The sequence below is a fragment of the Mytilus edulis genome, chromosome 3, assembly GCF_963676685.1.
Source record: "Mytilus edulis chromosome 3, xbMytEdul2.2, whole genome shotgun sequence".
Classification (NCBI taxonomy): domain Eukaryota; kingdom Metazoa; phylum Mollusca; class Bivalvia; order Mytilida; family Mytilidae; genus Mytilus; species Mytilus edulis.
In genome coordinates, this window is record NC_092346.1 from 45,029,481 (window position 1) to 45,089,039 (window position 59,559).

General features: G+C 32.1%; 3 protein-coding genes and 1 long non-coding RNA gene across 7 annotated transcripts; 2 read left to right on the forward strand and 2 right to left on the reverse strand.

The window, feature by feature from the left end:
- The first annotated feature begins 539 nt into the window (after positions 1-539).
- On the forward strand, positions 540-13,729 carry LOC139516609 (ribonuclease Oy-like). Of its 2 annotated transcripts, none has more exons than XM_071306803.1 (10): positions 540-668; positions 1,561-1,618; positions 5,293-5,371; positions 7,712-7,767; positions 8,924-8,993; positions 9,921-9,988; positions 10,788-10,901; positions 11,631-11,676; positions 12,908-12,979; positions 13,194-13,729. In XM_071306803.1, exons 2-10 carry the CDS (start codon positions 1,569-1,571, stop codon positions 13,350-13,352), a joined length of 714 nt encoding a protein of 237 aa, XP_071162904.1. In that variant the 5' UTR covers positions 540-668; positions 1,561-1,568; the 3' UTR covers positions 13,353-13,729. The 2 variants fall into 2 exon arrangements, with proteins under 2 accessions (XP_071162904.1, XP_071162905.1); XM_071306804.1 differs by having other exon boundaries at positions 614-668; positions 1,561-2,000; positions 5,100-5,371.
- Positions 13,730-17,563: 3,834 nt separating this feature from the next.
- LOC139516610 (ribonuclease Oy-like) lies at positions 17,564-29,579 on the forward strand. The gene is made up of 10 exons (XM_071306805.1): positions 17,564-17,662; positions 19,089-19,153; positions 19,825-19,906; positions 21,677-21,732; positions 22,576-22,645; positions 23,740-23,807; positions 26,878-26,991; positions 27,569-27,617; positions 28,824-28,895; positions 29,225-29,579. The coding sequence occupies exons 2-10, from the start codon at positions 19,104-19,106 to the stop codon at positions 29,396-29,398; spliced, it is 735 nt and encodes a 244-aa protein (XP_071162906.1). The 5' UTR covers positions 17,564-17,662; positions 19,089-19,103; the 3' UTR covers positions 29,399-29,579.
- Positions 29,580-31,078: 1,499 nt separating this feature from the next.
- LOC139516611 (uncharacterized) lies at positions 31,079-33,342 on the reverse strand. Its single transcript, XR_011662989.1, has 3 exons — positions 33,225-33,342; positions 32,667-32,777; positions 31,079-31,506 (listed from the first exon to the last, which is right to left on the reverse strand). It is a non-coding gene; the product is annotated as an uncharacterized lncRNA (long non-coding RNA).
- A 15,580-nt stretch (positions 33,343-48,922) lies between these two features.
- On the reverse strand, positions 48,923-58,991 carry LOC139516612 (kunitz-like toxin PcKuz3). 3 transcript variants are annotated; one of them, XR_011662991.1, is made up of 3 exons: positions 58,970-58,991; positions 50,651-50,761; positions 48,923-49,173 (listed from the first exon to the last, which is right to left on the reverse strand). XR_011662991.1 is itself a non-coding variant. In XM_071306807.1 (3 exons), exons 1-3 carry the CDS (start codon positions 51,124-51,126, stop codon positions 49,007-49,009), a joined length of 300 nt encoding a protein of 99 aa, XP_071162908.1. In that variant the 5' UTR covers positions 51,127-51,141; the 3' UTR covers positions 48,923-49,006. The 3 variants fall into 3 exon arrangements, 1 of the variants encoding a protein (XP_071162908.1); XR_011662990.1 differs by lacking the exon at positions 58,970-58,991 and adding an exon at positions 51,272-51,417; XM_071306807.1 differs by lacking the exon at positions 58,970-58,991 and adding an exon at positions 51,105-51,141.
- Positions 58,992-59,559: the final 568 nt, after the last annotated feature.

Below are 59,559 nucleotides of genomic sequence, written 5' to 3' on the forward strand. Positions count from 1 at the left end.
TACTGTTGCCTTTATTTGCTTCTTACTCCTGCGAGATGGCTCATACGTCAAGAACAAGTACTAGTAGATGAAAACTGGAAGACGTTTTGCTCCATTAGGAATGTCAACTGTCTCAGTTGAGAAGAAAGTCAATCACAAGCCAAACTTAAAGCTCAGTTGATAAAATATCTAACACTATGGGGATGTCAGTTTCAGGGAACGTTTTTCTAGAATCAGAGCGTTGATTTGTATGATTTCAATTGTGCTAGCTGTTTTTATACATGAAGCACACTTTGAATTTGAATTTGAATTTGACTTGAAATTTCCTTTTAGTTTTTAATTATGAAAACTTGTTTTAATTGAAAAAAAAGATTTCTTAATAGTTTTGTCAATTATGCTTGGAAAACATAGAAAACACCAGCCCGCTTTGTTACCGTTTTATCAATTCAAAATATAGCTGCAGTCACAATATTGGATTATGATATTTGGGTCGATATCTGTTCAAAGGTAAATATTTATAAGATGTATTTTAAATGCACACATGAAATTTATTTTTAGAATTTAAAACTTTTCCTTGTTATGCGTAAACTTCATACGAGGAAGTGCTTGATCACATGATTATTTGTTTGACGACTTTTTTGTCAACATTCTAACATAGGATTGCTTATAATTGTTGCCTTTATTAGCAAGTAAGTAGATACATTAATATCTGTCAATGTCTATCAATGTCTCAGTATCTTACAGTTTAAATATCATCAAAACAAACAAAAAATGGAAATGAAGGAGTAAAAATTGTTTCTTTTCGATTGTTGACAGACATTATCTTAGGACTACACAAAAGAGAAAAAACTACATCTACTCAGTGATGAACATATAAGATGGGCAAAATGGCATAAAATGACAGAGTTGCCGGACTCGAGCAGTTGCTGTCAGTATATACATGGATATCATATCCTTTGAAAGTTCAAACTAATATATTTGATTCTAAAGTGGTTCTTTTAATTTTTGGCCTAACGTTGTTGGTTTTGTAGGAATTGATTTTCAATCGATTACAATATGGTTGTCACCAAATATACCATAACGGAAGGATCATGTGTATGTCTAAAATCACACATAGTTGTTAATATAATGGATTTTGATGTGACTGTCATACAAGTAAGAGGTTTAGCCAGATATAAAACCAGGTTCAATCCACAATTTTCTACATTTGAAAATGCCTGTACCAAGTCAGTAATACGACAGTTGTTGTCCATTCGTTTGATTTGTTTTATCATTTGGTTTTGCCATTTGAATAGGGACTTTCCGTTTTGATTTTTCCATGGAGTTAAGTATTTTTGTGATTCTCCTTTTGACTATTTTATAGTCTTTGCAATATCAAACCAAGCGACGATTTCCTTGTACTTATTATTACAACAGTTTTTGGATACACACGACTGAATTGCGATGCAAAATCATTTGATCAATGCGAAGTGATTTCTGTAGGCCTTAATAAACATGATTTTAAAAGGCTGAAATCAAACAATCATATCATTTCTTCACAAAAAGTTTTACATTTTAACATGATTTTTTACCATATTGTAGATAACGAGATGAATGTCTTCTTCGTTACAGTTATTTTTCTGTTGACATCAACCGCTGGGTAAGTTATGTAGTTACTATATGTACATTATGTAGAAACCGAGTGCAATTGAAAAATAATAATCATTTGATCCATTGGCTCCAGTGTTTGACTTTTTGATGTCACAAAGTAGTATGTTCAATTTAGTTGATTATGTTTCAATATAATAAAACTCCTTCATGAACAACTATTTATTAATTATATAAACCGTTTTAAGTTTGTGATCCTCTTCACCCGCTTACATATGTGAAGAAATGCCGACCTTGCATTACTATCTGTTTGCTTCTCTTTCTGCCTCCTTGCTTGATTTAAGGTAGCACAATACAAAGATTTTTTTACTTCCAATCACTAACCTTTAAAATGCTGTAACTTTCTTATAAATGAATAAAAAATAATAAAAGAGGTATTTATAGATAGATAAAAGATTAATCTTTTAAATTAATGCAATATTTTTTATTATGCAATCATTATGTAATCAATTATTATGTAATTAGTGGCAAAATCTGGGTAAGTTCACTTAAATGAATTTAGCTCTATCATCTCTTTAACTATACAGAAAATGTTAACGAAATCTTAATCAACACATCATGGGCTTCAAAAGGGTGTCTCAGATTGTCTCTATGGTATTCCATTCTCTCAAAAATCTGTAATTAGTGTAAACATCCTAACCACATAAAAGAAGATAATGTTTAATTAGGTGTAAAATTTGTTCTGTACCTGAAATCTGAGACACCCTTTTGTAGATAATGGCTATAGAAACAACATATAATAAAATCAACCCTCTAGGGATACCTATGCAGAAGCTAATTTCATTTGAAAGCGGAAATTTGGTGAAAAATATTTTAGACACAGTTAACATTATAATTGGTTACATAATTGTTGCATGATACTAACATTGCATTAATTTGAAAGATTAATCTGTTAGCTATCCAAAACTACCACTTTTATAAATTTTCAAGCATTATTAAGAAAGTTACAGCATTTTAAAACTTGGGAGTTGGAGTTATAAAATCTTTGTATTGTGCTACCTTAAAGTGTTACATACAGGTGAGAAGGGTATTTTCTTAATATCTAAGGCTATTTTAAATCAATTCAAAATCCCTCAATGTATAAAGTTTATCTTTAAGTTAGTTGATTATCAGAGGCGGAGGGGAATAAGATGGGGAAATATCAAGTAGTAGTATGCCAACGCAAAATAATGTTACTGAGTATTAAAAGTATGTAAGTTTATACTTTGAAATTATGTAAATAGCCGGATCGAATTGCCGACTTCTAATGTATCAAGTAAAATCACAAAAATGCTAAACTCCGAGGAAAATCCAAAACGGAAAGTCCTTAGGTAGCACTCCACAGTTAGAAAATAAAATTGAAAATGAGCCACAAAATGTTTTATCATCTCCTATTCCTGGATTTCTAATACATTAACCTAACTGTTTGTGTTGTACATGTGCATATGTATGTAATCAGTATATTCCATAGATTTGATTTTCAAAAGTTAAAAGAGTGAAAATTAATTCCTTTTATGTGTATCCATGGCAACATTCTGCATTTATTTACCATAAAATATTGCAAAAAGGGGGGTGGACATGTCACATATCCCCCCAAAATTTTGATCAAACTAGAATTTCAAAGCCTTTGAGTGATACCTTTTTAGAAACTGTTTTTATAAATCTTCCTGATGATCAAATAAAAAATGGGTGTCTTTCGCCTCATTTTTTCGTAAAATCCAATCACAAAGTTCGTGCGATAAAAAGTTGGAAAAAAACATTGCAATAATTGCCGGACCAATGTATGGTAGGGACATGCAAATACGGACTGTCATACAGAAAACAGCCTATATTACATACATTACATAATCTTGATGTTCATATAAACCCAATACAAAGGCTATTTTAATACTCAGCTATCTAAAAATGAATTTTATTGCACACTAGCTCTCATATTTGAAAAATCCACAGGGGCCAAAATGCGAAACTACACACCTAACTGTGGAGTGCTACCTTAAGGTGAATTTTTTCCCCTCCTGCCTCAATTTTTATTATATTTTCTGTGTTCTATTAGCTGTTACGATGAAAATGGTACCTTAGTTTTTAAAATTGGTTCAGTAATAAAGATTTTATGAAGGTTAGCAGTTGATGTTGAAACGCGACAAAAAGTGATTTAAAAACAAATGCTGGATCATAGTGAAAAACTTCAAGTCTGTCTAATTTTTGGGGTAAATTTCTAAAACTTTTCCCATTATCTTATTTAAAATCATAAAATTACCTTCAAAGAGGACAAATTGTACAATTTTTAGGTATTTGAAAGCACTTATAGGTCAATTTTGCTGTAAATAGCATACCTAACCTTGGTTTAGAAGCTCTCAAGCAGGGTATAAATTTATAACAGTACTGGCATCATTAAATTTAATTAATGCCAAATTATAATATAAAATCCTGCTAAAAATGTTTATTTGACTTATTCACATTCAAAAATATAAAGCGATACATTCTGAGGATATCATATAAAGCGCAATCTTTGGTTACAATGGTGAAGCTAATTGAGTACAAATTTAAGACCGCAACATGTCTAAGTGTCAAAATGTGTATATTTAGTTGCTAAGGACAGTAAACAATAAAATAAACATAAATTGCATTCCTAGCAGATTTTTTACCTTCAGAACTAAAACAAGAACATAAAAGACTAAAGATTTGTGGTAAATTTTATCTTAAAAAGTGCATTTCTGTGCTTTCTGATGTGCCATAAGGTAGCACTCCACAGTTAGAAAATAAAATTGAAAATGAGCCACAAAATGTTTTATCATCTCCTATTCCTGGATTTCTAATACATTAACCTAACTGTTTGTGTTGTACATGTGCATATGTATGTAATCAGTATATTCCATAGATTTGATTTTCAAAAGTTAAAAGAGTGAAAATTAATTCCTTTTATGTGTATCCATGGCAACATTCTGCATTTATTTACCATAAAATATTGCAAAAAGGGGGGTGGACATGTCACATATCCCCCCAAAATTTTGATTAAACTAGAATTTCAAAGCCTTTGAGTGATACCTTTTTAGAAACTGTTTTTATAAATCTTCCTGATGATCAAATAAAAAATGGGTGTCTTTCGCCTCATTTTTTCGTAAAATCCAATCACAAAGTTCGTGCGATAAAAAGTTGGAAAAAAACATTGCAATAATTGCCGGACCAATGTATGGTAGGGACATGCAAATACGGACTGTCATACAGAAAACAGCCTATATTACATACATTACATAATCTTGATGTTCATATAAACCCAATACAAAGGCTATTTTAATACTCAGCTATCCAAAAATGAATTTTATTGCACACTAGCTCTCATATTTGAAAAATCCACAGGGGCCAAAATGCGAAACTACACACCTAACTGTGGAGTGCTACCTTATTCAAGTGGCAAAATCAAATTAGAAAACACATCAAACGAATGGACAACAACTGTCATATTCCCGACCCGGAACAGGCATTTTTAAATGTAGAAAATTGTGGACCGAACCTGGAACAAAAGTCAACAATCGATTGAGAGAAAAAATCCAGGTTACAAACTAAACCGAGGGAAACACATTCATTAACTATAAGAGGAAAACGACGTTGATGAGATCTTCACAAGACATGAGTCTAACGTATATCAGTATTTTCATTCTTTAATTTTGTCTTGCATATTCACTTTAGGGCTTTCAGTGTTAAATGGGACCACTTCACATTCACACAAGAATGGCCACAAACAGCTTGCCTGATGGGCAAGGCAGAGGTATTTATTTCATATAGGCCATAAAACCCTTTTTATTCTTTTCTGTATAATTAATATTCCAATAATTTTAAAACATTATCTTGGGAAATGAGAAGAAAGAGGCGCCACATAAAAATTGCCCCAAATTTAAGATTATTTTGGAGAACATAACACAAATAGAATTAAGGGGTATGATTGAAATATCAATTACACATAGAATAAAAGAGAGGGCATACCTGTCGAGAAAATATATAAAAATGTTCAATTTTGAAACGAGATTCCCAATGATTATGTTGGTCAAACTTATTTTCAACTGGCCCCGAAATTGTTGAGTGTAAATGTTCACGATACCTAATTGAAGCAAAATGATTCAAAATCTTGTCCGGATATCGTACGAGATAATCACTTTTAAATGTTTAAACCTGCTAGACTATAACGAAACCAAAGAAGTAACAATATCATCATTGCAGGTCGTCTTCTTCATTCAACCCGGAAAACTTCCCAATCTTGTGAAGTGTACTGGTATTCTCGAACGAGAAACACATTTGATTGAGCTGTCCAAACAATAGATAGCTCTGCAATATTAGTATTAGTTTATCTATTAGACTAAGTATTCATACTTACCGTTCATTTAAAGATAACAAAAAGATCACGAAATATGAACATCTTCGAATTAAGCTTCAGGTTAATAGATAAAATCATCCTAGATACCAGGATTAAAATTTTGTATTTGCGCCATTTTTTTCTCCATTTTTTTTTTTAATTAAATTGGCATTTTTCACCTATACAAATAAAGAAAAACTTGGCACTAGTAAAGTTTTATCCTGTCCAATACTTCAGTGAACATTTCATTTACCATTTCATTGCATTTAAGGAAACAACCATCACGGGAAGTAAACCTAGCAAATTATCAAGGGTATAAACTATTCTGTTCCTATATACTCTTATATGGTCTCAATTTAAGCAACACATTTTGAACACAAAGCTGAAGAAAAGGTGGTACAATTTTGCCTTTCCAGACGTAAGCTCAATTTCAAGCAAGGTATTTTTAACGTACATAGCAAAACATACATGAGCAGTGAGCGACTGATTGTATATATTCAAGATAAACCGAAGAACGAGTTAAATTTGTTTATTTCGGAGCAAGCGATGTGAGGGAATGCATGTCTGCAGCTCATGCTTGTCTGTCATTTCCATTTGAATTTTTTATTGCGTAATATTAAGACCTGTACCTACCTATGGACCTTCCAAACACTGCTACTGTTGTACTATTGCTTTCTGCTCTACTCAGTTGTCTTTGAGTTTTTAAAATTGTACGTTTATTACTCCCGGATAAAATTTCATATTCTGCCTCGAAATCATATATTAACGTTTGGTTGGCCAAAAATTAATATTTTTTATTTTGAAATGTGTTTAAAAGTTTAAGCTGAATTAACCTTTCAGGGAGGCTGTTCTATATGTCAACAACTCTCTTGGTGAAAAACGACTTCCTCAGATCTAGACGACTTCTTCGTTTCTTCACTTTCATTGAATGACCTTTTGTTGTTTTGTTTGTGTTGTGCATCTCTAGTAATTACTTGTTACATTCTTATCGTAAAATCCTGTCAAAAGCTTGTAGACTTCTGTCATGTCACCTCTCAAACGCATGAAACGGTGGGTTTTGAAGCTTGAGTTTTCGCAGACGTTGACAAGTCTCTCATTGTAGGCACCATTTGGTCGCTCTCTTATGCACATTTTTGATACTAGAGATGTCAGCCTTCAAATCGTATCAACATATATAACTCGGATTTCGTTATACTTCATACGAGTTCTATATTTTAATTAGATTTGACAGCCTTTCTGAAGGTTTACCATACACTGTTTGCATACTCCAAATTAGGTCTTACATGTGCCTTAAATAGTAACGTAAATGTGCGATAGGTGGACAAAGAAACTGCATGCGAGGTCTTAAATCTGATTAGCTGTATTAACTTGATTTTGAATGTGATTAGCAAACTACACTCATGTCAATTATTACTCCAATATCTTTCTCTATTTCAACAATTCCAAGCTTAGTGCGACCGTCTTCATATTATTTCATTATATAGATTGGAGGTTTGTACATACACCTATCAATAAAAAAAACCTTCCAGATTAACCCCTGACAAAACAAATGAATTGCCGTTTGATGAAATTCTCAATACATTTTTCAATAAATTATGAAAATATGGACTCACCCACTATATGTTTTAATTCATCAAGATGATTAAGAGGTTTGAAAGCAACACAATATTTGTTTTGTACATGTAGTATTGGTGCAAGTTTTTTTAAATTATAGCCAAAATATAAACATGCAATTAATTACATTTTTTTCCGTTTCAGAGCAAAAAATGTTACATTCCCGATTACATCAATTCCTTCATAATTCACGGACTATGGTAAGCAAAAAATAAAGGCAACAGTAGTATACCGCTGTTCAAAACTCATAAATCCATGGACAAAAAACAAAATCGGGGTAACAAACCAAAACCGAGCGAAACGCATTAAATATAAGAGAACAACGACACAACATTGAAACGCAACACACACAGAAACAGACCAATCATCAGACAAAACACCACGAGAATAACAAATGTAACATGAAAACCAAATACATGAATTTGGGATAGACAAGTACCGTGCCACGTCTTATCTCAAAACATTTAAGATTCCAATAAGGATAATACTATCAGTGTAATAAATGTACGCAAAATCTTTAGAACTGCCATGTATTATAGAAATAGTTTTGTTGGCATTCTTATACATATCATGGTATGCTTTTTTTCTTAGCGTTTATAAAGGCAACTGTAGTATGCCACTTTTCAAACGACTGGGTTACAAACTAAAACCGAGGTATAAAACATAAACTATAAAATGGGAACAACAGAAACACTAATCTGCACCAAAAATAAACTCAAATGCAACATACATAGAAACGAAACACTTAGTATCATATAACAGCTGCCATATTCATGACTTGGTACAGGAAAAAAATGGTGGGTTAAATTGCCAAAACATCCCACTGATATGGTAATATTAAAAATACCGGTAAAATGAATTCATTGCATGACAGGGATACAGTAAAAAAAGAACACTCAGGACAGAAAAAAAATACTAGCAATAAAAATATCAAAACCTTTGACATATGATTGAAATAATGGAAATGCCTTTGCCAGATATCATGAGCCATGCAGATTAACTATTTCGTCTAGATTGTCTCCTCGTTAAACTTCAGCTTACAGCTTCTGTACATAAAAAAGGATGGTTTTAATGGCAATATTTGTTCATGAGAATGAATTATCTCGTTGTTTTATTGATAATGTATTATTTTGTTGCCTTGTTGCCATACCCTTCTTCAAAATCGTAAATCAGCATCTGATGAAAAGCACATTGAGGACCAAGGATTTTCCTTCAAAGATGGCAAGCATACATGCTGAAATGTCTTTATATGACACCAAATAACATCTTCTTCTTTCTCAAATGTTTAAGCAACCAATAAACAATCAATCGATCAATCACAAAAGGTAGGATACAGTCAACTTTTTTTAATTTCAGGCCTTCTTCGGGAAAAACGGAAGGTCCGAAGAATTGTTCATCAGTTCCTTTCGATATCAACAAGATAAAGGTAACGATTACTCTTATTCTACGTCCGGTAACAGAAAGTCTGTATATGTGGAGTCATTTGTTAATCTGTATATCAAACTTATGCAATTTCAATGAATTTGTCACCTGTAAATGGGTTAAGATTACTAGAATTAATCTTATGTTGGTCTCAACATACTAAGATATTTAAAAACCACGCAACCTGTAATTTCAAATCAAATTGTGTAATAAATGCACAGTATCTTAAGACAAATATATTATTTCGTGCTTTGTGCAGACCGGATGATTCTAATAAACCCTTGCCAACTGATATTTACTTTTTTCTTTTGTTTTGTTGTTACACGACAGGAACGTTTTGAGCTCACATCTCATATGATAAACCTCCGCCACTTTCTTTGTGAATAAGGAGATGTGTTTGTTCCAAAACCAGGAACTGATAATGTACAGGATGTCAGTGCTTATTGATTTCATTTATCGTTGCAAATAAAATGGGACGTGTTTTGATATCTTTTATTCAATTGAAGTCAGTTTCTTAGCGTAATTTTCTGTAGTTCTGTTTAATGGAAACATTCCGGATTAAACTGCATTTTATTAAAATAAAGTAAGATTTCTGCAATTAAAGGGGAACGATAAGTGTCCATTAGTGCCAATATGAATATCTTCATAGAGTTTGTCAAGGAGAAAATTTACTTTTTTTTTTATATTATTTCATAAAATTTCCAGCTAGCTATAAGTATTTACTGTATATTCATTTTCACATTTAGAAAGTGAGCTTTTAGAAGGAAGCAGGAAAAATATTTACAAAACCAATTCGTAATACCATACCTTTAAAAACACCCCTTGTTTGGTCAAGTACTCTTTGAAATAAATGGTTTATATAATTGTTTTAAATAAAGAAAGGATAAAGAGTCACGATTACATGTACTATACGTTCAACTCTTGTTTGTAGAATCTTACAGATGAATTACTGCATGCGTGGCCAAATATTTACAGCAGTACTGGTCGTTATGATTTCTGGTAAGATATTTATTATTATTATGATCATTGATCAATATTATAACTATTGAATAATGTTTATCTCCATTATTATACTTGATACAGTAATAACAGTTGTTATCGTACTAATTCTGTCAAATGACGTTCCATTGCGGTTTTATTTCTTAGTAGGTAATAAATAATCATACAGAAAGTTTACTCATATTCAGATAAACGCCATAATTTTTGCTCCTTAAAAGAGTTTGAATTGGAAAAAAATACCAGTTCAACTGCCATAGGTCAGATCATAAGAAAATGGAAAAGTTGTGAACCATCTACCGTTGCTAAGTTTCAAAATTCGTTAATTTGTGTGTTTTCTGTTACCCAAACACAGTCATCCTATTGTGATTTTGTTCTATTGAATATATAGAAAAAAACGAAAGATATGGGGTATCCATCCATAGCATACATTAGTACATACACAGCAAAAACCACAAGAAAAAACCAAATGAACAAGCGCCCTAATTGAAAACTAAGCACACTCCAAGTCAGAGTGAGGCCTTCAAAACTAAGCACACATCAAAGACTTTAAGTCAGAGTAAAGCCTTCAGAACGGAGCAAAAAATCCCGAACCTTACACGTTGTCGGTTTATCTTCTAGTTTCTGTTCGTCTGTCATGATAACACTTGTACACAACAGAAAATTAATTAATCATTATGCTGAACCTTTAATATCAAGTGTGCCATTCTTTTATTTTTAAAATCTTGTTTATTATTAAGACAAAACCCCCATTAAATATTACATTTGTATGTACACAACATTTGATTTTGTATGGATACAGGAAACATGAATGGGACACACATGGAACATGTGCCTTAAGTCTGAACACAACTGGCACAGAATATTTGTTCTTTAGGAAAACACTCGACTTAATGAAAATATACAATGCTTCAAGGTAAGTTTTAAACTGAGTAATATAAAATCAATCACAGAAAAGTTTCCTATGTCAGACGAAGAAAATACAAATGAGACAAGATATTTTCAAGGAGAGAAGTTTGCGCAAGTGGATTAAAAATCTTATAATCAAATAATATAAATATAATTGTAATAGAGTATGTGGTATCAACTGGTCGGTGCTACTTTCAAATTTTTGTTGTCACACATCCTTAAAGATGGTTCGTAGTATTATTTTGGAATTAAAAGGGACGTTCAATACAATTAAAATCACAATGTAAAGAAAAATACTATGTTATTTTAGATTCATTGATAGAAAACATTTAGTTGCAAAAAGTTGCGAATTTGCATGCATATCTAAGACGGGACCATGTTTCAATTTTTTGCAGTTGATGAATTCGAACGATATAAAATGTAGTTGAATCGGAAAAAACATTTCATATAAAATGCCAATTTGTACAAATGAAGTCGAAATAGCAATTGAAGCAAAAAATACTATATACAATATGATCAAATTGAGTGTGGTGTTATTGCTTATTTTTTTCATTTTTTTAATAGTTTGGTAGTCCCAAGTAGCTCATTAAAATGACTATTTGTATAATTAAGCATAAACAATATTATTTATAAAATTCAAACACTTTCTTTTTTATAGCATCAATTAAACAAAAAAGTATAAGTCGTGGAAAAAAATGACATTATAATTGATCTGCAAATATCCATTACATTATAGGTATCTCAGTAAAATGAACATTATTCCAAGTGACACACCTTATGTTGTAAGTATCATATTTACTTATACGATGTGAAAATAACACAAAGACATATTCACCACAATTTGGTATTCATGATTATTTTGACCTCAAAATAATATATATTTTTGTGAAATTGCACATTTTATAGACTTGAATTGGTGTGATAAATTCTATTTTCGATAATAGTTGGAAATTTTCCTTGTTGCTCGATGATATCACTAAATCAGGACCCCACTACTTTGGTACGGACATGATTGCTTTTAATGAATTTTGAAGTGACAAAACACATGGACTCATTTGAAATTTAAGGCAATACCTCCTCCATGCATTACTCTGATTCCTTTTCTGGATTTGTTGTACACTTTTTTTTTTCGTTTGCAGTATATAAGCTCCTGACATTTTTGTTTTTGGTTTTGGACCTACAGATATTTGATCCTCGAGCTTCGAAGAAGAAAATCCCATTATTCATTGAAATGCATGTGGGTCGTAGGTGTTGAAACAGCTGCCTTGAAATGTTTTAGGATAATCAACAATTCCGAAAAAGGAAACTCAAGATTGTATCAACTGAGAAATATATTGCTTTGCTGCTATAATTTTAAAACATGACTTGAACATGTTGAAAGGTTTACTACAGGAATAAGAATTAGTGTTTTACTGGTCTAGTACAGTTAAGTTTTCAACTGACTTCAATTGACAGTTTTAGTTGCAAGTCCAGTAAAGTATGAAGTAAAATTCCCTCAACATATGGCAAAATCCAAAGCTCAAACACATCAAACAATATAGCAATATATAGTGATGTCTCTTTAGTTTCTGTCAAATTCAAGATTTAAGATTTCTAATTTCACGAAGCGTTTTGTTAAGGTTTAAAACGCAGAACGGGATAATATATATATAGACTGTTACTGAGAGAAATTGTTTTATAGAAATAATGCATTACAATAAATGATGTGATAGGGCCACGATGAAGAACCTCAGTATTTTGAGCGAAAGGAGATGGGTCTCATTAGCTTTTACCCTAGGTTTATTTTAAGAAGAACTATTTATATAACTCACCCAAATAGATTCTCTCATGGAAATCGAGCAACATAAAAGAGTCGTAAAGTTTTATCAGTTTATCAATAAATCATTATCATAGTCCCAGAAATGGATATCAAAATTCAACATCTGGTTAAAATTTACCTATCTTGAAATGATTCAACAAATGTCACATTCATTTATGTTTTACTATTATCCTGTTATGTTCTTTTCCTTACAGACTAAAACAGTTCAAAGTGTCATTCAAAAGGCACTCGGAGTAATGCCAAATTTACAGTGTTACAGATATAAGGTAATACTAATCAATGTTAAAATCTTCAGTTTTTTTTTAATTGTAGTTCCCTAAATTGCAAGTAATTTGATGAAAACATAACAGAAGGTACTATTGAAAATGGATGATTGACTAATTAAATTGAAACGCTTCGAATTAATATGTTGCTATTCACACATTTTCTAATTGTATTTTCACAGTGTACATCAATAAATGTGTTTGTTTTAAATTTCAGTCAGATTACTTACTGGCAGAAATAAGGATATGTATGGACAAACGGTTTAAACTTATCGAATGCCCTACAAGTGACTCGACTTTATACTGGAAAAGACGGGCTGAAACTGAACCTTGTAGAGGAGGAAAGATATATTTTCCTGAGATTAAAAGGAATTAATCATAAAAGAGACTAACAAATATATGAATGTTTATGCATAGGGTACACGATTTGTGGATGGTATAACGTAGCTTATGTTTACATTGGAAGTAATAAGCATGATGAATTATAGCTAACATGCAATTGATATGACTTTCCAGTTTTGGGGTGTAATAACTAACAATAAAGTGATCTTTATATATATATAGTTTTCTGACAGTATTATGATCCTCTCACACAAGTATAGTTGTGTAGATTTAAAAAAAAAAGGCAAAACCATTCAATTTTTAAGTTTGCTCAGCCAGAACAGTGCTACTGTTATACTGATTAAAATGTATGCAAATTTAAAAAAAATTCTTCTATTGTTAACATTTAAAAAAATAAAATTTTCCCATCTACTTTTTTAGCAAATTATTTTGTTGTCCTTTTTAGATTTATATAGGGCATATAAGAATAGTAATAAGGCTGGCATACAATTCATCAATTTCAAGGAAATTATTGGCATTCCAAACAAACCCGTCATAAATGAACACATTACACATTCCTGATCGGTACGAATATCGTGGGTATGCGTAATATCCCCTACAATGCCCTGGTTTCGTCTGTAAAGAAAAAAACATTATGATAAAGAGTCATTTGGCATAATCGATATTTTCCTAAAAATAACGCACGATGATAATGCTTTCTACAGAAAGAGCCCAAATCAATTAACACATCATAAATACATACCAGGAGTAACATTTGTACCACTGATGCGATATTTGTTCACAGAAGACTCATAAGTGACTGTTGAAAAAAATGAGTTAAAATGGCCAAAACAATTAACGAAGTTGAAGAGAATGAAAAACAAATTTTCGATTTGTTTTGCCAAATACATTTTTGTGTCTATTTCTGGTTCAAAAATTATTTAGTTATCAAGACCACGAAGATTTTCTGTCGATTGCTTATGAAGTAATTACTTAATGATTATTCTATGATTATCTTTACTCAATTTTAGCATCTAGCTTCTGCAAAAACTATGATGAATAAGAAAAAATGTTAATAGACCTGATCTACGAATGATTCAACACGACAAAAATGTCATTCAACTCCTTATATGCATTATTGTCATTAAATGACAATTTTTACATTTTCGTGTGGTTTGGGTTACAACAATAGAAGATAAAGAGAACCTGCGCAGAAAAAAATATCAGCTAAACATTTCTAACAAACAGGTCAAAAGCTGCAACTGAAAGTCCATTTCGAAAAATTATTGTTATTGAAATATAAAAAAAGAAGGTGCAGTATGGTGTGACAACTCTCCACAAAAACAAAATCGAACACGAATTAACAACTAGAGGTAACCATACAACCTTCATCAATGAACAAAGACTATTTTACCCATTTGTTTTGTATTTTGAGTTGAAGAATGCCTTTCTGTGCAGGTTTTGTATATAGGAAAGAACACACATTCCCATTTTAAAACAAACAAGTCAGACAAAAGAAAAAGAAAATAATACAAGTTATCTCCCAAAATAAATTCACCACCATCTTAGTTATCATTGACTTACCACTATTTTGGGTGACTCCGGTGAGAACTGGTGTGGTTTCTTCATACAATAGTGTTACCAGAGTCGCATAAAAAGTACAGACGACAATAAACAAAGTTTTCATCCTGTAATCTGAAAGTTATAAACAAGGTCAAGAATCATACAAAGTCATATTAATTTAAAAATAGACTTAAAATATGTATGCTATAATATACGATTAATAGATATAAGAAGATGTGGTATGAGACAACTCTTCATCCAAGTCAAAATTTGTAAAAGTAAACCATTATAGGTCAAAGTACGGTCTTAACACGGAGCCTTAGGCTCATACCGAACAGCAATCTATAAAGGGCCACAACAGTGACATGTGTAAAGCCAATCAAACGAGAAAACAAATAGTCTAATCTATATAAAAAACGAGAAACGAGAAACCAAATCATCAAACGACAACTGAACAACAGATTCCTGACTCAGGACAGGTGCAAACAAATGCAGCGTGTTTAAACGTTTTGATAGGTACCAAACTTTACCTGGAACAACAGTGTAACATCACGACATAGTAAGACACACTATAAAATATCAATAGAAATGGCTTCACTCAATCAAAAGACATATTAACACAATTGAACATACACTGAACGAATGAATTTGATCTATGACACATTGTTAGTAAAAAACCAATAAAATGAGGGGTTAATAGATAAAGGCAACAGCAGTATACCACTGTGAGATGTAAACAATTTCAGAAAAAACAACCTTGAACAAAAAAAAAACGCTAAATAGAAAATAGTTTTGTTGTAAAGTATACAGTTTAAATAAAGAACAGAATTCTTTCTGTTCATAGTACTAAGAAGTGAAAATCTATGGTCATAACCAACAAGACTTATCAAAGCTGGTATACATTAAAACATAGAGAGATGAGACATAACTCTTAAAACGTAAACATTAAATAACTCAAAAGCATTACAAATTGTAAAAACAGGTCAAATTAACAAGAAACTTCGATTTGAGCGAACTCGCAATTGTATCTACATAAGAAAATGCCTGTACCAAGTCGGGAATACGACAGTTGTTATCCATTCGTTTGATTTGTTTGAGCTTTGGATTTTTTCCATTTGATTAGGGACTTTCATTTTTGAATTTTCCTCAGAGTTCAGTATTTTTGTGAGTTTACTTTTTACTGACAGCTATTTAAAAGCAAAAAACAATTGATTATAAAAAAACATGCACCAGAAACTAAAACACATCCCAGTTAAAGAAGACATGACTTGTGCAAAGCCAAAAGTAAAAGTATTGACAGTCATTGATTATATGATTTTTGAAAAAAAAAAGATTTTTTTTTGATTTACGAAAACTGCACTTGATAATTATGATCAAATAAACAATATAGGAAATAAACACCCGTTTATCTATCACAATGCCACAATAGCGAAAAAAACAATTAAATATGTTTACATACTTTTATATGCTTAACTGTCCCTATTTGACCATTCAACGCCCATTGTTAACGGTTGGTAAAAATGCATATGCTAAATTTGGTTTACAACAGGTAGCGAATAATTGACAGAAATATTGACCTTCTTCTGCATTTATCAAAACCATAGGTACAAGACGAAATTTTGTATCATATGTAAAAAGTCAAAAGTTTGAAAAAGCATCCGATACCAGTTGTCTTAAATAAAGTCAACGGTAGTAAACCGCTGTTCGAAATTCATAAATCGATTGAGAAAAAAAACCAAATTCGGGTCAGAAACGAAAACTGACGGAAACACATCAAATATAAGAGGAGAACAACGACACAACACTAAAAGGCAACACACACAGAAACGAACTATAATATAACATTGGTCGTTTTTCCTGACTTGATACAGGACATTTTAAGAAAAAATGGTAGGTTGAACCTTAAAGTTTATGCATACTTTTTGTATGTTCCTGTGACAAGATTAATATTGGAGGTTAGCATAGGATCATATCAGTAATAAGTCCTATATAGAAAAGTGAAAAATACCAACATGATATAGCATGGTTATCTTTTGTCATTAAAAATTCTAATATCAAATAAAATAGTAGATTCGGCTAAATATACTCCATAAGTGGGAACATGTTTTTATACAAAAAAAGTTCACAGTTGAAAAAACAGTCATCTCTTCTGTCTTGAAGTTTGGTCCTCCACCAACTTTACAAGTTGTCGATGTTAACATGTGGTTTAATATATGGAGCGGTCTTTAATATACCAGTACGTGGTATATCAAATAAAGTTCAATGGGAATACCATGATTAACGCACTGTTATTTAACTTTGAAATCAAATGATAAGACATTCCAATAGGAATGCCAATTGTCTCAGTTATAAAGAAAGTCCATCTCAAGCAAAACTTGAGTTGACAAAATATCCAACATTCTGGTGACATCAGTTTCAGTAACATTTTGCCAGAATTAGTATCAAATTAATATACTTCTTAATATTTTTTGTTAATAATGTTTAGCAAGTCTAGTAGTTGAAGTTAGCACCAATCCACATTGTCGCCTTTACATTAATTCAAAACATAGCTGTAATCAATATGATCGGAATGGATATTTTGGTCGATATCTGTTCAAAGGTTAATTTTTATAAAATAAGTTTTTTAAAAATACAAAAATGAAATTTATAATTAGAATTTAAAACTATTCCTAGCCATGGTACTAAGTATCCGGAAATTACATATGAGGAAGTACTTGATCCGCATCATATGATTATTTGTTTTGAGCCTTTTGTGTTAGTGTCCGAACACATGATTACTCTTTATAGTTGATTTATCAGCAAGTAAGTAAATAATTTACTCCTTATCAATTTCTAAATTTCTTTAAGCTTTTTTAGCATCAGAACAACACTTACTAATGCAGATGGAAAGAGTGAATTAGGTTTCATTTTGATTGTTGACAAGACTCGAAAAAATGTATCTTTAAGGCAATGAACATACGATGGTTAAAATAAGAGTTCAGTTGTAAACCACCACGGTTATTTGGACGTGGTAGGCTGCTGTAGGTAAAGATATGTATACCATATTCTTTATAAAACCGACATAATTCAAAAGAGATGATTTTGGTAATTGACCAAACACGGTTTGGTGCTATTTTTATAAGTTATTATGTCAGTAGCTATTGTTGTGAATTACGTCCAAGACGACAGTCGCCATCAAAAATAATCCATAACGGAATTAACATGTGCATGATGTATGATATACAAACGACCATTTTTTTCAGTTCCGATCTCACTGTTTTTGGATTGAATGTCACATACGATTTCTCTCGACAAATTTAAACAAGGAAACTTTTTCCTAATACATATGTAATATTTCTCAAATTTGTATTCTTTTTTTTTATTTTCCTCTTTGAAAAAGAGAGATAAAAATATGTTTAGATAAAGGCAACAGTAGTATACCGCTGTTCAAAAATCGTAAATCTATGGACAAAAAACAAAATCGGGGAAAGAAAACTAAAACTGAGGGAAACGCATTAAATATAAGAGGAGAACAACGACACAACATTCAAATGTAACACACATAGCAACGGACTAAGACAAAATCCGATGAGAATAACCAATATAACATCAAAACCAAATACACGTGAATTTGGGATAGAAAAGTACCGTGACACGTCTTATAGTAATGTAAATTGACACTCAAATATAGGAGAAAACAAACGACACAACGGAAACACAACGTAAAAATGTTACACACACAGAAACGAACTATGATATAACAATGGCCATTTTCCTGACTTGGTACAGGACATTTTTAAAGAAAAAAATGGTGGGTTGAACCTGGTTTTGGGGCATGCCAAACCTCGCACTTTCATGGCACTGTTAAATATAACATTAAAATGACAACATAATAATACAGGACTTCAATACAAATAAATAGGAGGAATCGTCTAAAAATCTTAAGAGAAACATATTCACCACTCGTGTATAACGATATTTCTCCAAATTGAACAGTTAATTCTCTCTCGCTTTAAATATTAAAATTTACCTGTCTCGTGAGGAGAAATACCGTAACACACTTGATTCAATGGTGGAATATATATATATAATATATCGACAAGACTAAATCGCGAAATTATTATTTCATTTATTTGCAGTGATATTACAATTATCACTAAACATTACCACTAACAAAAATCAAATAACGTAAATTACATCTTCTTTGCGATTATTTTGTCCTTTTAATCTAGATTTTTCTTTTTACCAGATTGTGGATGGTGTGATGAATGTCTTCTTTGTGACAGCAATTTTCCTGTTGACCTCCATAGCTACGTAAGTTATAAAATATATTTTATGCAGATACACATCTGTCACTCGCCGTTAAATACATTTTCCCCTCATTGTTGCAGACCATACGGTGGCTTATAATTTCTGAATACCCCTTTATTTTAACTGTGGCGGATAGTTGTTTCATTAGCGACATCTGCATTTTTTAATGCTTATGATTATTTATTTGATCTATTGGCGTTACTTTTAACTTTTTGATATCACAAAATGGTATGTTCCTTTTTTTCTCTCGATATAAATTAGTTCATAAAAAGTGTGAAGTGTGTTATCCTCTCCATAAGTATACATATTTGAATAAATGTTGATCTTGCATTGCCGTCTGTCAGTCTGTTAGGCTAGCTGGCTTAATGGCTGCTTAGATATATGATTACAGGAAGGAAGGATATTGTCTTAATTCCGATATCATACCAAGCCAAAATCCCTCAATGTCGTGGCTGAGACGAATGTGATTGCACAAAATCAAGTACTAGTACTAGTTTGCAAACGTATAATTTTGTTTTATAGTTAATACATATATGGTGATAAATTGAAATTATTTGTAATAGAAGGTTCGAATAGTCGACTTATAATGAAAAGGTATTGTTATTCTATATTAACAACTTCCCCAGCATGTCAGCATTCGTATTCTCTTCTTCAGTTTTGAATATTCGTTTTAGAACCTACGGTGCTAGATGGGATCACTTCATATTCGCACAAGAATGGCCTCAAACAGCTTGCACGATGGGCAAGAAAGAAGAGGTATTCCTCTTATATGTAAATAAAACCGAATATGTCTCAATACGTGTATTCATTACACAGGGGAGAGGGAAAACCGCATAAGGGTTTTGTATTGGACTAAGTTCTGAACTCATAGAACCCCATCTATTATTTTATATGCAATGTTTTCTTTCAAATAAAAAAATCTGACGATTTCAATTTATTTCAATGATTAAATGTAGTTGTGAAAAATATTGAAAAGAAGCATCACCTATGCACTGCTCCAAACATATGATTGTGTTTGTAATAACACGAACATTGCATATAGAATTAGGGTTATATGATTGAAATATATATATAACACAGCCAACAATATATGACAAGAAAGATTATAAAGATCTGCAATATTAAAGAGGGAGATATAATGATTATGTAGTTAAACTTGTTTTTTTAACTTGACAGTATTTTTAGAGCAGAATTATTTTTGTTTGTTTGTAGAATTTCTCGACACCGAACATTTGAAGAAAAATAATACAAATGGCTTAGGCCAGGATGAAATCAGCGTAATAATGTTTTTTTTTCTCAAATCAGCTCATCTCGACTATAACTACTCCAAAACATGTGACGCGATTATCACTCCAAGTTGTCTTACTCATTCAACCGAGAGAAAAAGAACCTAAACAATTGTGAGAAGTTAACTTATTTTCCAGAACAAGAAATTAGTAGTTAATTCACATGTATTAAGCAGTCTGAACCATAAATAACGCTGCAATATGACTGAGCATTGGTTAATCTAGTCATATATATATATTTTAAAAATGCACAGTGAACATGTTAATGTAAAATGTCCGTTATTATAAAGGCACGAAATATGAACAACTTCTTCGAATTAAGTTTCAGGGGTTATACCACCATTGATTTCTCTGTCAGTCTTACTGGACATAATCTTTATTTGTTTCAAATCAATGTATACTTCGAACGAGTTTAGTTTCATCCTGTGCAGTACTACAGTGAACACTATAATTGCTTACATCCACTTCATTTTAACTTGATGGGTAGTGGTGTCATTGGCAATCATATCACATCTCTTTATTTTTATATTTCACATTACATCTTATCGCTTTTAAGAGAAAAAAAAACATCACCGGTAGTTAATTAACTCATTAATTGGTCGTATTTTATTTTCAATGTGAGCACCACATTTAAACTTCAAATTAATGAAATTTGGATGAACAATTTTGTCTTGTCCTGATGAGTTTATTTGTATCATGTAAAACAAGAGTATATTAGGTTTATAGCAACATATCTTTTTGAGCAGTCCTCGAGTTGTTCTAGATTTTCAAGATAAACAGAGTAAATAGTTATATTTACTTATTCCGGTGCCAGCGATATGACGAAGTGCAATTTTGCAGCTTCATCCATGCAATTGCAATTTTTAAAGGAGGGATTTTAGAAAGGGTAGATGTTTTATGACAAAACGTATTATTGACACCTAAACACAATTAACAATACATACAAATTTGTGTGAAGAACTTTTCAATAGATTTGTGAAAACATTATGAAAACTTTAATTCAACCGCCATGTATTGTCTTTGGTCAAGATGATGTAGAAGTTTACAAGAATTTGATAGATTTTAATTGTAGCATAAGTGTAACGATTCTATCCTATCGTCTAAAAAGTGGAGAGGAAGGGATTGAAGTGGGATAGAGAAGATGGAGTTTAAGCTTTGTAAAATATGTTGTTTTTGAAATTTTTCATTAAAAATAGTTCAAACATAAACATGAAATCAATTTCAGCCTTTTCCTTTACAGCACAAAACATGTTCCATTCCTGCTTACATCAATTCGTTCATTATTCACGGACTGTGGTAAGCTAAAATAGTTATCTGGATTATAATTTAATACGCCAGACGCGCGCTTAGTCTACATAAGACTCACCAGTGACGCTCATATCAAAACAGCTAAACGTTTCACAGAATATGCCAGATGAGCGTGATAATTCCCGCAAAATGTTTTAGAACCAACATACATTAAAGATATTTATTTGTTGACGTCTTAATAACATCAAAGTAGTTTTTGTTCATAGTGTAGAGTTTATAATAAGAACAGAATATGCTAAATTTGACAGATAATTAAAAGAATGTAAAACCCTTTCTAAAAAGCATTTGATATTTTGATTGATAGTCAGGTAGATTTAGTTTTCGTCCAGATTGCCTCCCCATTAAAATTACAGCAATAAAAACAAGAAAAATTTTAAATTCATTGCAATATATTCATGAAGACTGCATACTCTTTAGGTCAAACGATAATGTATTATTTGGTATAGTATATGACCAGATGCTATTTCAGTTAAACTGAGGTAAGGGGCATGACCCTCCTTATGCAAAAACATGCATAAATAATGCACAGACCTAGAAAACTGAACCTAACGCTAACTTGTTGTCCCTTTTCAAATCTAATGTCAGACACAGAGGAGACCTAGAGTTTTTTTTTATTAGTGACAAACACCCACGCTGAAATGTCTATAAAAGGTTTTACACTAAATAAAGTTGCCTTTTGAAAATTCTCACCTGCTTGAACCTCGCTCATTTAAAGATAAATACATACAAGATATGTTTAAGAGAACATGCATGAAACACTTCCCACCGGACTTGAGAAACCAGACATACTCAATTCATCTTAAAAGATATGATGATTTTTTTTAATTTCAGGCCGTCCTTGGGATCAAAAGAAGGGCCAAAGAATTGTAAATCAGTTCCTTTCGATATGAACAAGATAAAGGTAATGATAACTATAATTCAACATCCATAATGAGGAGTCATGTGTTAATATGTTTATTGAGCCAATATGATTGTGTCAACAAAAAAGGGACAAGGCTCCATGATGATGACCGTACCTTGACCTACAATGGTTTACTTGTATAAATTGTGACTTGGATGGAGAAATGTCTCATTGGCATTCATGACACATCTTCCTATATCTATTGAATATTAACAGAAACATATATGTTTGTCTCCAATTACTAAAAAAATCGAGAGTTTCAAGTTAAAATGCTAATTGAAAGCCAAGGATCTCTAGATGAATATAATATTTTGTATTTTTGTTGTATGTGGTTGTGTTTTGAACCAAATTGATGAGTTCAAACCTTTCCAACAGATTTCTACATGCAGTTATTTATTTTGTTGCGTTCTTACACGACTGTTCCAGGTTAGAAAGATTGGGCACTTATATAAATTCAGATCTCCGCCATATTCTTTGCGAATAAGAAGAATGTGGTGAATCAAGAACCGATAATGTAGAGGCTGTCGTTGTTCGTTCATTGTTGCAAATAAAGAAAGGGACATGTTTTGCTGTTTATTTTATATTAAATTCAAGTCAGATTCCTATAGATTATTTCTGTGGCTTGAATATAATTTGTAAAGGTAAATTTTCTAAGCGTTGTCTATCAAGTAGAAACAAAACTATTCATAATATTATAGGGAAAAGTCTGAAATTATTGCCCCAAAGAATTTCTACATTTGTCAGGAGAAAATTAAATGGTTAAACTATTTCATCAAATTTCCAGTTAGTATGCATTGCATATCGAGCTTGTTCATTGAGACGAAAAGTTTATAAGGGTTACAACAAACATTTTTATATAGATATTTTTCGTACCACCCATTTGAATCGGTACCTGTTTGAAACATACTCTTTCAAATAGATGATTTATATAATTGTTAATTCAAAATAAATTTCAATCCGTTATGTTGCCACAGAAGACAACCTATAGACTGCACCACAAAAATTGATTTAGACATGCTTAGGATCAAACCAAAGTTCTTGAACACGGTAAAGGTTCCATTTTATGTTTCATACTTGCACCTTTGTATTTGTAGAATCTAACAGATGAATTACAGCATGCTTGGCCCAGCATTTTCAGAAAATCTCGTCCTTCTGGTTTCTGGTAAGATATTTATTATATTTACTAGTTATTATGATAATTTTACCAAAAAAAATGTGTTCCTGTTGAAAGAAACGGCAACCCTCCCTGTCGATCTTTTCTTTTTTCATATGAGTCGGAGTATCTTCAGACACTTGTCATAAACAGGAAGATCTAAGAAGCCATTTAATTTTTAAAATGATTTCTGATTAAGATATTCTCAATAACCAGAAGGTTAAGAAACAGACACGGCTTACTCTGTCATATTTTCAGACTTAAATCATGAGTTTTATATAAGAAGTCATCTCAGTATCAGATAAATGAGAAGATTTTCTTTTTAAAATAATCAATTTTCTCCACCTTTGTAGCAAATCACCAACTCCACCTGCATATGGGATATACATTTCCCAATTCATTCGGTATTCACGAGCTTGATACTGCTACTCGTACTTAATAAAAAGACAACTGTGTCTGAGCAGAAAATTGTTGAAACAGGCTTATGGATAAGTGCGTCTCTTCCGTTTTCTTAAACAGCTGATTGGAAGATATCAAGGCCTTGTTCATAAATATTCTATTTCAACTTCACAAATAATAAATCATTTAAGGGCATACGATACAGTTTTGAACCTGTATGTACAAGTTGGTGAAAATTTGCATATAGGCTATTTTTTACCTGATTAAATCAAATATGTAATAAAAACTACACCTTCATGTGCTACTTTTTGAGTAAAATGAGATCGAAATTTTGTATATTTGCTCAAAATTCAGATTTGTGTCCGTATTTTCTTTTTCGAAAGAAAGACATAACTTTTTTGTTTTAAAAGATAAACACAAATGGTTTTTTGTTCAATAATCGGTAATTTCTGTATTTTATAAGTATCATTAAAAATTATGCAATTTTTATTCAGAAATAACTCATATTTATCAAATGTTCATGATAAGAGGAACAAACGTCATTTTTTGCTGCATGTTTATCAAAATTAATTTTTTTTATCTATTTACAGTTTTATAAAATTTGGGTCACATAATCTCCTTGCAAAATGAAACAAATTGCCGTTTTAAAAAATAGGGGTCCATGCACTCGTTTTCAAATTAAATCAGTTTGAATGATAAAAATCAGTCGAAAAATGCATCTTTTCCCGATATGTCATAGTTTGACGTCGCGAAAATAACATTTTACGTTAGCAACGTCATTACCTCTCCTGTAACTGTATCGTATGCCCTTAATAACATTTTCTAGTTAACTAAAAACCGATAATTCACTTGTGAAATAAACGTGGTTATTTCATTCTCTGGCGACGTACAACAATAAGCATTGTCAAGACGTCGATAACGTCGGATCAAAACAAATTGAGAATGCGTAGGGAAAAAACATAGTTCCTTACATTTTCTAAATTAATTTCATAAAAAAAGTCATTTGTCAATCTAATAAAAAGAATAACTAACCAAAGAATTCAAATACAGAAAAATATTCAACTCGTGACCGAACAACACTACGCGCATTTGTGAATTAATGTGTTGTTCGGTCACTCGTTGAATATTTTTCTCTATTTGAATTTTTCGATTAGTTTTTCTATAAATCTTAAGTATAGATTCTAAGTACTAACAATGTTAATCGTCTTGATAACTTTTTATAGTGTTCTTTTACTCGTCTTGTTGAATATTTAACGTTTACTGCTAAGTTTGTAATATCTGTTTGGTGCGGCTCGTTACTTATACATATAACCATTATTTTGTTGTGCTATTGTCATTTTTTGTATTTTTCTCCTTCATTTTTGATTATGGGCTTTTTTATATGCCATTTTTTTTCTTTGTTGGAAAATTTGTTTGTTCTAATATTGATTAAGATAATAACACAATGTTGACTGCATTTTCTCTAGTTTTGACTTTTTTTCTTATTATGCCTTGATTTCACGCATTGTTGTCAATATTATAGAATTTTATTTGGCTGTCATATAAGTGAGGTTTAGTAAGCTATTTTCTGTAACAAGTTAGGAATATTGCAATTATTTTCCATGCCTTTGAATCATTTTAGTTTTTGACTCTGCCATCTGATATGGTTCTTATCGATTTGAATTTTCCTTGGAGTTCATATTAAGATAAGTTCATATTAAGATAAACGCCACAAGTTTTGCTACTCAAAGAGTTGAAAAAAATACGTGTTCGAATATACCATATTATATACATATGTATCATAAAAACATGGACAAGTAATAATCAGTAGAGATCTACCGTTGCAAATTTCAAAAACTTTGAATTTGTGCGTGTTTTGCTACACTATCACTGTGTTTTTATTGTGTTTTTGTTTTGTTCTTTTAATAAAAGCACCAGCAGCACCTGCATACGGGGTATATATCTTCCAACTGATACGATATTTCCGTGCTTGTATTTCCTATCATGATTTTCTTGATAGAGGGTTGCTGCTCACAAGGAAGCTATTAAACCAAGAGTTCCAAATGGTAAAGTTGAAATCATCCCTTCGTAAATTTTACGAACGCCATCACGAGCTGGTTGACCGTTATGGAATAACCGTTTCACAAATGATATCGGATATGTTCCTCACGTCGTAACTACAATCCCCTTCCCTTTCATGAATGTGACCTACCGAATTAGACCGGATTTGTTATCACATAATCAACACGACGGGTGCTTCATGTGGAGCAGGATCTGCGTACCCTTCCGGAGCACATGAGATCACCCCTAGTTTTTTGGTGGGGTTCGTGTTGTTTATTCTTTAGTTTTCTATGTTATGTCATGTGTTCTGTTGTTTGTTTGTCTTTTTCATTTTTAGCCATGGCGTTGTCAGTTTGTTTTAGATTTATGAGTTTGACTGTCCCTTTGGTATCTTTCGTCCCTCTTTTTTAATAGAAAAACAAAGGAAATTGGTTATTCATTAATGACACAGAATCAGAACATACACATAAGGAACGTCATACAAAAAGCAAAACACAGCTCAATTGTTGTTCTTTATCTGAAACTTACAATAAAGCCTACAACATGGAGCAAAAAACGTTCACTTATCTACAAGTGTAAGATGGCACGTAAAACCCATCAGAAACTTTAATATGATACTTTTAACTTTGTATGAATACAGGAAACATGAATGGAACACACATGGAACATGTGCCTTAAGTCTGAATACAACTGGAACAGAATATTTGTTCTTTAGGAAAGCACTCGACTTAATGAAAACATATAATGCGTCAAAGTAAGTTTTAGACTTAATAATATTAAATCAAAAGTTTACAAGGTGAAATGATGAAAATAAAATTGGACAAAATATATTTAAGGAAAGACAACCGGTGCTATTTTCAAAGTTTCGATTCGACACATTCCTAAAATATGAATAGTATTATTTTATGAAAAACTGAATTAAAATCACAAATAACAATATCATGGCATTTAATTTTTGTCAGATAAATTGATAAAAGAGTTTTTGTTGCTAAACGCAAATTTGCAAATATATCATGCATATTTCACTTGTGTATCCTGTCTATTTAAGACGAGGGCCTGTTTCAAAACAATTGATGAATTCGAACATTATAAATTGTTGAGAAAACGGGAAAATGCGATTAATTTAAAATGCCACTTTGTACAAACGAAATCGGATTAGAAATAAAAGAAAAATGCTATACACAATATAATCAAATTTAGTATTGTCTTAATGGTTATTATTTCAATGTTTATCTAATCACCATCTTTCATTAAGCATCAAAGAAACAAAAATGTAAATACAACATAAATCAATAGACCAAAAATAACATAATGATTAACGTTCATTATAGATTCCTGAATAAAGTGAATATTACACCAAATGACACAACACCTTATGTTGTAAGTATCATATGAGGAAATAATACAAAGACACATTTTTCCATTATTTGGCATTTATGTTTTTATTTTGACCTCGAAAAATCATTTAATTAAATGCATATTTTATGAATTTGAAGTGGTACGGTAAATCCTATCTTTGCCACTGGCCCGACATCTCTGATGGTTTATTCTTATTTATTATATAAATGATATACAAGGAGCCACGATAGAGAACCTCAGTACTTTCAGCGAAAGGGGATGGGATATATCAGTTTTTACCCTAGTAATGAATAATTGAATTTTGAATGTAACGCGTCTTCTGATTGGCTGACGTTATTTTGTTATCAGCCCATAGACATAGTTTAGTCATGTAACCGTGACGTCATCAACGTTTTTTCATGGTTTTCTACGGTTTAAAATGGATTTTAGAATTAAATAATAAGAAATGACTGTTATATTTTTTCTGTCTATTCGAAATAACATAAAAAATGTGGTGCACCATGTTAGATAACCCGCTACACGCGTTATTCAGTTTGCACCAAATTTTTTATGTTATTTCTTCATAGACAGAAAAATATTACAGTCATTCCTTAATTAAAGAAGCATTTGTCATATAACATGCCTGCAGTGGCTTCTATATGTTATTCATTCAAGCAACTCAAAATAAACATCTCCATCAGTTTGTCAATAAATCGTTATCAAATAAAAAAGAATATGTGGTATGATTGCCGATAAAACAACTCTTAACACGAGACCGAAATGACACAGAAATTAACAACTTTATCAAATCAAATCAATTCAAATCAAATATGTGTATTTCCTAATCAAGGGGTCCTTATAGGCATATCAATTACAAACAAATAAATCGTAATAGACAAAACATAGATACATGTTTAGAAACAATATGAAACTAAACATTATAATATGAGTCATATAAAAACAAAAGAACAGTATATATACAATATTGTCAGTTCGGCAAAATACGATAAGTCTTCACCAAATATTATCATATATTATCAAATATCACCATACGGCGTTCAACAATGATCGAAGCCCATACCGCATAGTCAGCTATAAAAGACCCCAAAATGACAATGTAAAACAATAGTTCCCTAGCAATGGGTCTCAAAATTTACCGTCTGGTTAAAGTTTACCTATTTTGAAATGTTTCCACAAATGTCACAGTCATTCATATTTTACCATCATTTTGTTAATTTTTTTTTACAGACTAAAACAATTGAAAATATCCTTAAAAAGAAACTAGGAGTAATGCCAAATTTACAGTGTTACAGATATAAGGTAATAATAATAAATCTTGTGTTTCCTTTACTTAAGATTTTATTATTTGTTTTTATTTGTAAGTCCATAAAGAGTCATGTTCGGGGCCTTTACAGCTTGATGTTTGGTGTGATCCAAGGCTCCGTGTTAAAGACATTAGTTTCGCTTAGAATGGTTTACTTTTGCAAATTGTGACTTGGATAGAGAGTTGTCTCATTGGCACTCTTACCACATCTTCTTATATCTACCATAAGGTTCTATTGAAAGTGGATCCTTTCCTAACAAAAGAGTTACGTTTCATGTTTAATATGCTATTTGCACATATTTTAATTGTGTTTTGTACATTACAGTCTCAGTTAGGTAAAAGAAAAACTGACTTGGCAGAAATAAGAATATGTATGGATAAACAGTTTAAACTTATCAAATGTCCTCATGGTGACTCGACGCTATACTGGAGCAGACTATCTCAAACACAATCTTGTCGTGGAGGAGAGATATATATTCCTGAGATTAAAAGAAACTAATCCACTCAAAGAGAACAACAAATATACGATTAAGCTAAGTCTATGCAATTGCAATGTTGTTTTGCATAGGGTATATGATTTGTTGAATAAATAGACAAGATAAATTTAGCTAACCATAAATACGACTTTTCATTTGTGTATTCTATAAACAAACAGTAAAGTGTTCTTTGTATATACTGTATATAGATTGATTGGTACATTATAAGCTTGTTACACAATAAAATTGAGAAAGGAAATGAGGAATGTGTCAAAGAGACAGCAACCCGAGCATAGAGTAGACAGCAGCCAAAGGCCACCAAAGGGTCTTCAATATAGGGAGAAACTCCCCCAACCGGAGGCGTCCTTCAGCTGGTCCCTTAAAAATATATATACTAATACAGTGATAATGGACGTCATACTAAACTCCAAATTATACACAAGAAACTAAAATTAAAAATCATACAAGACTTACAAAGGCCAGAGGCTCCTGACTTGGGACAGGCGCAAAATTGCGGCGGGGTTAAACATGTTTATGAGATAACAACCCTCCCCCTATACCTCTAGCCAATGTAGAAAAGTAAACGCATAACATTAAAGCACATTAAAATTCAGTTCAAGAGAAATCCGAGTCCGATGTCAGAAGATGTAACAAAAGAAAATAAATACAATGACAATTATACTTAAATAACAACAGACAACATGCAGACTTCTTATACGTTCAGGTATTTCACATCCAATTTTTTATGGAAATATTCTTTATAAAGCACAAAGGTGTCAGTATTCACCTCAAAAACTATCAAAACCTTTGAATAGACTTATTAAGAAGGGATATAGTTACTATACTGTTGTCAGGTCATTAAAGATTGCATATTTTGGCGTTAATATTGATTTACTTATAGGGTCTTTGCATCGGAACTAAACACATTTATTCAAAAACCAGTTGTTGGCATGACACGGGTTATGTTCTTCTCATATATGTTATGATGGTATGATACTAAACCCCTAACGGGAAGGATTGTGCCTGATGTTCATATGATGAAATCATAATCTTTCAGTCAGTTTATTTGAAGTCTGGAGCTAGCATGTCAGTTAACTGCTAGTAGTCTGTTGTTATTTATGTATTATTGTCATTTTGTTTATTTTCTTTGGTTACATCTTCTGACATCAGACTCGGACTTCTCTTGGACTGAATTTTAATGTGCGTATTGTTATGCGTTTACTTTTCTACATTGGCTAGAGGTATAGGGGGAGGGTTGAGATCTCACAAACATGTTTAACCCCGCCGCATTTTTGCGCCTGTCCTAAGTCAGGAGCCTCTGGCCTTAGTTAGTCTTGTATTATTTTAATTTTAGTTTCTTGTGTACAATTTGGAAATTAGTATGGCGTTCATTATCACTGAACTAGTATATATTTGTTTAGGGGCCAGCTGAAGGACGCCTCCGGGTGCGGGAATTTCTCGCTACATTGAAGACCTGTTGGTGATTTTCTGCTGTTGTCTTTTTTCTATGGTCGGGTTGTTGTCTCTTTGGCACATTCCCTATTTCCATTCTCAATTTTATTTACTAGCAGTTAACTGACATGTCAGCTCCAGACCTCAATTAAACTGATTGAAAGATTATGTATTAATCATATGAATAGTAGGCACAATCCCTCCCGTCAGGGTAGTATAGTTGTATGAATTTATAAAAAAAAGAATAAGACCATTATAAATTATTTTATTAAGTTCGCTCAGCCAGGTGCTATTAGTAAACTCTATATAATAAAACTGCATACAAATTTACACCATTGTATACATGAAAAAAATCTATCGTTAATATTTTGGTAAATAAAATTCATCCAATTATCTTTTTAGCAGATTTTTTTGTCGGTAATAAAAGAGTGTTGAGTTTTTTAACACATAATTTTATTTGTTTCTGCAAAAGTACTTTATCCACATGGTCGATTTTCCCAAGCTATTTTAATTTGTTATGAGGCTGACATACAAGCTGTCTTGCACTCATCAATGTCAAGGTAGTTGTTGGCATTCCCATCACAGCCGCCATAAATAAACACTTTACACATTCCTGATCGGTACGAATATCGTGGGAAATATCCCCGACAATGCCCTGGTCTGGTCGGCAACAAGCAGTCTGTAAAGAAAACACAAGAAAATAATGCTTTTTTACACAACAAAGTCATCATAGGTTCATACCAGGAACTCGCTTTTTCTCTAATCATTGGTAAAAACAAATTCAAATAAATAAAATGATGAGAAAGTCTTATTCTACAAGGATTGAACACCGCTACAGTTGACTCCTCATATAGGTTTATCAAAGAACGCTTTCTGCGATTTTTACGATTTCAGAAACAACATAGGCAGATAGATGGAAACTGAATAGAAAAAAATGTTGTAGCTCATACATTTATACAAATACGTCAAGAATGTCAGAACTGAAAGTCCGTTTCTTTTAATTTTAATGTCCTTCAAAACTTAAGAAAAAAGGAGAGAATACTAGTTAAAAAAACTCATTCGTCATAAAATACATATCTATAGATATAAGTAGATGTGGTATGAATGCCAATGAGACAAATCTCTATCCAAGTCACAATTGGAAAAAAGTAAACTATTATAGGTCAAATTACGGCATACAACAAAGAGCCTCGGCTCACACCGAATAGCTAGCTTTAAAGCACCCCAAAATGACTGGCGTATAACCATCCAGTCTGTTTGGGAATGGTCATTGTTGAAAATGAACATAATTCAAAGTAAGCTACACCTCTAGTTTATAATATTATATTATGGAAGAATCATCTCATGGACGTTTGTATGAGGTTCTTCATTGTTTAAGATTAAATTAATTCATATGTGATGTTTTTCTTTTTGGGATTTTCTAATATAATTCCGTTGACTTTTCCAAATATCTCTCCATAGTTACTACACAGACGAAAAAAGGCATTCTGATCAGTTTAACACTCTTTCTAAGATGCAAAAACACAGATTTCCATTTTTAAACAAAGTCCACGAAAGAAAAACTAAAAAGGTTAACTCACCAAAGATAAATTTATAAGCAATTTGGGATAAGCAATTTAGTGGGTGATTTTCTCGCCGCGTAGAAAACCATTGGTGGCCTTCGCCTGTTGTCTGCTCTAAGGTAGGGTTGTTGTCTCTTTCACACATTCCCTATTTCCATTTTCAATTTTATTGATTTACCACTATAATAAATTTAAATATCGCGCACAAAAAAGGAAAACAATAACAATATAATCCCCTAAAATAAGTTTGGCACTAACTTGATGTATATTGACATACCGTTATTGCCAGTGAATTCGGTGGGGGCTGGAATCGTTGATCCATGCACAAATGTTATCAAAGTCACAAAGAAAATACAGATGGCAATAAACAAAGTTTTCATCTTGTAATCTGAAAGTTATAAACCAGGATAAGAATGATATTTTAATTAAATAATGATGTAGTTGACCTGACAAATAATTAAACAATGATAAATATATCCTTTTTAAAACTAACAATATACATTTATCGGATTTTTTAGACTACATTTGAAAACTGCACATAATAGTGGAATAAACAAATATGCATCAATCGTTATGCTATAATCTTGAACACAAACAATTTGAATATCTTACATACTTTTTCATTCACAAGTCTCACTATTTGACAATGCAGCGCTCGCTGTAACGGATGACATTGTGTTGCAAAGACAAAAGATAAAATTCATATGCCCAATTTTGATTTATTTAAGTAGCGAATAATGAAAAGAAATATTGACCTTCTTCTATGTATGTCTTAATTACGGGTACAAGCCGAGACTTCTTTTTAACAGATATAAAAATATACTTTCTTACTTACATATACTGAATGCACTAACGTTTTTGTATTTAGTTCCTGTGGTCTAAATCTAAAATCTCATGATCACCTTTTAAATTGACTTTTCTCCGTGGAAAGACTTATATGGGAAGTGAACATATGATACATATCAGTAAATTGGTTCTACATAATCGACATTGATTTCAAATCTGTCTTACAATAGTATGTTCTTTAAATGTCGACTCAGAGGTGGAATGAATGTTTTCATCCGAAACTAGGTTGTTCTTGTGTGTACTCTACTGACCATTATGATTTGACAAACACTATAGCATTCAGTGAACACATTTTCCAAGCTGAGGAATGAATCAGTATTTTCTAACATTTTGAATTCATTTCATGATAAAAGGCCACAAACCATTAGTGACCTCAGGTTTATAGCCATGATGTTGTCAGTTTATCTCCGATCTATGAGTTTGGTTGTCCCTCTGGTATCTTTCGCCCTTCTTTTATAAAGTTATGTTCTTATTGTTATCTAGACATACAATAATTCATATCTTATGGTAATGACAGTGGTGGATAGACATCACATTTGATAACAAGTCAATCATCTCGGTGATGTCTGCAAAAAAAAAAACTATATGTAGATACAGAAGAAGCACGTACGGAATTAGTGCTCATGAGAAGTTAATCCGTTTTAAAGTTTGATTAAAATCAAGATCAGGACAAACATACTCTCAGTTATTGCTGTGTAATGATGTTCACTTCAGCTCTCAAATGATAGTTTTATGTATGCATATTTAAAACATATTTAGTTTCTAGTTACTTTTCCATGAAACAAGTGCCAAAAAACTGCTTCCGGTTGATTTTTTCATGATGACATGTCAACTAATAGTTTGCAAATGACCCTATGATTTTATCATCTACAAAGTTGGGAAATAGTCAATTAACCTTAAATTTTAATCAATTCAGGTCCAACACCTTTTTAAGATGTCATTGTTTCAGACCAAATTTATCGTATCTTAATCACAGTTAGGCAAACATTTTTCACTAGTTCTTTTATGTATCTCTTTTAAAGTGACAGAAGAGATTAAGGAACAAACAAAGTCAAAATTTAGAATTTGACCTAGACCTTTGACCTCGTTTGCTATTCTTTGGACCAAGGACTTCAAATCAACACGCCTTAGGTCTCTATCCCTTATGGTTTAAAAGTCACACACGCTTATCACTTACCTAAAATGCATTAGGGGAAATAACTCTCAAATGGAGTATTGCTTCCGTCAAAATTGGACAAATAATCATTAGGATATAGCGAGCAATTTGGTAAAATAAATTTGTCGCTTTTTTTTACAGTTAAGGAGGACATCTAGTCACAAGGGAAATAGTTTTAGTGAGATAACAATTAAAAAATCTTTGACTAAACAGGGTCAGTATTATAGCAAAATAACTATTAAATATCATATGCAAAAGATCTAAGCAAAATCTTGCAAAATCACAAAACAGATTTGGCGGAAGAAGAAGTCATAATAATCAGAAAAAATACAACAGTTCTTTCCACTGAAAGTAGAAAGACGTAAATATCCTTCTTTCAACACCAACCAATCTTTTTTTAAATAATTGCCTTTGCTTAACCCGTTCAGTTTCAGTCGCTTAATATTCGATAAATTTGATAAAGGTCAAAGGTTGAACAAACAGGTTACTAAGTTGAAACCTTGTGTCTAATCCGTTTGTCTTTTTTGAACAATAAATCATGTTTAAACTAAAAAAAAATAAATAAACAGGTTGTCATCCACAATCCATTCAAGCCATCTTCATTTTCTACAGAAGAAAATGACTGTACCGAGTCCAGAATATGACAGTTGTTGTCCATTCATTTGATGTGTTTTAGGGAAATAATCCTTGACAATAAATGATAGGCAAGGGCCACGACAGAAAACCTCAATACTTTCAGCGAGAAGGGGAGGGACACATCAGTTGTTACCCTGGTAATCTTGAAAGGAATAAATCGCGATTGTTTACTTATCATCTTATTATGTTCATAATACCATAAAAAACATATTCACCAAGTTTTATTTTGATATGAAAACTAATAAAGAAGAAAATTGGGAAGTATTAATTTTATTTCTTCAAACTTCCTGACTTATGTAACGTAGTTTAAGTCTTTTTGCATGCCGGGAGTGAAATTAATCTCATGAAAGTCTTGTTCGTTGACCATCTAATAACGATATTTAAAGCGCATCGACGACTTTTGGTGTTTAGTTTAAACATATTTATTTATAGTGGATTGGGAAACAAGTTTTGCAACTTATATTAATCCCTTTCCACTTTGCGGGTGCGAGTGCTGCCTTGTAGCGGCATTAGCCTGCTCTTTTTCGAAATCTACAAGGGTGTCTTTAACGTGCAAGAGATATGGCTCTCTCTTAATACGGGTCAGCCATTTATCGTCCCCTTCCGACGGACTATCATCGTTTCCTCGAGACCATACTCGTAAATGGTGTCAAGGGAGAGCCGAAAATTCAGTTCCTGAAATTTTCATCCCAGACGGAAATCGAACCAGGAACCTTTGTGTTAGTAGTCCGATGCACTAACCACTACACCACGGCTCTCTTAAGACTTTTGGTGTAGCTATTAACCAACAAAAAATAATTGATAGCCATGCAACTTTTAAAATTAGATTGTAGGATTTATGTGTGGATTTTTTTAAAAGTATTTTAGTAATAAAAGTAAATCATACAATAGAACAATTTTATGATTTTTTCCTACAATTACTTTAAACAAACATATGAAATTGACATGATCGATAGCGTATTAAAAATACATGTTTGTATTCTGACCTTTTTGCTTCATTTCCAGCAAACATTGTCACTTGCTTGTACTGTGGAAATAAAATGTGTATTGTTTTGTGACACTTAGTGAATGTTGAATGCGTATTTAAACTCAAGGTAATTAAAAGATCAGATTATGTAATTTTAATCTTTTGATCTTCATTCAGTGATATCTAGGCGTCACGGCTCACCATTTTAGGTGTGAACAACATTTCGTATGAATGATAAACAGGGGTCAGTGATAGTTTTAGACACAGAAATGTAAAAAAAAAACAGAATTAAAATTAATTTACGAGAGTAATAAGGTCGCACAATAACTGGATAGTTGTTGTATATTTTTATATTTTGCATAAGCTCACTTTTATATGAATTATGACTTATGATTATTTTTGTATCGACAATATATCGACACACAATTACGACTACATCAGGTTACTGTAGTTTTGGTCTTTTGTGGTCTATAGACATGTCGTGGTTTCTAATCGGAGATGATGACAAAATGGCCGAACGCAGAGAATTGAAACTCTAAATTCAAAATCGATGGTGGTCTCTTAACTAGCAGAATAAAACTTTAATATCTATGAATTTGAGCATTTTTATACAGAATGGACATAATATCAATTTTCCCCCTTTTTTCCCTTAAAGAATCACTTTTCTTTTGCCTCAATTAGTTCCTATGTGTTATCTCTTCGAGCATCTAAAAATAAACAGCTTTATTGATTTGTCAATAAATCGCTATCCTAAGAAATTGGTCTCAGAAATTGCCCTCTAGATAAAGTTTACCTATCTTGAAATGATGCCACAAATGTCAAAATCATTCATATTTTACCATGATTTTGTTATTTTTGTTGCTTTAAGGACTAAAATAATTGAAAGTATCCTTAATTAAAAGAAAATCGAGGTATTCATATTTTATTTGTTACTTCAATACTCCTATATCACCGTGCTCGATTTTCCAAGCTAATTTGAATCGTTATAAGGCTGGCATACATGCTTTTTGGCACTCCTCAATGTCCAAGAAATTGTTGGCATTCCCACCACAACCGCCATAAATGAACGTTTTACACATTCCCGATCGGTACGAATATCGTGGAAAAAATCCCAAACAATCCCCCGGTATGGTATGGAGCAAGCAGTCTGTAAAGAAAACCACAAGAAAATAAAGTTTTTCTACACAGCAAGACCAATAAATTCTTCATAGATGCATACTCGGATTTTAACTCTCGTTTCGTCTGCATCAGACTTAAGAGTGTCATTTTATTAAAAAAAAGTTACAAAGACTTTATAAATAACGACTTTGAAGGGCAGTGAGGACCTTGAAATCCGCAAGGTATTCTAAATACAAATTCGGTTATCTATTCCTTGGATGGAAAATCATTAATTGTTCGATAATGCAAAGGTGTGTTATAAGTTAATTTATAATAATGCCCAAATCAATAACAGTTCATGTCAACATGGAAATGCTGACCACTAGAATTGTCTTGTACTAAAACAAAGGCATGCAAGGTCTATTAAAAATTGTATTCAATTATTATAATTTTCTGGTCAATTACAAAGCAAGTAACTCTACTGGTTGTGTTTTCAAATGTATCTAAGTAAAACTCAGCATTATATTCATTGATAGTTTAAAGTCATCAACTTCATTTCCATGAACTCCGAAATAATACCGTTTCTAAATGTTTCCAATTTTAGTAATGACATTATGAGTTTTTAGGGTATTGCTTAAATGTATGAAATATTTTGAGGTTACAGGTTGTTATTTTTATATCTTAATTCTTATCGCTCATTTTGCAAGTTTTACATAGTAAGATGGCCTTAAATTTTATTTTGGTCGTAATTTGTAAATCTCCTTATTGATATTTCACTTTGTTGTCAACTTTCGAATCCCATGTTGTTGAATATGTGTTTCAATGTCCCTCTGCTATCTTTCGCCTCTCTTATTAAAGTGTCGGGCTTAATCCTATATTTTTATGGTGGTTTTTTTTTGGCAGTTTTTATGATGAAAAACAAAATAAGCAAGACAAGGAATAGTGTGTCCCCTTTTTAGCTCACCACGCATAAAGGGTCAGGTGAGCTTCTCGAATTACTTGGCACACGTCTGTTAAATTTAGCAATATTGTGGCACTGTTGTTTGACTGTTAGTCCTTTCTTCTTTTTTAGCCATGGCGTTGTCAGGGTTTTTTTTTTTTGCTTATGAGTTTGAATCTTCCGTTGGTATATTTTGTCTCTCTTTTAGCAAAAAACTTTTTTTTTGTATTTACTGGGTTGATGACATACAAACTTATCTATAATCATTATAACACGTAAGGATATCTAGTTTTAAAATTTCTTTACGGTTAATCCGCCTACCGACCAACATAACTAACACGTCTCATCTCATGGGGCTTTTCCGGAGGTTGTCAATTGTTTTAAATTTAAATCAACATGTTAACTTTTATTTCCTTGGATTTTCTAATTTCAATTTTCTTCATAATTACTCTATAGACGGAAATGTTGTTACGATTAGTTTTTACACTCTTACTTAGAGCATACATATTTCAAATTTGAAACAAAGTCTGACAAAGAAAAAACTAAAAAGGTTAACTCCCCTAAGATAAATTTGATATACATTGATTTACCGCTATTATAAAATAAAATAACGCACCAAGAAAAAAAAGGAGCTAAAAATATAACAATGTAATCCCCAAAATATTTCGGCACTAGCCAGATATATATTGATTTACCACTATTGCCAGTGAATTCGGTGGGGGTTGGAATCGTTGATCCATACACTAATGTTACCAATGTCATACAGAAAATACAGATGGCAATAAACACAGTTTTCATCTTGTAATCTGGAAGATATAAACCAGGATACGAATCATATATTAATTACATAATGATGTAGATTAAAAGGCGGGGTTGATAATTTTGATTTTTAACAATGAAATTTTGAACTTCAGCTTAAAATTATATGATTTTTGAAATCGCTTTTTTTATTTATGAAAACTGTACATGATCATCGTTATGAAATAACAATCTAACAAATCTCACCTTCTTATGTGTATGTCTTAATTACGGGTACAAGACGACTTTTTTGGCAAGATATATACTGAACGCACTAACGTAGTATATATAAAGTGTATTAAGTTCCTATAGTCTAGATCTAAAATCCCATGCTTACCTTATATATTTGACTTTTCGCTTTGAAGATATTTATATGGGAAGTAAACATCTGATCCATATCAGTAATTTGATCCTACACAAGCGACACTGATTACAAATCTGTCTTAAAGTAGTATGTTGCTTTACATGCCGACACTAAGACGGAAAGGTAGTATTCATTTTCAGAAACTATGTTTAGTTAAAACATATTTATTTATAGTGGATTAGGAAACAAGTTATTTCAACTTATATTTATCCCTTTCCACTTTGCGGGTGCGAGTGCTGCCTTGTAGCGGCATTAGCCTGTTTTTTTTTCGAAATCTACAAGGATGTATTTTACGTGCAAGGGATAATGCTCTCTCTTAACATGGGTCAGCCATTTACCGTACACTTCCTAAGGACTATCATCATTCCTAAAGACCATACTCGCAAATGATGCAATTTTCTCTCCGGAACGGTAATAGAACTAGGAACCTTTGTGTGATTAGTCCGATGCGCTAACCACTACACCACGTCTTTCTGAACTATGTTACTCTTTATCGAAATCTATAATGATGTCTTTTTCGTGCAACATATTGCTCACGTATAACTATTTATCGTTCCCTTCCGACGGACTATCATCGTTTCTCAAGATCTTACTCGCAATACTCGCAAATGGCAAGAGCCGAAAATTCAGTCGCTACAATTTTCTCCCCGGAACGGGAATCGAACCAGGAACTTCTGTGTTCTTAGTCTGATGCCTTAACCACTACATCACGTCTCTTTAAACTATGTTGCTACTGTGTGTACCCTACTGAACATTATGATTTGACAAAAAATGAATCAGGTATAGAAATATAACATAATTTTACATACAGGTAAAAATGAATTTTCAATTTTTTTCTAATATTATGTATTCATTGCATGATAAAATGTGACACGTCGTTAGTTAGTTATTGTTTTTAAATAAAAATATTATATATTCGTTCACATTAAGATTTAAAAAAAATCATATTTAGTAAAGATATTGGTCAGCATCTCTTTCGGAATCAATAATCAATCTTTTCTGCACTGTTTTCAGAAAAAAGGAGCTGATCTATTCAAATATACATAAGTAAGGAGCGATTGAGCAGGGAGATATAGGCTAGGGAAGGAAGATCAAACTCAATATCAGGACAAATATTCTATGATTGTTGTATTCATGACATGATAATTTCCTGGAAGTTCTTGAATCTGCGCTAAAACTCACATTATTTCAGCTAATTATGTACTCAAAAACTTCCTACACTTGAGTTTCTAAATAGCCTGTGTTGCTCACATGCAACTTCAACAATTCCCTTTTTTTTGTAAAAATCCTCATGAAAGGGCATTCATTCTATAAAAACAATTTCAGATATATCACATATAAAAATATGTGTAGATCTTGTCTTGTGGATAATCAATGCATTCACAAATCAATTATGTCTATTATTTTGAATAGGTCAAATAAGTAAAAAAAATGTGTGGGAAAAAAAGGGGGGTATTCGTCATTAAAATGCATTTACGCAAACAAGGAGTGAACTGACTATTTCTGTCATGCTGTAGATCTTGACTTGTTGATAATTTTTGCTGTTCAAAGTTCCTTTCCTTCTATTATAATTTTAAGATACAAACGAGAGAAGCATTCATTTTAATGTCATATAACTCAACATGTGGGTGTCATCAGTCTAGTAGCCTAGTGATTTGGAAGTGACATGAAAGAAAAACGCATATAATTTTTAGTGTCACTTGCAGTGACAAAACTTGGGTAATCGTTTGAAGTTCAGGAAATGTCTCACTGATATATAACATTTATTTTCTTTCCAGGTTTGGGTATAGATCTTTCAATTTACCGGTAAATCAACTCTGCAAAATAATGCCTTTACCAAAATATTGGTCTGAAGCTTCAGTGTATAGACGTTATTTATTGAAATTCATATCTGATGGATTAAAATTGCTAGTTATATGATATATATAGATTCTTACATTGATACGAGTGGATTATCGGATTTATCAATTCTCAATTTTAAAGCGAGGCTCGGACTATATTACATAATTTAACTATTGAAATTGGATAAATCCGATAATCCACGAGAAACTATGTAAGAATCTGTTTCTCTAATGATTAGAAAATAAATTTTCTTTTTTTGTTAACCGAAAATCCCCTTCGAGTGTCTTTCACATTCCACGAAGTTGTCAATTTCATTAACACCTGTTAGCATATATTGATTCATTTAGTTAGCTAAAGGTGTTATGACCCTTAAAATCATCCAATGATTTTTTGAGATCACCGGCAACCACACATTGATTTTTTTTTATATACAATGGGTTCGGAAAGGGATAAATTTCCATAGAATTAGAGAAACGCATTTATCCTGTTAAACATAAACAAATTCGTATCAGAGTCGGCTAAGAGAATTATATTGTACTTCTGGGATTTCTGAAATAATACACGATGGTCTTGAAGGATAGATTCTGGATACTGGTGTTGTTTATCATCTTAATAACGTGTTATAGTATTCTTTTATTTGTCTTTATGAATATTCCTTTTACTGTTTTAAGAGATATTCATTTGACGCGACTCTGTATCTTATATATACATCCCGTCATTGGGTAATTGTTCTGTGATAATTTTTATATTCTTGTCTTTAATTTTTGCTAATGTGCTTTATCTATATGCCTTTTCGTGTTTCTTTGATACATATGTGTTTGTTTTTATAGTGATTAAGATTATTACACAATGTTGACTGCTGAATCCCTTTTTGTGATATTTTTAGTTTTTTACCTATTATTTCTGTTTGTGTTGTTCATACATCGTCAATATCGTGGAATTGTACGCGACAGTCATACAAGTGAGAGATTTAGCTTGCTATAAGATCAGGTTCAATCCACCATTTTCTACATGGAAAAAAATGCCTTAACCTAGTCAGGAATATGACAGTTGTTATATATTCGTCTGATGTGTTTGAGCTTTTTGATTAGGGACTTTCCGTTTCGAATTTTCCTCGGAGTTCATTATATATATGTGTGATTTTTACCTTTAGATACATAACTCGAAACATTTACAGCGGCAAATCATATTTTGTATTAGCATTGTAAAGTTCAATTTACAACGAGCTGTGAATGTCGGATTGTATGTGCAAGTCGAGGTATGCAGCATTATCGTGTTGTATTTATGGGATGTAAGTCGTGTTCAGGGACATGTCAGAGATGATCTACATATTTACGAAATGATTGATTTCTTTTGTTAAAAGTATATCGCTTTGAAGGATTATGATCAGATTATATATACAGCCACTGAAAAGGACTGGTTTATGGGGGAAAACGATACATAGCGTTAAATGTTATGCGGTAAAGAACCTCGGTACTTTCAGAGATAGTGCATTCGTCACATTATGTTTTACCTTGTCTGTTTAAAAAGCGCCGCTGGTATAACTTATCTGAATGGGTTCCTACAGGTTGTTTGGCCTTCTAAAAAAACTAGTTTCATCATATTATCAATAAATCGTTGTCATAGTTCCCTAACGAAAGCCATCTCAAAATGTGTCATATAGTTATAATTACATAATTGCTTGTTGGAAATATCAATACATGACATTACATTATATGCAAATGGCCACAGTAAAGAACCTCAGTACTTTCAGAGATAGCGGTGGATGGCTCACTTTATCTTTCCCCAGACTGTTGAAAAATGGCCGTTTGTATAACTTATCTAACTAAAACAAAACCAAAACCGGAGATACTATATTTTCCTGGGATTCCTAGGAACAAATCCAACTCAAAGAGCACACCACATATATATGTTACAGTGAATTTGTTTAATCAGAGATTATGTAGAATTCCTATTTTTTCAGGGAATATGTAGAATCACTAAAGTCATTAGTTATTATATATAATCCCTGAAAATGACCAGTGATGTTACATAATTACTGAACATTTTAATAATTATTCTACAAATTCCCTAATATGATTTCAGGGATTATCAATTATTTAAGGATCCTTTGTTTGATAATTTTATTTATAATAAACAAGTTTTCATTTTTTTCTTTCATATTCCTTGCCAGATGAAATAATTTTGCTTTTAAACACAGAGGATGATTTAAAAGATATAAACAACACAGGGTTTCGAGATACAGTTGAATTAATTATATTAACATTCTCTTTATAGAGATAACTTTACATGTATTGTTTGTTTCTTAAAAGCCAGCGACATATGGATATGCATGTTCTATTTGTAAATCCACAGAGCATAGAAAAACAGGCAGAACTAAAGATTGACAAATAGAACAAAAATTTAGAGGAAGCTGGCATTTGGTGTAATATTCTCATAGCAATTCAATAGAGTAAAAAAGGAAAGGGAAACCCAAAAAAACATAATGGCAATTGTTTTGTGCCTGGCCACAAAACATGATATCTTGCTGAAACCAGTTTGGGGTTGTTAATCCCCCCCCCCCCTTTTAGGGAGGAGGGGGTACCTTCAGATGTTAATACTGAACACTTTAGTTCTCTTAGGGATGTCGTAAAACCTGATTGGATATGTGAAGGAAAATGTTTTCTAAAGTGGGTATATTGTTGTAAAAACAGATGTGAAGCATATCATTTTAATATATTGTGTCTAAAATTTTAAAAATTTGGGTTATCATTTTGATATATTGTGCTTAACATTTTACTATTAATGTTTATAATGATGTTTTATTGTGATTTTATAGAATCAATTATTTGACTTTTATTCATTTTCTTTATAAATAAAACTATTTCTTCATTTCAGTTATTATGTATAATACCTGACCGTTTTTTTTAGTGATTATACATAATCCCTGAAAATTTTAGTGATTATATAGAATCTCTAAACTAGCAAGTGATTTTACATAATCCCTGTAAATTTCAGTGATTCTACATAATTAATGATTATACAAATTCACTGTAACATATATATGATTTTGTTTAATTGTGTGATTGCAATTTTGTCATAGTTAGGGTACATAATTTGTTGTTAGTTAATCAAGTTATCTTTGTCAAACGCTCTTTCTGACAAACGACAAAATTATTTTACTCGGGTAGTGGTATCAACCATATGTGGGTTCTTAAAACTTCTATAGAACTTCTGGATAAATATAAAACTCTCTCTGTTTCTGTAGTTAGTTCTAACATACCTTTTGATTTTTTAACCCTGTATACTACCATTCCCAATGTGAAATTATAATTTTTTTGAAAATACTTTGAACGACAAAATTCTTCCTATGTGACGTTTAAATTTTCTAACGTCAAACACGCGAAGCAATGAATATGGTTTTTAAATTTGATAGAGGCTTTTGTGCTTTTTTGTTAAATATTTGTGTGTTTTTAGATTGTGACACGATGATGACTGCTATACCAATATTTTGACTACTTTACCTATTATTATGTTTTGTTCACGCATCGTTATAAATATAACGGAATTTGATGCGACTGTCATACAAGTGAGAGGTTTAGCGCTATAAGACCAGTTTCAATCCACCATTTTCTACATTTGAAAATGCCTGTACCAAATCAGAAATATGACAGTTGTTGTTCATTCGTTTGATGTGTTTTATCATTTGATTTTGACATTTGATTAGGGACTTTCCGTTTTGAAATTTCCCCGGAGTTCAGTATTTTTGTGATTTTACTTTTTTCTGTTTACAATAAAACTACATGCAAACTTTCGATCATCATATCATTTGCATAACACTGCTCTTAGGCGAGTGACTTATTTTAAAAAGACGCTTAGTTAACGACTTTAATGCACCCACCTAACACACGGCTGTATTATATATCATCCGAAAGCTAATAATCTGTACTTTCTGTTTTGCCCGGTCGTAAAAAAATCGTACGGTGCATTTTCTGTTAAATCAAGGTCAAAGTTCATGAATAAACATTCCAATTTTTGCGATTACTAAACAAAAAGCCCTTTTTCTAATTCTTGTACCATAAAATTTTCCAAAAGATTATATGGACTTTATATTACATGATACATCATTTCCAAATCAAACAAAAAATAATAGGTTAGATGCGCAATATTTCCCGAAAATTGAAATTCATCACAAATCCTCAAAAGTTAAAAAATAGTTCCAAAAGCAAAAAATATATCTTAGGGGATCAATATTTGTATTCTAAAAAAATAGATAAATGTATATGTTTTAGGTCAAGAAATATTTGTTTTGTAATTTTAAGATGCAATTATTAATTATTGTTCATAGAACAGCCTTCTATTGAAGTGTTTGCAGTTGCCCAAAAATCTGCCATCTGCATATAGCGATCATTTTGTCATTATATGTTAAGATAGCACATAGCTAATTGTCAATATCAGGGAGGAGAATGATTTTCCATAATAAAAGAAGGGATACTTAAAGTTCGAAAAGAAAATATACGAGCTAATTGAGGTAAAAATATGTTTTTTTACGAAGTAAAACTTTTTGTAATCATGTTTAAATGCAATCATGACTTTGCGACTAAATCGTAGGTAACATTGAAACACGTAACTTTGTTTAGAAACACTTGGTTGTCTAAAAGCGGTATGTTAACGAACTAAATATAATGCTGCTGCTTCTTATTTAGTTTAAAATAGTGTTAGACATATTAAATGTGTTTAGACGTTTAATCTTTTTTAATTATTTGAATAAAAGATGCTTTGAGTATTCTCAACATAAGCTTTTATAATACAAATGCAGGTCATTGTGTATGTAAAAGAGGGACGAAAGATACCACAGGGACAGTCAAACTCATAAATCGAAAATAAACTGACAACGCCATGGCTAAAAATGAAAAAGACCAACTGACAAACAATAGTACACATGACACAACATAGAAAACTAAAGAATAGGCAAAACACGAACCACAAAAACACTATAAGCAGTTGTGAAATAAAAAATGAAAAAGTCGAATACCCTTCCTGACCTCATAAGATCATTCGTTGTTTTATGCAGTGATCGTTTTCATGCTGTGGTGTGTTTTGTGGACTGTTGTTCTTCTCTTGGACTTTAATTTTATTTTGTTCATGCATGGTTTTAATTAAGTTTATTTGATTCATGGTTAGAGATGTTGATTGGTATTTTTTACTTTAAAGGCGTTAGCTTGCAGTAATGAAAATCGGCAAAAAGATTGCCTAAAAGTAAAGTGAAAAAGATTAACTCAATAAGATAAACATCCGCGAAAATAACTTAATATGCTCACGGTGATATATATATAGAACCAAATCGTTATCATGTTACATTTAACTACAATGATCTTCAATTTTTAAAACATTTACTACTTTTAAAGAGTGATGAAATCTATCAAAGGGACAACAAACTTATAATTGAAAACGAACTGACAAAGCCGGGCAAAATACGAACAAGAAAAGCAACAGCATACAAAACACACCATATAAAACTACAGTTTGAGTAACACAAACCCCCCCCCCCCCCCAAAAAAAAAATATTTGAGGTGAACTCAGGGGCTCCCAAAGGGTGTAAAGATCATGTTCCATATGTGAGACACGTCTTGTGGCTCATGTAATTCCTAACTCGGTGCCAAGCCTTTTTCGGTAGATGACATTCAAGGCAGAGATGACGGTATTTTGGTTACGTCGATTGGAACTTATCAGTCGTCATCTAGCGAAAGAGATATTTCATAATTGTCAAGCAACTCGTAGTGGCGTCCATGACGTTTTCAAAAGGATGATTTCAACTTTGCATTTAAACTCTGGTTTAAAACCATGTTCAAACCACCATTTTTCTTCAAATGTCAGACATATGGCAGTTGGTATCGAATAATCTGTTTCTTTGTATGTTGGCGTTTGTTTTTGTAGCAGTTCAGTGTTTCTGTTATTCCGTTGTGTTCCTCTTATAGTTGATGCGATTTCCTAGGTTTTGGTTTGTGACCCGGATTTGTTTCAGTTAATAGTAAATCGATTGATGACTAATAAATAGCGGCATACTATCGTTGCCTTTATTTGATATCTTCAATGTAAACAGTTACGCACTATCACGAAAATCGTGATAGTAAATTTAATATTGTATCAACTTCAGTGGAGATATATACTCTACAAGAAGATGCCGCGAAATCGCGATACAATTGGGCAAGTGTTTATATAAAGAGTTTTATCTAGTTTCGCGGGCAGTACGTCGACTGAGCATGCAAAGACAAATTTAGGAAATACAAAACCCTACATTTTAACGTCATATCATAAATATTTCCGACTCGTTATTGTTTCAGAGGAGTTGAGGCTCAATGAAATCGATCTCCTCCTTTAGCAGTATATATATGCATGTGTTGCTATAATGCTGCTACATAGAAATGAAGAGTTTATAATTGGGTAGTAAGGAGTGTTTTATGGGTTGATTATGCTCATCTCTTTTGTCGTAAAACTTGTTCTCAACTAACTCTCATCGTCAATTTCAAGATACGTGATAGAGTAAACTATATCTGTTGAGTCTTTTATTTTCAATTTCAATGGAAAATACGAGTCCAACATTGTCACAAATTTGGCACTATTCAGTTAGATGACATTATCTATATAGTGGAAAGGGAAGTTTCAAGATAATGATAGCTTCTTTTCAGTCGGCATCAGAAGCTCTTGCATGAAGTCATCCTCGTATGAAAAATTAACTAGTTATTCAAGCTATTCAGGAAGTCTAGTTGTAACTAGAATCTTTGCTTTTTAATTGATTTTTTTTCTTCAAAATTGTTGTTATTTAATGAGTTAATGCATTTAAACAATGAACAACGCAATTTAAGCAATCAAGAAGTCAAGTTTTATAATGTGTTTACTGTTGGGTTTTTTTAAGTCTTTAAAATTTTAATTTTCATCGATTTTTTTATATTTATTTTTGTCTTAATTTTCAATTTCTTTTAAATGGTTCACATTAAATAAATAAAAGGTCTTTTCACTACATCAATATTTATAATGAAGCTACAAATCAAACAAGTAGAAAAGTCGAAATATGTTGGAGTTTTTTCAGTCTGGTAGGTATAATGCAGATTGCAATCTCTTAGTTTCGCCCCCTTTATTTCAAGCAATAATATGATTCGCGCACATATTTTTTTAACTTAAATTTTTCAGATTCTTAAGAATTTGTTTATAAAATCTTATATTGACTACATACAATGCTTAGATAGGAAGAAATGCTTAAAAGCTGTTCTTTCACAGATGGCGGTATTTTGGGCAACTGTATGAGTTGTTATGATTTGCTGTTCGATTAGAAGTAAGCATAATTTTAGGAAATTTATGATGTCAAAAACTTCTTTGATATTTATTTCAGGGTTTTACTTAGTTTTGAGTGATAAGCAGTTGCATCAAAAAGAAAAAAATGGGTTTTTACACATTTTGTTAACTTTTACTCGAATTTCAGGAAACCTGTGCTGTCTATCAAGAACACGCTTTAAATATTTAAAAATGCATTTGATTAATGACTGTTAATCTCTCTGCAAAAAGTTTAAATTGTTTGCATATATGAATTTAGTATATAAAAGCCATATTATGCAATCAAGCTGAAATCTTAGAAAATATGCACTTATTTGTCCTTGACCTTTGATCTTGATTTGACGGAAATTGCACCGTACGATTTTTTTACGACCGGGTAAAACAAATAGTACAGATGTGTAGCTTTCAAATGATATATAGTCTAGCCGTGTGTTAGGTAGGTGCATTAAAAATTTAATTTTATGGTTAAAGTCACTCGCCTATCTTTTGTTATCATTTTTGTTTTAAAAACAAATATGTATATTTTTATTTTCAATTTGGTGCAATTTTTCTGTTAGGTCATAAAAAAAATTACATTTTTTAGATTTTTACTTTTTACTTTGCTATATTGCAATATATCTCTATTGCCACATGAATCTAATGGTACGTCTTTAAGTTTGTTAGACTGGAATACAAGCTATTTGACACTCTTTTACGTCCAGGAAATTGTTAGCATTCCCACCGCAGCCACCATAGGCAAACATCTCACACGTGTTCGTTTTTGCTCGGAACGAATATCGCGGGAAATATCCCTTACACATCCCTGGAACCGTCGGCAGCATGCAGTCTGAAAGTAATAGAAAATAATTATTAATCAATTTGACTATTTCTTTACAAGAAGGCAAACAACTATTGCATTTGAATCCAAATAGGCCATATATATCAACACGCAGACATGATATTCCGCAGACAATGGAACAATTGTAATATTTAGAATATCGATTAAGTTTGACTATTTTTTAAGTGGTTAAAATTGTCTAAAGTTCACAGTTGTATTATTGTTTACAAGCAAGTAAATTTTATAGTTTTCCTACCATCCACTTCAAAATAAGTCTTGGTGTAAAGTTAATAGGCATGCTCCTTAATCAAATTGTCATTTATGCTGTTATTGTTAGTAAATAATATTGTTTCTAAGGGTTCACAATGTTTTCTACGGGCAAGGTTTAGTATCACGTCTTCGAGAATATGGTTTGTGGTATTGGATTGTTTCCGAAATTCTAGATTGTTTGAGCGGCTTCAGAGTGCTAAATACGCTATCAAATACCATTACACCCTTAAATATGTATGTTAACATTCGTGAGAACATAGTTTTACTTTGCACCATACTTTTAAATCTTATCTTATAAATTTTGTTGTGTTGCCATCTTTCAAAAGTCGAATATGCTTTGTCTATATACCTTTTTGTGTTTCTTACTGTATTATTGTATTATGTGGCTCTGTACTTCCCGTCATTGTGATTGTGCCTTGTTTAATGTTTGTTTACATTTTTGTTTGTTTTTGTAGTCATGAAGATGATAACACATTGTTGACTGGTGTACCCCTATTTTTGACATTTTATCTTTTCTTACTGTTTGGTTTGTTCAAACACCGTTGTCATTTTAATAGAATTTTAGGCGACTGTCATTCGAGCTTTTCATTTTGCCCATTTGATTATGGACTTTCTTTTGAATTTTCCTCTGAGTTCAGTATTTTTATTTTATAAATCTTTTACCTGTATAATTATAAGCCATCTGTAAAAGTCTTATAAAATTCTTGTTATTTTTTAATAGGTCAATGATAAAGCTATGAAAAATCAAGAGAGAATATTTTCCCGCCAAAATTTCAATGGCTATTATCTCGAAAACAAGCACATTGACCTATCTATTTTTTTTGCATTTTTTGTTCCTTTATTAATCCTCTATTAATATATACTAGTGTTATGAAAAGCTTGTTATTTTGAAACTGAGTAGCGAACTTCCTTAATTGTTTTTAAAATATAAATAAGTTGATATGTGATAATTTAGATCTCTGACAAATTAATAGAGCCCGTGCACACTAAATGTTTACTTTGTGAAACGTTCGTCAGATTGTTAGTGTTTACCAAATTTCTAATTTCATAGTTTCTTGGCGGACGAAACATTATTCTGGGCAAACATAATTTCAACAAAGAGGTACGCATGATATTTTACTTATTCAATGAAATTATGCACCCAAATGAAAACGAAAAATTAACAATTTAATTCCACCAAAACATTTCGGCACCAACTTGATATATATAGATTTACCATTATGATGAGGGTCTTTGGTGGCAACTGGTGTCGTTGATCCGTACACTAATGTTACCATTGTCACACAGAAAATACAAATGGCAATAAACAAAGTTTTCATCTTGTAATCTGGAAGTTATGAAACATATATTTATTAAATAATCATTAATGATGTAGATTCAAACTCAAAAACTCCGGCATAGGTGAGGTGATAAATGATCAATTCAATTCAGAAACAATGAGAAAAATATTCTTTCCTTTGTTCAAATCATAACACAAAATTGAAGTTTGACTTCAGAATGAATTGATTATGTTACTATATTACTAGGAATCAGTTTACTGAAGAGACATGTATTGTCGAAATGCGCATCTGGTGCATAAAAATTGGTACCGTTAATTTTATTACTAAATGAGGACGTTTGAACTAGGTGAAATGAACAAACTTATACATAAAGTGACTTTTCATTCTTACACATAAGTCCGTTTCTGACCATTGATTTGTAATGGTACGTTAGTAGTTTTTCGCAAAGGCAAATATATAAAAAGGTATGCAGTTTGCTGAAGGTGAAGCAAGTAGCGAATTGCTTTGTATATCGACCTTAACCCCGGGTACGTCCTAACTAAACATTACATGCCTACCTTTTAATTTGTACCTTTCTCCGTGGTAAGATCTATATGGGAAGTCAACACCTGATCATATCAGTAATTAATCTAATATAAACGACCTTGTGTACGACTCTACGATCAAGATTTTACGTCCACATGTCTCTCTGTTGTACGATAAAGAATAAAGAATAAACCGTAAACGATAAAATATTTTTGTTATAAGTTATCCCCATCAATAAACGGGAAAAAATGGACAAAAATGTTAGTAAAGCTATTGGTGAGCGGCGATGTTACCCTAAAATTCATTTCATCAACAGATGTGTCACTTATCTGTTAATTAAGTCAAACATCTAGATGCATAGGAAGTACGTACGACAGTTATGTGCATTACAGCTTCAATGCGGAGTTCCGAGTTCAGTTTCAAAATTATTACTGCGTTACAAACCATGCACAATGATAAGTCATATAGATGAGGATAAAATCGGATATTTAAAACCAGAGTACGCCAAGCCTGTTCGGCTGTATCTTCTTCCCAAAAAATACACACGGTTGACAACACTGATAGTCCCATTGTATTCGTAAACGGCCACCCGACTGAAAAAATTCTCGGAATTCGTAGACTTTCATTTAAGATTTTATGTAGAAAATCTTTCTCCTCACTTTTAAAACACTACAGATTTCCTTCGTAAAATGGAATCCTTTACCCCTCTTTCTCTGTAAATTCTTCTTGTCACTTTAGAGGCCATGCACCTCATTGTATACCAACATACATCATGATGACATAATACAATCGTATAAGGAAATATTGGACCCGCGCAACACTTTAGAATATCAATACCTTTCTCCCCAAACATTGTACAAAACGTATCCCGTACAGTCAAACTCTGGGAGTAAAGCGGATTAGCTCCTCTAAACGGCTTATGAAGTTCGCGAATTTCTTTACCAAACGAGTTTATAAGAAATAGGACCTATAGATATGGGTTTTGCGCTAATAACAATAAACGCCCGTAATGATCTATTGCATTACAAACAGAAGAGCGCATCAAAATAGTCCCGTTTGTTTTAGCATACAATCCCGCCTTTACTAACCATGCACGATTGGTCCGTGCCAACTTGGTAAATGATTACCAAGCATTCAAAACTATACAAGATCTTTCCCAAACCCCCTGTCTTAGCTTATCGGAGACCAGCAAGTCTGAAAGACTTACTGGTGAGAGCTGATGTCTCCTCTTACAAAAGCTGTTCAACTGCAGGACGGTGCAAGTCGTGTGCTAACAGAAGATGTCTGACTTGCCAACACAACTGAATACTCAAAAATGTACTTGCCAATCCACTGGGTCTGTATACACTATATTTTGCAATGTAACTTGCAAAACCCAGAATGTTATATACTTTCTTCAGTGTCGTTGTGGCATGCAGTATGCGACAGAATAGACATTCAACAGACGCATGAATGGTCTACGAAGTGACGACACCTGCAAGCCCGACCTTCCCGTAAGTCGTCATTTGACATCACCTGGGTACTTCCAAGCTGATCTCAAAAACCATACCATCACTTTCATAGACAAACGATAGTTTGTCAAGGGCCGACAGACTTGCTTGTAAAAGGTTTTGGATAAGAAAGCTAAGGACAGTTTCCCAAGAGGGCATGAATGAAAAAAACATAGAATGAGTCACTCATTTTCCCTACCATCACTTGTTTCAAGTAACTCGGGCTCCTCCTAAACTTCAATATTGCATTACCTTTTACAACTCATAAAATGAGGGATGTACAAGTACGCAGTCACGTTAAATTTTGTAACCTTAGTGAAAATTTATTATTATTTTTTTAATAATCATCAAGCTGCTATTTATTTGGGATGTTTAAATGCGCAGCCTCTGTTGTCATTAATCTACCGTTGTCGAAATATTATACCAGCTAAGATCGGCCGGTGCTGTTTATTGGCAATCGTTGTTGTAATATCTTAACTGTCGTCACCTTTAAAATTTTAGAGTCGTACCAGTTCACATCGCACATTACTATTCTTATTTGAAGCATTAATCTGCAGTCTCTGTTATAAATAGTTATATAACCTACATCTTTTGAAAAAAAACTATGTGTTCGGTTTTAACTGTTTTATTGTATCAATTTCAAGATTTAATCAAAATAGATTGATATGATTCATACTGATGAAGGATATTATTTATTCTACATCATAATCATACTGATGAAGGATATCTGTTATCCGAAATATTTAACAAATGTTCATGATTTTATTATTTTTTGTGGTGTTGTACCCTTTAAGACTTGTTAATTCAAGTAACTTTCGCACACTAAGCTTTTTAGACTTGGCAATTCAAAAAGCACAATTAAGTAACTTTTGTATATTAAGCTAACTGTATGCGTTGCAAATAAAAAGATAATGTCTGGTGTTAAATTCTAAGAATATTCATCCACTTGAATTGTATTTACTGTAGCTCCACTTGTCATTTGAAATATACTAATGCCTCTGGCCTTTGTTAGTCTTGTATTATTTTAGTTTTAGTTTCTTGTGTACAATTTGGAAATTAGTATGGCGTTCATTATCACTGGACTAGTATATATTTGTTTAGGGGCCAGCTGAAGGACGACTCCGGGTGCGGGAATTTCTCGCTACATTGAAGACCTGTTGGTGACCCTCTGCTGTTGTTTTTTATTTGGTCGGGTTGTTGTCTCTTTGACACATTCCCCATTTCCATTCTCAATTTTAATGGTATTCCATCCACTGATAGAGATTTGTTTAAAAACTTATCTGCACATTTTGATAAATTAAGGATTGAAACGTACTAAATTTTATCAATGTAATACCTCAAGGAATAGAAACAAGTATGTGATTAAAAAGTTTGACAATTATATACATGTACCCTATTCTAAAGAACAAAATGATTATATTTCTAGTCTAGTAACAAATAATGAATAAAAAACCCAACTACATATGTTTATTCACTCCAATAAACATAATTTAAAGCAAAAAAAAAAACCAACAACATATGTTAAATCACTCCAATAAACACAATTTAACGAAAGAAAAAATGCACACCCTTGAAAACATTGTATGCATTAAAGAACCATTATTCGTCGATACAGTTTAAATTTTGTTGATTGATTCAGACTTGTGTGCGTATATCTTTAGCATAATGCTCATCATTGATTTGCCCTGGACTAGAACCAGTACCTTTTGGGTGTGCATAATTTACTTTCTCACAAGTGCCTCCTTGCACATAATATAAGTAAGTTTGTGTTCGCTGTTGTAAATTCTGTATTAAATTGTCTTCAGATATAAGAAGATATAAGAAGATGTGTTATGAATGCAAGTGAGACAACTCTCAATCCAAGTCACAATTTATAAAAGTACTAAAGTCAACCATTATAGGTCAAAGTACGGTCTTCAACACGAAGCCTTGGCTCACACCAAAGAGCAACAATGGTTTAATATAAAGATTTATATGTTATTTTATTAAAAAATTAAAAAGAACCATGACGTACTTTGTTCTTACAACTTCATGTAGATAGGCGGAGCCGTTGGACTATGGTTTAATCTGATTTTTTTTTTATGTTAAACCATGATTGAAACTCCGCCTCTTTGTTACGCCTGATTGACAGTTTAAGTGAATGCACGAGGACAAGGATTTCGTTTGTTTTACAATAGAATTTTCTAAAGATTTTTTTTATGACTTAAAAGAGCCGGAATATTTTGTTCTAAAAATTCCTAGACCCCGAAAAAATCAAATGGTATGTGCCTTAGAGGAGCCCGAGTCGTTTAATTCAGAAAAATAACTTTTTGTCATGTCTGATGTGCCGTATTCCCAAATGGATCGATTTTCTCGTGCGCGAGCTAAGCAGTGGGCTAAAACGACACTCCTGTTTTTTTAACAGTTAAGGTTTATGTACCCTTCTGTAGCCATTTTTGTACGAACTTTTCAAACTTCAATTGTATCAAAACTACAGATATAATGAATAATAGAGATAGGCCATTTTGTACATATTCCAAGGGGAAACTTGATGCAAAGCATTATTTTTTACTGTTCCATTGCATTTAATAGAAAAAGAGGACTTTGTGGCAAATAAATCAAGATTTTTATAGAAAATCCACTGATAAAAACCCAAAAAGGGAATATACAGCCTGGAACTGGTTCGAGAAAGAAAGATACCATGTTTTGTGGCAAGGCGATATCCTTTTTCAGACTTTTTTTTTTAACAATTGCCATTTTTCGGGTAGGGAGTTTCCTTTCCTTTCTTACCCTGTGGAATTGATATGAGAATATTACACCAAATGCAAGCTTCCTCTAAAATTTTGTTCTATTTGTCAATCCTAGTTCTGGCGGTGTTTTTTTTATACATTTAGATGCCTAAGTTCTCACAGTTTGAATTTCTTGTTTATTTGGACAAAAACCACAATCTTCTTCACCATTTGCTTTACATGTATCATAAATAACATGATTCGTGGATTTACAAATAGATTATGAATATCCTTTTGACGCTGGCTTTTAACAAACAAACAATACATGTCTACATTGTATCTCTATAAAGGGAATGTTGATATTATTAATTTTAAAGTCTTCAACTTTATCTCGAAACCCTGTGTTGGTTATATCTTATAGATCATCTGTGTTTAAAAGCAAAATTATTTCATCTGGCAAGGAATTTGAAAGAAAAAAATTATAAATTTGTCTATATTAATTATTTTTTTTATCAAATAAAGGATCAATAGATTATTCATAATCCCTGAAATCATATTAGGGAATTTGTAAAATAATGATTAAATGTTTAAGTGATTATGTAAAATCACTGGTCATTTTCAGGGATTATATATAATTACTAATGATTTTAGTGATTCGACATATTTCCTGAAAAATCAGGGATTCTACATAATCCCTGATTATACAAATTCACTGTAACATATATACACCTCGCCAAAAGTTAAGCAACACCTAAATGTTTTTGCTTCTAATTTTTATTTTAAAACTAAATTTGATACTGCTTTGTTTTCATATTTTTCGTAAACCTATTTTTATTCGACAGGTAAGAATTCAGGTATAAATTTTCCTAGGTACCTTAAAAAACAGGTTTTATAAAGCTACATACAAGTTTTTTCCTTGCAAGTTTCATGCAATGAAATGTAACTGTTAACCGCAGACTACATTGTGCCAATTTATGTGCCCGTATACCAGTCAGAAGACCACTGATAACTCGTAGGCATCCTCACGCTCGACATAAGTGGTCATTTGGTCACCGCAATAGCACTTTGAGACAGTGGCGTCAAGTCCATTGGTCTGACGAGAGAATATTTCTCCAACATCATATTGATGAGCGCATGCGCGTATGCCGTCCTCATTATACAGCATACAGGGAACGGCACATTCTTGGAACTACAGCGTTAGGTGGTAGGTGTTGTACAATTTGGTCATGCTTTTTATTCGACTGCAAAATTGACCTTTATGTTCTGAATAGGACACGACGGGTTACAATATCGCGATAACATCATCCGGGATATCATTGTGTCACATTTTAGTTGACTGTCACAATCTTGCAACTAGACCAATATTCATTGATGATTATGCTAAACCACGCAGAGCACGCATTGTGTCAGCTTATTTACGTCAGGGCTGAGGATGTATCTGACTCTATTTCTTGGCCACCCATGTCACCGGATATGAATCTCATTGAGCATGTCTGAGATGATATTGGTCGAAAAATCAGCAACAGGGTTCCAGGTATTAATTTAAGAATTAACAGTAATTACGAGCACCCTCGATTGAAGAATTGCAAATAATTCCAGTTAGAACAATACGACTCTTAGAGCATTAGACGACGTGTGGATGAACTTTTCCGGAAGCGTGAATGATACGCTCGCTACTGATCAAACTTGCACTTCAATGCATTCACAAATTGTCACTCTCAAGTTTTGAAAAGAATTTTGTGTATAATACTGTGCAAAGCAAATTTTTCAAAAACTTCAGTATAAATGGAAACTTTATCTTGTATTTAATGAATGGCTATTATTTATTTTGAATTTTTGGAACCAAAAAATTAATTTTTGACTTTTCACATTGAATAATCCGTGAAGCGGATTATGTTAAAAATTAATTTTATGGTTCCATAAATTCAAAATAAATTATTGCCATTCATTATAAATAAATTTCTATCAAAAATAAGTCTCAAAAAACTTTTTTTATTATTTATATTAACAATAACAACCTCAGTACATTCATGTTGGCGTATGAATACACAACGTCAGAGTGGGCGTGTCGCCATAAAGATTGACAACATTGAAAATAAAGGTAATATTTTTAACCAATCAGAAGACAGTAAATACACCAAATTTATTTATTTCATTTTGCCATTTTACAATCATTTGCCCAATATGAAATAGCAAAAAAGTCAATCGTGAAAACAGTCCTAATTTTCACTTTTCTATTAATATTCTATATGTTATCTAACAAAAACACAAATTCAGTTCATTGTATCGATATTTCGATTAGTTATGAATTCAGTAAAAAACGATTCTGGAAAATTATCAGGTGTTGCTTAACTTTTGGCGAGGTGTATACAATACACAAGTTACATGAGTGACTGATAAGGAGTGATCAGGTGATGGCACAGACACTCTTATAAAGTTACATAGGGCCCGATATAGGGGTGGGATTCCGAGACGAGTGCCCCTATATACCTTTATGTAAAGGTATATAGGGGGGAATTATGCGAGCCGACGAGTGCCTGTGGGTAATGGTCAGTGATCAGATTCACTCACATTTGACGAGAAATTAGCGCCGCGGACATCCTGGCTAACTTTTTAATAGTGCTGTACGTGATCAAAAGATATATGTAATGTAACAGAAATAATTCAAAGGATTCAACCCAGCGATATTGGACATAATTATTTGGACCTTTTCCTAGCTTCTCCTAAGGCGTTCCAATTAAAAAAATAAAATAGCCTTGCCAGACGTCATAATTATTTGGACCAGGCAATGCTCGGACTACAGATATCACATAATAAATTTATAAAAAAAAAAAAGGAACTTTAATGAAAATTGGCAACGGAGATTCCCTTATCAAATGACGAAATCAAAATCCCAAACACATCAAACGAATTGAGAAGGCGTCCCAGAAATTTTTTTTAAAATAGCCTTGCCAGACGTCATAATTATTTGACCAGGCAATGCTCGGACTACACTGAGATATCAAATAATACATTCATAAAAAAAGGAACTTCAATGAACATTGGCAACGGAGATTTCCTTATCAAATGACGAAATCAAAATCCCAAACACATCAAACGAATGGAAAACAATACTTGTTGATAACATTTTCGAAATTGGTAATATGCAGCTACTTCCCCTTAAATCGTATCTCAAGCATATTCTTAAAATTTGATGATATGATTTGTTTTTGTGTATAAACTAACTATCTAACATCGTTACATTAATTAATAAACTTTAAAACAAAAATATATAAATTGATTATTTAATTTTGTTTGCATTTATGCAAATACAAATTTGATATATTACCGTATTTTTAATAATAATTGTATCTTTTCATAATAAAATTGTACTCATTTACAGATCGGACGAACTGACGGACGGATGGGTAGAACGTTAAATTCACGTGATACCCCCGCTCGCATTATCATAAATGATAAATTTGTGAAGGCCTTAATGCTAGGCTAAGAACTAAATATTCAAAACATTAATACTCCTTAAAAAATCACTCACCTCCTAAAAAAATGTCAATGAACTGTTGCCATAATGTAAACCAGGTGCTCCGCAGGGCGCAGCTCTATACGACCCCAGTGGTTGAACCCTGAACAGTTGGGACAAATTTGGTCACAATATTCAAACTTGATTCTATCTGAATTTGGATTATGATCAAATTTTTGACATACCATAGGTTTTTGTCACAAAATTAATGTGGTCAAAGATCTAACAAATCTATTGCACAGTATTTGGACCAGGCAATGCTCGGACTACAGATGATAAAATAATACATTAATAAAAAAAAGGAACTTCAATGGACATTGGCAACGGAGATTTCTTTATCAAATGACGAAATCAAAATCCCAAACACATCAAACGAATGGAAAACAACACTTGTTAACATTTTCGAAATTAGTAATATGCAGTTACTTCCCCTTAAATCGTATCTCAAGCATATTCTTAAAATTTGATGATATGATTTGTTTTTGTGTATAAACTAACTATCTAACATCGTTACATTAATTAATGAACTTTAAAACAAAAATATTTAAATTAATTATTTAATTTTGTTTGCATTTATGCAAATACAAATTTGATATATTACCGTA

Excerpts from the sequence above, each read along its gene's own strand:
- LOC139516609 (XM_071306803.1), top strand. The coding sequence starts at position 1,569 with ATGAATGTCTTCTTCGTTACAGTTATTTTTCTGTTGACATCAACCGCT. Across the intron at positions 7,768-8,923 it reads TTCATAATTCACGGACTATG|GCCTTCTTCGGGAAAAACGG; the intron begins GTAAGCAAAAAA and ends TTTTAATTTCAG. Across the intron at positions 9,989-10,787 it reads ACTGGTCGTTATGATTTCTG|GAAACATGAATGGGACACAC; the intron begins GTAAGATATTTA and ends GTATGGATACAG.
- LOC139516610 (XM_071306805.1), top strand. The coding sequence starts at position 19,104 with ATGAATGTCTTCTTTGTGACAGCAATTTTCCTGTTGACCTCCATAGCT. Across the intron at positions 19,154-19,824 it reads CTGTTGACCTCCATAGCTAC|AACCTACGGTGCTAGATGGG; the intron begins GTAAGTTATAAA and ends TATTCGTTTTAG. Across the intron at positions 27,618-28,823 it reads ATGACACAACACCTTATGTT|ACTAAAACAATTGAAAATAT; the intron begins GTAAGTATCATA and ends TTTTTTTTACAG.
- LOC139516612 (XM_071306807.1), bottom strand. The coding sequence starts at position 51,126 with ATGGTCAGAAACGGACTTATGT. Across the intron at positions 50,762-51,104 it reads GGTCAGAAACGGACTTATGT|ATTACAAGATGAAAACTTTG; the intron begins GTAAGAATGAAA and ends CATAACTTCCAG. Across the intron at positions 49,174-50,650 it reads CAAAGACCCTCATCATAATG|ACTGCATGCTGCCGACGGTT; the intron begins GTAAATCTATAT and ends TATTACTTTCAG.